Source organism: Delphinapterus leucas, chromosome 2, assembly GCF_059928025.1.
Source record: "Delphinapterus leucas isolate spDelLeu-1000000601 "Yukka" chromosome 2, BTC_Dleu_Yukka2, whole genome shotgun sequence".
Taxonomy (NCBI): domain Eukaryota; kingdom Metazoa; phylum Chordata; class Mammalia; order Artiodactyla; family Monodontidae; genus Delphinapterus; species Delphinapterus leucas.
In genome coordinates, this window is record NC_143130.1 from 92,145,604 (window position 1) to 92,217,692 (window position 72,089).

The 72,089-nt window shown below is 39.5% G+C and overlaps 4 pseudogenes; 2 read left to right on the plus strand and 2 right to left on the minus strand.

The window, feature by feature from the left end:
* Positions 1-24,864: 24,864 nt before the first annotated feature.
* Positions 24,865-28,582, minus strand: LOC149750206 (forkhead box protein K2 pseudogene; annotated as a pseudogene).
* Positions 25,256-30,272, plus strand: LOC149750207 (uncharacterized; annotated as a pseudogene).
* Positions 30,273-37,406: 7,134 nt separating this feature from the next.
* LOC111181564 (uncharacterized) lies at positions 37,407-40,629 on the plus strand (annotated as a pseudogene).
* Positions 40,630-50,835: 10,206 nt separating this feature from the next.
* Positions 50,836-52,166, minus strand: LOC111181550 (gem-associated protein 2 pseudogene; annotated as a pseudogene).
* Positions 52,167-72,089: the final 19,923 nt, after the last annotated feature.

Genomic DNA, 72,089 nt, shown 5'->3' on the forward strand with positions numbered 1-72,089 from the left:
CATCAAAGCAATTAACATAACCAAGCTGGTGCAAATGATTTTTAACACTTGATTTGGATATGTCGGCTATCTCCCACATGGTATAACATTGATTGTTCTCAATTAGTGTCTCAGTTTGCTGTCAACTTCAACGGGTCTACCACGACTGTGGTGCATCGTCCAGTGAGAAATCTCCAGCACTAAACTTCGCAAACCACTTTTGACAAGTTCGATCAGTCACAGCACCTTCTCCACACACTGCACAAATCTTTTTTTGCATTTCAGTTGCATTTTTACCTTTCTTGAAATAATAAAGTATAATATGCCAAAAATGTTGCTTTTTTTCTTCCATCTTCAATATTAAAATGGCTACACAAAAATTCACCAGTTTTGATAAGTTTTTCTTTTTAATGCACACTGATAGCGACAGCTGCCACAATACAGTCTAACAAAAATTGTTTTGAATGAAGTTAAAGACAACTGAGCGATACTAGAGCCATCTTATGGAAAAAACCAAATGAACCTTTTGGCCAACCCAATACTAGGGTTCCTTTTCCCAACATCCTCTCCAACATTTGTTATTTGTAGACCTTTTTTTTTTTTTTTTTTTTTTTTTTGCGGTATGCGGGCCTCTCACTCTTGTGGCCTCTCCCGTTGCAGAGCACAGGCTCCGGACACACAAGCCCAGCGGCCATGGCTCACGGGCCCAGCCGCTCCGTGGCATGTGGGATCTTCCCGGACTGGGGCATGAACCCGTGTCCCCTGCATTGGCAGGTGGACTCTCAACCACTGCGCCACCAGGGAAGCTCATTTGTAGACTTTTTGATGATAGACATTGTGACGCGTGAGGTGATACCTTATTTTGGTTTTGATTTACATTTCTCTGATGAATAGAGATGTTGAGTATCTTTTCATGTGTCTGTTGACCATCTGTATATCTTCTTTGTCTCTTCAGGTCATCTGCCCAATTTTTAATTAGGTTGTTTATTTTTTTGATATTGAGTTGTATAAGCTATTTATATATTTTGGATATTAACCACTTATTGGTCATCTCATTTGTAAATATCTTCTCCCATTTAGTAGGTTGTCTTTTCGTTTTGTCAGTGGTTTCCTTTGCTGTGCAAAAGTTTTCAACTTTAATTAGGTTCCATTTGTTTTTGCTTCTGTTTCCTTTGCTGTAGGGGACTGGTCCAGAATATATTGCTACGATTTATGTCAAAGAGTATTCTGCCTAAGTTTTTTCTAGGTTTGTGGTCTTATATTTAGGTCTTTAATCCATTTGGAGTTTATTTTTGTATATGCTGTAAGAAAATGTTTTAATTTCATTCTTTTATATGTAGCTGTCCAGTTTTCCATGCATCACTTACTGAAGAAACTGTCTTTTCTCCATTGTATCTTCTTGCCTCTTTTGTCATAGATTAATTGACCATAGGTGCCTGAATTTATTTCTGGGCTCCCTATTCTGTTCCATTGATCTTCGTATCTGTTTTTTGTTCAAGTACTATATTGTTTTGATACTGTAGCTTTGGCATATAGTCTGAAGTCAGCTTTGTTTTTGTTTTTTCAAGTTTGCTTTGACAATTCTGAGGTTTGTTTGTTTTTGTGGTTCTATATAAATTTTAGCATTATTTTTTCTGGTTTTCTGGCCCTGTGAAAATGTGATGGGTATTTTGATAGGGATCGCATTAAATCTGTAGATTGTTTTGGGTAGTATGGACATTTTAATGATATCAATTCTTCCAATGTAAGAACACAGGATATCTTTCCATTTATTTGTATCGACTTCAATACTTTCATCAATATTTTATAGTTTTCAGAGTATAGGCCTCTTACCTCCTTGGTTAAGTTTATTCCTAGTTATTTTTTTTTCTTTTTGATGCAATTTTAAACAGGATTTTTTTGTTTTGTTTTCTTTTTCTTTGCAATGCAAATCAAAACTACAATGAGGGATCACCTGGCACTGGTGTGAATAACCATCATCAAAAATTGACAATGAATAAATGGTGTAGAGGGTATGGAAAAATGGAAACCCTTTTATGGTGATGGTGGGATATAAATGGTAACAGCCACTATAGAGTACATTATGGAAGTGGCTTTAAAAGCTAAAAATAGAGCTACCATATGATCTGGCATTACTACCCCAAGAGTATATGTGGAGAAAACCAGAATTCAAAAAGACACATGCACCCAAGTATGCACTGCAGCACCATTTACAAGAGCCAAGACATAGAGGCCAACCAAATGTCCATGACCAGATGAACAGATAAAGAAGAAGTGATACCTGTAAGGAATGGAATGTGATTCAGTCATGTAAATGAAGGAAATAATGCCATTTGCAGGAACACAGATAAACCTAGAGATAATCATACTAAATAAAGTAAGTCAGAGTCAGAAAGACTAATATGATATGATATCACTTATAGTTGGAATCTAAAAATACACACTATTGAACAAATGGAGAACACATAAACAGACTAAGGGACTTAGAAAACAAACATATGGTTACCAAACAGGACTGAAGGGGTCAACGGATAAATTAGGAGAATGGGATTAACAAATACAAAGTGTTTCATATAAAACAGGTATTCAACAAGGATTTATGTATACCAAGAAGGGCTATCAACACTCTCTAATAACCAATATGGGAAAAGAAGCTGAACATGCATAGATATATGTATATGTATAACTGAAAATGATTCTGTATACCTACAACATACACAATATTGTATTGTGTATTCTCATTTCTCATTCTCAGTCCAATTCTGGATTTTTGTTTCCTGGGAGATTTTTTTATTATGAATTTAATTTCACTATTGTGATTGGTCTGTTCAGATTGTCTATTTATTTGTGTTTCAGGCTTGGAAGATTTCATGTTTCTAGAAATTTATCCATTTCTTCTAGGTTGCCTAATTTGTTGGCATATAACTGTTCATAGTATTTCCTTTTTTAAAAAAATTTCTGTTATATTGGTTGTTATTTCTTCTCTTTCTTTTCTTACTTTGTTTATTTGGGTCCTTTCTCTTTTTTGCTTGATGGGCCTAGCTAAGGGCTTATCAATTTTGTTTATCTTTTCAAAAAAGCAGTTATTGGTTTCATTGAGCTTATCTATTTTTGTTGTTGTTCTCTCTTTTGTTTATTTTCTCTCTAATTTTTATTATTTCCTTCCTTTTGCTGACTTTGGACTTTGTTCTTCCATTGGTAATTCCTTTAGGTGGTAGGTTTTTTATTTGACATTTTTCTGGCTTATTGAGGTAGGCCTGTATTGCTATAAACTTCACGCTTAGAACTGCTTTTGTTGCATCCCATAGATTTTAGAAAGTTGTGTTTTTATTTTCATTTTTCTTAAGGTATTTTCTGATTTCCTATTAGATTTCTTCATTAGTAGCATATTGTTTATTCTTCACATGTTTGTTGTTTGTATTTTTCACGTTTCTTTCTGTAATTGATTTCTAGTTTCATACAGTTGTAGTCAGAAAAAAATGCTTGGTATAATTTACATCCTCTTAAATTTGTTGGGACTTCTTTTGGGGCCTAGAATGTGAACTGTTCCTGGAGAAAATTCCATGTGCCCTTGAAAAGAATGTGTATTCTGTTACTTCTGGATGGAATGTCCTATAGATGTCTATTAAGTCCACTTGGTCTACTGTGTCATTTAAGATTACCGTTTCCTTATGGATTTTCTGTCTGAATGATCTGTTCATTGATATAAGTGGAGTGTTACAGTCCCCTAATATTATTGTATTATTGTCAATTTCTCCCTTTATGTCTGTTAATATTTGCCTTATATATTTATGTGCTCCTATATTAGGTGCATATATATTAACCAGTGTTATGTCCCCTTCTTGTATTGATCCCATTATCATTATATAATGATATATTGTCTTTTGTTATATACTTTGTTTTAAAGTCTACTTTGTCTGATAGGAGTTTTGCTACCCCAGCTTTCTTGTCATTTCCATTTGCATGAAATAATCTTTTTCTATCCTCTCACTTTCAGTCTGTGTGTGTCTTTAGCTCTGACATGAGTCTCTTGTCTCTTATAGCATATAGATGGGTCTTTTTTTTTTTAATCCATTCAGCCACCCTATGTCTTTTGATTAGAACAATTATTTTACTGACATTTAAAGTGATTATTGATAGTTATATATTTATTGCCATTTTGTTACTTGTTTTCTGGTTGTTTTTGTAGTTCTCTGTTCTTTTCTCCTTCTGTTAGTTTCTTCCCTTGCAGTTTGATGATTTTTTTATTTTAGTGATATGCTTGTGTTCCTTTCTCTTTAGTTTTTGTGTGTCTATTGTTGGTTTTTGATTTGTGGTTGCCATGGGATTCATATATGTTGACCTATATCTACTTGTTTTAAACTGGTACTCATTTAAATTCAAACACATTCTAAGAGAGCTACATTTTTTTACTCCCCTCCCCCATGTTTTTGATGTCATAGTTTGCATCTTCATGTTTATCTCTTCACTGTTTATTTCAGTTATAGTTGATCTTACACATTTTTTTTGTCTTTAGTCTTTGTATTACCCTATTTCAGTGGTTGATCCATAGCCTTCACTCTATATTCACTTTTAATAGTGGGATTTTTCCTTTCTTATAGATTCTTACCTCTTTTTGTGGTCTTTTCTTTTCCACTTAGAGAAGACCTCGTACCATTTCTTTTAGGGTAGGTTTAGTATTGATCAACTCTTTCAGTTTTCGCTCCTCTGAGAAGTTATTTTTCTCTCTTTCAATTCTAAATGATAATCTTGCTGGGTAGAGTATCATAAGTTGCAATTTTTCCCTTTCAGCACTTTAAATATATCATGCCATTTCCTTCTGACCTGCAAAGTTTCTGCAGAAAAATCAGCTGATAGCCTTATGGGTGTTCCCTTGTATATGACTCTGTCTCTTGCTGCCTTTAGAATTCTCTTTATCTTTAACTTTTGCCATTTTAATTATGATATGTCTTGGTGTGAGTCTGTTAGTTTCATCTTGTTTGGGACCTTATGTGCTTCCTGTACCTGGATATCTGTTTCCTTCTTCAGGTTTGGGGAGTTTTCAACCATAATTTCATCAAATAAATTTTCAACCCTCTTCTCTCTCTTCTCCTTCTGAGTCCCCTATAATGTGAATGTTGGTAGTTTTGATGTTGTCAGAGAGGTCCCTTAAACTATTCTCATTTCAAATATTATTTTTCTTTTTGATGTTCTGATTGAGTGATTTTCGTTTTTCTGTTTTCCAGATCACTTATGCATTTTTCTGTATCACCAAGTTTGTGGTTAATTCCATCTAGTGTGTTTTTTATTTCACTTATTGTAGTTATTCTGACTAGTTCTTTTTTATATTTTCCAGTTTCTTGGTAAAATTTCACTGTGTTCATCTATTCTTTTCCCTAATTCAGTTAGCATTCTCATTACCAATGCTTTGAGCTCTTTATCTGATATATCACTTATTTCTCTTTCATTAGTTATTTTTTTCAGGTGTTTTTTCTAGTTTTTTTATTTGAAATAAATTTCTTTCTCTTCTCATTTTGCTTATTAACTTTCTCTGACTCTACGAAACTAGGTGAAACAGTTGCCTATCCCAGTCTTAATGGTGTGTCCTTGTGTGGCTGCATCCCTATACAGTCAACATGTGCTTGGTGTCTTTGGTGAGAAAGTAGGATCTGAAGTGAGCATGGATCATGTCTTCCCCCAGGGTGTGCTGGCTCTTCCTTGGTGTGAGTTAGGGCTGGAGATGAAGGGATAAGAGCCAGAACCAGGTATGAGCTAAGGTTTCTCCTATCCTCAGTGGCTGGCATTATCTTATTGGGGTCAAGGGCAGGTCCCAAGTTGCTGGACCAGAATCCCTGAGGGTTGGGTCCAAACTGGTTCTGTTCCCTCTAGATGTGCACTCTCCCCCGCTACTATCAACGGCATCTTTGTCCTAGAAGGGAGCAGTGCTGGAGCAAGATGGGCTGGAGTGGGCACTTTGTATGGGTCAGGATGCATACTATGCAGTCTTGTCACACCAGTCAGAGCTCCAGAACTTTCCCCATCTGTCACCTCCATGAACACCAGTAATGGCCACTTTTGTCCCATTTGGATGTTGTGCCAGGTCCAATATGGCTCCATCCTCCACAACTGGGCACTCCCTTGGCATCACCAGCCTTCACCCTAGTGTGGCGAAGTCAGTTAAAGTCCTGGACTGCTTCTGATTCACTGCCTCCTTCAGTGCCAGCAATGGCTGCCCTAGACATGTTCAAATGCTAGCTCCATCCCTCACATCTATGTACTCCCGTTGACTGCAGCACCCCTCACCCCAATGTGGAGCTGTGTGGCAGAGCAAGAGGAGAAGAAGGGGCACTCTGCTCAGGCTGGGGCATGCACTGGGGCGGTCCGAGAAACTGGCCTGAGACCTGGACAGTTTCAGTCTGCTTCCTCTGCCTTGTTTCAGTAGTAAGCAAGCATGTGTGTGCTCTTCACAAGCGGAGTCTAGATTTCTTACAGCCCTGCTTTCAGTCCCACCGGTTTTCAACCAGCTAAGGGGACTCATTCTCACAGTGTTGGACCCCATGGCTCAGGTGCCCAATATGTGGTTCATGCCACTTACTACCCAGGGAGGATCTCAAAGCCATGATATTTCCCTCCACTTTTGTGTCACCTCCCAGGGGCACTGGCCCCAACCTAATCACTTCTCCACCCTTTCTGCCTGATTTTGTGTAGCTCTATCTCATACCCTTGTTGTATAAGTCTTTCTGCCATTCTCAAGTCTGTTTTCAGTGAGAATTGCTGCACATGTAGATGTATTTTTGATGTGCTCATGGGGAGGGAGATGAGCTCCACATCCTCCTGCTCTGCTGTTTTGCAAGCCTCTCTCTCTTCTGTCAACAATTTTTTTTAATGTTTTGTAAAAGCCCAAGATAAAAGCACCCAGGTATTTATAAACAACAGAAATGTATTTCTCACAGTTCCAGAGGCTAGAAATCCTAGATCAGGGTGCCAACATGGCCAGGTTCTGGTGAGAAACCTCTTCTTGGTTGCAGACTGCCGACTTCTCCTTGTAACCTCGTAATATGAAGAGCAGAGAGAGAAAGCAAGCTCTCTGGTAACTCACTAATTCCGTTCATGAGAACTCCACCTTCATGACATCATCTAATTTTAATCACCTCCCAAAGGCCCCACCTCCTAATATCATCCCTGGAGGTGGGGGGAGGAGGGCATTGGCTTTCAACAGATGAATTTGAAGGGGACACAAACATTCAGTCTATAACATACACCATTTTTTAGGAAAGCACAGCTACTCACTAGCCTGATGTCTCAAGTTTTTGTTTTGTTCTTGATACTGAGAGAAAATGTTTAGCTGTACCCAAATAACCTGTTTTGCTCTTCTCCATAACTATAACACTGGCCACATGCAAAATTATGAGGTAATAGAGGTTTTATTTGGTGCCCCTGTCCTTTCCCAGATACCCTGTGCTTGCTTGTGCTTAAGCATATTCTTTTGCAGAAGAAGAATCAAAGGACATCTGAAGCCACGGTATTCAATGGCAAAGCTTCAGACCCCAGTAGCTGGGTGGCAGAGCTTTCTCCTAGTGTGGTGAACTCAGGGCATGGAAGTAATCACCTCAGCTGTATTTGCTGTCAGTGAAGTTACTAGGATAGCTGTATTTGAAGTGTGGGGGTGGGGATGAACTCCAGCAACTCTCATGTCTTTGACAATCACAGCAAATCAAGGCATCATAACGTGACAGTAAGAATTAGCCTGTGGGATGTTAGTTCTGCACCATGCTCTCTGCTCTGTGTTTCTTTAAGAAGCTCACAGAACATTTTCCACATGGCATCCTTCTGTGTGGCTTCCCTTCCTGCTGTATCTATAACTGGTTGATACAGCTCATGCCTTTCAATTTGCTGTTGCTCTTTGCTTTGTAATAAAGATTGTTGCTTTCTGCTTGGTTAGGCTCCTGTTCTTGTGTTATTCCTGCAGGCTTTTGGCATCTCTTGGTTAAAGCCCACATTTTTTAGATTCTTCCTAGTTATTTCTGCTCCAAATTCACAGCTATGTTGGTGCTAAAGCCATTTATATAGAGACAGGCTGCTCCTTTGCTTAGCTGTAGGAAACCACGCTGGATAGACAGGGTTTCTATGCTGGGATTCAGTAACCATTCTCTTCATATATCACCCACTCACGCTGCAATCTAGGATCCCAGAAATCACTTCTGCAGCTTGTCTATGCAGGCCAGCCTTTTGGGCTTCAGGACTACATCTTTGCAGACAAGTACTTGATTCAGTGTTTTCCAAACAGATGCCAACAAGGAAAGCAGGCATATAAATTCTTATTAGGATCTTGGTGGGTGATTATGAGTAAATATGCCATCAGTTCTATAGCAGGTACCTCCTAAATTTTCTCACTTTTTGTCTTTCCTTGGGACTCATTTCATATACCCACTGAGACTGGCATAATAAATCATTTTAGTCAATGAGGAGGCTTTCTGGCATCCTTCCAGTGGTACGACTTGCTCGTTATTAGAGTAGTCCTTCCCCAAACAACCTTGTAATAGTGTGACTTGGAAACTAGCGCTGGGAAGAGAGAACAGGACTACAGTCTTCCATGTCATTGACTTACTTGTGGAACCTGCATTTTTGGAGACTGGAAAGTGAGAAAGAACCACACACACAGATAACCCTAAGATTAGACTTACTTCACCATTTAATTCTTCGCAGGTAAAATATTTTAATGGAAGTGAAATGACACATGGGGCTGGAACAAAAATGACATATTTTAGCAGAGCTTTCCTCAGTTTCAAAGTCCCCAGTGTGGGCATGAAGCTGCAGTGGCATTGCCCACACAAAGTTAGGGTCTTACCAAAGGTGAAACACTCTATTCTTGCTACACCAATGTCTTTTATATTTGAGGCTTACATCTCCATCTAGAAGAAATTACACTTAATTTATTCACTACAATTTAAAGGAATGTTTTAAAACATTAGACTCTTGCAGTTCTCCAAATAAACGCAGAGGCAGTGAGGCCACATGACAGCTAAGGTGCAAAAGCAGATTCAGTGTCCAAGTGTTTCTGAATATACCTCTACGTCTAATTTCTCAGAATTCTAGAAAATCTACTTCCCCCAAGAGAGAAAATTTTTCCCACATCCAAATGGTGACCATAGTTTTTTGTTCCTCATCAAAATACTCACAACTGTGACCTCTGAGTTCTCAGAGAATTATACATTCAGTTTTTCACTTATCTTTATAAAAGTGAAGGAAAGGGATATACCAGCAGTCACTCTGTAACCCTCTCAGTGGTGTTGATGCTAAGGAATTTAAATTAAAATATAATACTTACTAATAGAAGCAGCAAAGTAGAATGGATGAAAAATTCCACAGCAGTAAAATACAAAGTAGCGTAGATGATAAATTCTACAGAGAGATATAAATTTGAACTCTGGATCCACCAGAAAAAGTCTCAGTTCCATTGCCTTCTCCACAGATACTCTTGCTTTCTTATTCCCTTCCTCTCTTTCCTTCCTGTTCCCATACATCGAAGAGACTATTTGATCAACACTTACTGGTAAATCTCTACGAAAACTTAATAGCCCTTATCTGTTTAAGAAAATTTCTTTCAAAGATGATTCTCTACTTCCTTGAAAGGTGTAGCATATTCAGTGGGGATTGGCTTCTCCAGAGCCATTCCCGTATTATCCTTGAGAAAAGCAACCTAATCTGTTCAGAGAAATAATATTCACAGCCTCAGGCAGTGGCTCATGAATCAATCCTCTTCTCATCCTTTTGAGCCTCCATTACAGTGAGGGATGGCCATGGGATCCAGTTGTATTCAGTGACATGTCTGCTGAACTAGAGGTGGGGCAGTGTTTGGGGAAAACTTTTGCTTACGCTTTCCTAACTAAAGGGACAAAATGCCTGACTTAAAACCCTTTTCCCCTTCCCCTTCTTTCTGCTTTAATGTGGACATTAAACTAACACTACAAGAGCCATCTTGTGTTCATGATGTGAAACAATAAGAGATGGCTAGATTAATCACAGAGATGCCAGCCAACTCTGATGTCGTAAGTCTAGTCCCCAAAACAATGCAATCAGCAGCATCCCTGGAGACATTTTGCATGTAGAAACAGCCTTCATTATTTAGTGTTAGTAGCCAAATGGTTCCTAAATGATACAGGATGCCTCCTATTTAAAGGATTAAACAGATAATAATATTCACCCATTAGTGAACACCCAGACTGGATAGGGATAAACGTGATCAGAAACAGAGCAACTCAAGACCCTCTCAAGAAAGTTGGAATTTAAATAAATGAAGGGAAAGATTGGTTTGCCTGCCTAGAGTTATCTATCTCATAAATAATTTGTCTTAGAATGGGCTCTTTAGGGCAGTTATTGCCTGAATTAGGCACTTAAAATATTCCATTATTTTAGAATTAGCCCATGAAGGTCCCATAGTTTTCTAGGATTTGTGAGGAGAAGTAATGAGCAGTGTGCCTAGCTTGTTATTCCAAAGATGTATGACCCCCTGCATTTTGATGAACTCAATATGGGAGAAAAGAAGGGGTTACTACTGGGAAGTTAATTCTTTTGTTTCCCCTTTGTCTCTCCCAGACTACAGGTGAGGAACTAAGCTGTAATTTTGTCACATTTCTCACCATGACTTCCTGCTTTTTCAGTTATTTGCAAAAGATCATCAGAGACGAATGTGGCAATAAAGTGAACATTCACTGTTGGCCTCCCTGCCTTTTACCTTTTGCTCAGGAACTGGATGGGGACAGAGCATGAGAACAAGGATTTAAAAAAGTCAGGCGAAACCTGTGTAAAACAGGAAATAAGTAAGGGGAATTGATGGGAGGAAGAAGAAAGTGAGGAATTATAAGGTCTTCTGCATTTTGGGGAGGGAGAGTCACCAAAGAGTTTTATGAAGACAAAGAATTGAAGAGAGGACAAGAGATGTTAAGAAATATTTCATGAACTATTTGTTTGGAGAATCTCTCAGTCTTGAGGCTTTCAAGAAAATATTTGAGTTACTTCTAAATTTGGAAGCTAGACTGTTTTCCTTAATGCAACACCATCTGATATTGAATTACATGGGCTTATAATGATCCATTCATATTTTTAAATCCAATATCTAGATATATACATGAAATGGTAATCAATGGCCCAGGCCAATAATTAAGTATATCTGTAAATAAAATCTCTAAACAACTCACAGAGAAATGCAGAAACTAACCACTAGTGGCAACATCAAGAACTAGAGTCTTAGAATGTCACAGACGAAGGGATGATATTGGTTAACATGTGCATTGTACCAATAAAGAAGCTGAGGCCAAAATAGGTTAATGGACTTGTTCAAGGTTATTCCCAAGTTTTGTCCCCAGTTCTATGTCCTAGTCTTCTTGAACTGTTGCTGCAATAACCTCAGATAGGTCAGCAACTCAAAACTCAGGCTTGGATTTTATACACTTTAGACCAATGGGAGCTACAAGAAACCATGAGTGACATTTACTTCAAGAAGAACAGAAGTAAATTACAAGGAAAATACAGCTGAACGTGGCTAACAACACCTGCCAGCAGCAAAGGGAGCATGCCCTCCTCTGCCCTGACACCAGGAAATGAAACTAAAATGAAAGACATTAGTGTTCTCCGGGTGCTGTCATCCAACCTGGTTTTCCAGGGCACAAAAATACTGACTGTACAAGTCTGTGAATGCAGCAGTGTTGCAGAAGTGAAGAGTGGGCCTCCATTCCTAGCCTTTATAGACCCCCAGACTTGCACCCTGTATAAATCTCTAGATGCAGTAAAATGTTGGGATAGACTAATAGGAAAATAAAACATTTGTCTGCTGAGAAAGATACTGGTAAATGAGAAGGGAATCCTAATTCCCTGCAATCTGGACATATAGCACCACACTCTGTGTACTGTAACACTCAAATAAAGGGCAAATCCAGAACAAAAACTGAAGACACACAAGCCCTAAAACCTGTTTCTCTGATGCTAGGTAAGTTGAATAAAACAAAGCCTCCACAGTCATAATAATCACATTATGACACTATGAACATTAAAGAACAGTAAGATCGCTCTAGCACTGCTGACTTCATGGGAGCAGAGACCTAATTTCCTTCAGATCAAACCACTTAGTGTCAGAGAAGTTAAGTAACTGCCCAAAGCTGCACAGCTTCACATGAAGAGGTGAAGAAAGAGGTTGTCAGAGCTAAGAAAATAACTCAGATAGCCGGTGTGTTCACCACACTGCTTCTCTTTCCTAGTGACTTCATGCACTGAGGCTGGTATTTAGCAAGTGCGTTATAGAATAATCAGTCTTCATAAAGATTCCAACAAAAAGTTTTTTCTTTTAAATATTGGAGCTTGAGGGCTTCCCTGGTGGCGCAGTGGTTGAGAGTCCGCCTGCCGATGCAGGGGTCACGGGTTCGTGCCCCGGTCCGGGAAGATCCCACATGCCGCGGAGCGGCTGGGCCCGTGAGCCATGGCCGCTGAGCCTGCCTGTCCGGAGCCTGTGCTCCGCAACGGGAGAGGCCACAACAGTGAGAGGCCCGCGTACCGCAAAAAAATATATATATATATTGGAGCTTGAGAAACAGTAAATTTCTGTTATCTTTAAAAATCACTTCTGTGGAACACCTCATACTCTTAGGAAATGAGGCAAATGTGTTGTTGTTGTATGCTAAATTTTTAGCTGCCACGGACAAATAGTTCACCCATTTCTTGCTCCTTTCGACTAATCTCGATGGGCCTCTGTTATGGAAGGAAATGAGGTGGAGAATTTGTGACTGAGCAGTGCACACTTTGGTCCTCTGAAATGGATGGAGGTGACTTAATTTTCTCACAGTAGTCTGGGGGTGTCGATTAGAAATGAAGGAAAGGTCAAAGTGAGAAAGTAGAAATGATTAAAATAAAGGAAAATTAACCTGAGTGCCAGAGACTCATCACTGAAGCTGAAAAAGAAAGTAGGCTGAGTGGAGGAGAAACAAGATGGGAATCACATTAATATTAAATAGGAAGAAAATACAGGAGGGCAGAGTGTGGAGGAGGAAATGAATCCCAGGAAGTGCAAAATAAATTAGAAAAGCTTAGATTCTTTTCTGAATAACTGTAACTATTATAAAGGCATTAGGAATTTTAAAAGGAAGGGAGGGAGGGAGAAAGGGAGGGAGGAAAAGAAAAGTAGCTACTGTTTTCCTTTTGAACAGTACATTTTCTACACCTACCTCTGAGCAATCTCCCCAAGGAAATCCCTTTTGTAACCTGCTTCTCTCCAAGCCCCAGGCCCCTTGCCCTACCTCACCATCTAGATTTCAGGCATTAGTGAAATGACTCTGTGGCCAGAAATGTCATCAGAAGTCAGAGTATCTGCCCAAGTGCTCTGGTTCTGGTCAGCTCTCCTGCTTTTTTTCCATAGTTCTTACTTTCACTAGAGGGTCACATACCTAAAACTCAAGCTGCAGGCAGGGCCACTGATAGTTACCAGGTTAAGTTGGAGTGTTAAAGCCCTAAAGGAAGGTGCAGGGAGAGAGTGAGGGGGGTGCAGGAGTAGAAACTCAGATCCTACACCCTCAGATCATAGGTATAAGTGTTCAAATACATGAGGTAGACTTGATTAAAATCAATCCGCTGTTAAAAATAGTGTAATTGTTCAAACTGATGAAAGTTCTATGGTGATCAATCTGTCTTCCTCTGCAGTTTTAATTTCTCACTCTCTACCCACAGGTTTATTCCATCCTGGATTATCTCCTATATAAAAAGGGAAAAAAAGGGCTAACAACTTTCCTTTCCTCCTTTTAATGCCCTGCTTCCCTGGAAAACTCTCCAAAAATGTATCCAGTTTCTCCTCATGTTCTACATCCACGTTCTAACTCCTTTTTAACTTCTCAAGCCTTAACAATTGGGTTTCAGCACCATCATTCCACTGCAACTGCTTTTGCTTCAGATTGTATAGTCTCTTCGCAGACCTCAGTTGACCAACCCGTTCAACAGCATGATGATATCGGCCATGCCCTTTTTTCTTGAAGCTTTTTCTTTCTTACTTTCCATACTTGTCCTTTCTTCTGACTCATGTCCTGTCTCTTTGATTGACATTTCTCAGTCACTTCTACAACTCCTCTTTCACACCACCTGTCAGTGTTGAAGTTCTCTAGAGTCTGGTTCTTTGCTTTCTTCTCTCACTTCATTCTCTCAGTGCTGAACAAATTCTTTGGGGTAACTTCATCCACATTGTGATAGGAAGATGATTCAGAAATTTCAAGTTCCACATTCAGTTAGGACAATGTTCAGAGGAAAGAGAGAACCATCTTTTCCTGCGATGCTTTTTTTAAAATTTTTATTGAAGTATAGTGGATTTACAACTTTGTGTTACTTTCAGGTGTACAACAAAGTGAATCTGTTATACATCTACTCTTTTTTATTAATAAATTTACTTGTTTATTTTATTTTTGGCTGCGTTGAGTCTTCGTTGCTGCGAGCGGGCTTTCTCAGTTGCAGCGAGTGGGGGCTGCTCTTCACTGCGGTGCATGGGATTCTCATCGCGGTGGCTTCTCTTGTTGCAGAGCACAGACTCTAGGCTCACGGGCTTCACGCAGGCTCAGTAGTTGTGGCTCATGGGCTGTAGAGTGCAGGCTCAGTAGTTGTGGTGCATGGGCTTAGTTGCTCCACAGCATGTGGGATCTTCCCGGACCAGGGCTCAAACCTGCGTCCCCTGCATTGGCAGGCGGATTCTTAACCACTGCGCCACCAGGGATAGTCCCTATACACTCTTTTTTTTTAGATTCTTTTCTCATATAGGCCATTACGGAGTACTGAGTGGAGTTCCCCGTGCTATACACCAGGCTGTGATGCTTTTTAATGAGTGTATAAACTTCTCCCTGGAAGCTAATTAGATTTCCTATCCCATTTAATCGGCCAAAATTGGGTCACATGTCAACAAATATTTGTTGGATCAATGACGGAAAAGAAACATGGAATTTCTGTGGTGGCTAATACTGATCATCTTGAGAAGGGATGATTATTATTATGATTTGTCAGGGTCCTAGCGGGAGAGATTAATAAAGGACATTTTGCTTAAATGTGGCTCAGATGTAGGGTAACCACAAGACATACTATAGTTCCCTGGGTTTCCCATGAAGGAGGCAGGAAGGTTTGCCACACTTAGATGTGAGTGGGAAAAAGGAAGAGAGCTGGGGAGGAGTGGGGTGGAATCCCTGCGTACATATGTAGTCTTTGGCACAATTGTTTTTGATGCAGTTTGTTGATATTTTGTGTGTTGATTTTTTTTATTGGCATATAATTGCTTTACAATGTTGTGTTACTTCCTGCTGTACAGTGAAGTGAATCAGCTATATGTATACACATATCCCCTCCCTCTTGGACCTCCCCATCCCACCCATCTAGGCCATCACAGAGCACCGAGCTGAGCTCCCTGTGCTGTACAGCAGGTTCCCACTAGCTATCCATTTTACACATGGTAGTGTATTTATGTCAAACCTAATCTCTGAGTTCACCCCACCCTCCCCTTCCCCGCCATGTCCACACATCGATTCTCTACATCTGCGTTTCTATTCCTGCCCTGCAAATAGGCTCATCTGTACCATTTTTCTAGATTCCACATATATGCATTAATATATGATATTTGTTTTTCTCTTTCTGACTTACTTCACTCTGTATGACAGACTCTAGGTCCATCTACATCTCTACAAGTGACCCAATTTCATTTCTTTTTATGGCTGAGTAATATTCCATTATATACGTGTACCACATCTTCTTTATCCATTCATCTGTCAATGGACATCTAGGTTGTTTCCATGTCCTGGCTATTGTAAATAGTGCTGCAGTGAACTTTGGGGTACATGTGTTTTTTTGAATTATGGTTTTCTTGGGGTATCTACCCAGTAGTGGGATTGCTGGGTCATATGGTAGTTCTTTATTTAGCTTTTTAAGGAACCTCCATACTGTTCTCCACAGTGGCTATATCAATTTACATTCCCACCAACAGTGCAAGAGGGTTCCCTTTTCTCTGCACCCTCTCCAGCATTTAGTGTTTGTAGATTTTTTGATGATGGCCATTCTGACTGGTATGAGGTGATACCTCATTGTAGTTTTGATTTGCATTTCTCTAATAATTAGTGATATTGAGCATCTTTTCATGTGCCTGTTGGACATCTGTATGTCTTTTTGGTGAAATGTCTATTCAGATCTTCTTCCCATTTTTGGATTGGGTTGTTTGTTTTTTTGATATTGAGCTCCATGAGCTGTTTGTATATTTTGGAGATCAATCCTTTGTCTGTTGCTTCATGTGCAAATATTTTCTCTCATTCTGTGGGTTGTCTTTTCATCTTGTTTATGGTTTCCTTTGCTGTGCAAAAGCTTTGAAGTTTAATTAGGTTCCATTTGCTTATTTTTGTTTTTATTTTCATTACTCTAGGAGGTGGGTCATAAAAGATCTTGCTGTGATTTATGTCAAAGAAAACAGAAATATAGATCAATGGTACAGGATAGAAAGCCCAGAGATAAACCCATGCACCTGTGGTCACCTAATCTATGACAAAGGAGGCAAGAACATACAATGGAGAAAAGGCAGCCTCTTCAATAAATGGTGCTGGGAAAACTGGACAGCTACATGAAAAGAATGAAATTAGAACTCTACCTAACACCATACACAAAAATAAACTCAAAATGGATTAAAGATCTTAATGTGTGTTGATTTTTAAAGTGATCTTGTATCCAGCATGCGGATGGACTCTATTTTTTGTTTTAATAGTTTGTGGATTTGTGTGTGTGTGTGTGTGTGTGTGTGTGTTTGTGTGTGTGTGTCATTACATCATCAGTAAATAATCACACACTGTCTCATGCTTTCAATCTACTGCACCTTCTTTTTCTAAAATCACTGAATTGACCAGAATCTCTGTGCTATGTTGAAAAGTAGCAGTGATAGCAGGTACCCATGGCTTACCCCAACTTTAAACAGAATGCATCTAAATTTTCTCCATTATATTTGCTATTTTCTGCAGGTTTTTATTAGATAACCTCATCTCCTTTCTATTCCCAGCGGCTCTTCTTAGTGTAACCCCTCATTATCTCCCCGCAGTATATTGCAGTAGCCTCCTAACTAATTTATCTGCCTCCAGCCTCATCCCCCACAAATTTATATTCTGCATTGTGATCAAGGTAATATTTATGAAGTGTAAATCTGATCATGACTCTACATGCTTAAATTATTCATTAACCCTGCAAAATATATAGAACACACAAGTCCAGGTTCCTGATGAAAAAAGTCAACTCTCCTATATTAAACAGAACTTCATCTTATATAACTTCCTGTTAGTTAGAAGAGTATATGGTCTCAGCAAAATAAAAATACCTTAATGTTTACCACACAAGTCCTGTGCCTCTTTCATGTCTAAATTGTCACTACCCTTCACAGATAACCTTCTGAGGTGGGCTTTCATTAAGATTTCTCTCCACAACTTTTCCCAAGAATCTCCCTACCCCCACATCATGTTATACTTGCATCACCAATGTATCCTCAGATTTCTACTCCACTGCTGACAAAATTCAATTCTCAAAGGATCTTATGTTGTATCCTTATATAAAAGGAAGTCTGTGATTAATTTTCTACAGTCTTATTGAGATATAATTAACATACAGCACTGTATAAGTTTAAGGCATACAGCATAATGTTTTGACTTATATATATTGTGAAATGATTACCACATTAGATTTAGTTAATATCCATCATTTCATATAGATACAATAAAAAGGAAAAGCACAAAAAGGTTTTCTTCTCCTTGTGATGAGAGCTCTTAGGGTTTACTCTCCTAACAACTTTCATATGTGCCATAGAACAGTGTTGACTATAGTCACCGTGCTGTACATTACATCCCCAGTACTTATTTAGCTTATAACTAGAAGTTTGTACCTTTTGACCAGAAAGTCTGTGATTTTGATGTGCAAAGGAATTGAAAAGTGATTGCATCCCAGCCATGAGCTGGTGAGATTTCCCTCCTTCCTACCTTGGTAAGCAACATAGCTTTAAATTCTATGTCTTTGGTCTTATTTTACACAACACCCTCTTTCTAGCTTAAGCTATTTTCACAATCCTCTTTTGCATGTCAAGCTTCTATAATGTCAACATATGGATATTTCCACAACAAGCTATGTTTGGTCAGGCCTCCTGTATTTTCATATGTGTGTTTCCCATGCCTGAACTATTCTTCCCTCTAAAGCCTGTTCTCTTTCAAACCTCAGTTCCTATGTCATTTCTTCCAGGATCTTACAACCCCAGAGACTAAGAGTTCCTTTCTCTGTATAATTTCTCTGTTTTACACATTTCACTGGACTTCTTCTCTGAGACTGTCACACACAACTTGGCCCAGAGGCGGCTTGCAATAGATTTTGATGAATAAATGAAGAATGCATGGATATCTCAACGAGTGTTCCTGAGGCACAGACCCGGCACAGTTCTTGACCCATGATCAGTATTCTGTACATGTTTCCTTCCCCTTGGTTCCCTGGGCAATAGCAGCAGGCTTCTCTCAACCAAAGCTATCCAAGGAAGACCACCAAGAGGACCTTCAGAGGCCAAGCAGCCTCAGTTACTCAGGGACCTACCAAACTGGGTTGTGGAGACATTCAATGCCTCATCAGTCTGTGCATTGCCGGCATCTTTATTACTCTGAGGAACGAGAATAAGGCAGCTCAGTTCAGTCCTGATGCTTTCGCCACTGCTGAGGAGCTCTCATTTTGGAATCATCCAGTTGCAGGAGGTAAGAGCTCAGAGCAGAAAATGCTACCTGGCCTGAATATAGGGCTGGAGGGTGTCCTGAGCAGCACTGCTGTGTGCGAGGGTGTGGAGGCCTGGAGAAGCTATCAAGAGCTAAGAGAGAAAGTTTCTAAGTACACTAGCTTTGAAACAGGAGAAGCAAGCCAGGCATTTTACTAGATGAAGCGTGCGAAAGTGCCTCATTTAATTATCACAAGAGGCCTGCAAAGTCAATATTATTCCCATTTTATAGATGAAGACCCTAGGGCTGAGTGAAGTTAACTCATTTAATGAAGGTTATATAGATGCTAACTTTCTAGGCCAAGTTACAAAATTAGTTCTGGTCTCATTTCAAAGAATTCATTGGGTTTTTTTGTTTTGTGTTTTTTTTTTTTGGTACACGGGCCTCTCACTGTTGTGGCCTCTCCCGTTGTGGAGCGCAGGCTCAGCGGCCATGGCTCACGGGCCCAGCCGCTCCGCGGCATGTGTGATCTTCCCGGACGGGGCACGAACCCGTGTCCCCTGCATCGGCAGGCGGACTCTCGACCACTGCGCCACCAGGGAAGCCCTTCACTGTTTTACAGTTGTCATTTTCTTAACCGTTTTGCAACATACTTTTGTCTGAGGGAAGTGGCTTCTGTTCACACCATCCTCACGGCCACTCTACTCCCCAGTGTACCTTAGCTGGCAGCATATTACGGTGTGATACATAAGCTATTTCTATAAAAGAGGGAACTCAGCAAGCATTTAATGTCAGATGTCATACAAACTGACCACCCACGTCTCACATACCAAGAAGCAGGAACAAGAGCAGTTACACTCTGATGACTGATGTAAAACTACAGAAAAGAGGCAAGAGGTGGTGCGATACTTTTAAAAAAGGATAGCTTTAGTTTAAAAACAACATGAATCAGATTTAGGCAAAACTGTAATTTCTATAATTTGGTGAATAAAAAAGAAATTAAACTTCTATCACATCTAGGTCAAAAAGGTCTTGATTGTCATAATATATTTTTATGTTGCATAGAAATACAAAATTGCTAATTCATTCCAGATTTGCAATAGCAATTTGAAGCTCTCACGTAAAAGAGATATTTGATGTGTTTTGCTTGAACCCAGTGGCAGAACTAAGACCAATGAATGGAAGCTTCAGGGAGCATGATAAAAGAAAACATTCTGGAATAGGTAGAGATGCCCAAAGATGGAATGAGTTGCTTCCAGCGAGATTGTCTCCTCAAAGACATTCAAGAATAAGTGGGACAGCACTTACTGGGGGTATTTCAAGATCAAAGACCCTAGTGAGGCTGGATCAAATGATCTCTGAGGGGCTCTCCCAACCAGTACTTATTTGGTTCTGGAACACTTGAAAGGATTTCCGCTTTCCCTGGTTTTGGTTTAATATCTTACCTTATTTGGAAATTATGTAATATTATATCAGTAATTTATCTTTGCATGTATCCAAGTGCTTTGTTTGTGTCTACAGTCTCCCTCCATCTTGCCCCTCAGTAATGTTACATGTTAGTAGAAGGTCTTTTTACCAGTGCTTACTAGCAGCACTTGATTTATCATGTATTATGGTGAGCTTTAACCATCTTGATGAGCAAGTCTACAGCTAGGCTTTACAAAATATTTATAATATACAAAGTCAAACTTGAAGAATCCAGGAATAAAGTTCTTCTTTAAAAAAAAAACAAAAAACGCATGGTACTTCTATTTTTTGACAGAAATTTGAAATTTATTTCTACTCCCATATTATTGTACATCACCCCAATTCTTATCTTATTTTTGAAAATCTCTGTTTACAACGTTTACAATTGATAAGACTTAGATTCCTCCTTGTTGTTTATTTTCATAGATTCACATAATGTCAAATCTGAAGAAACATAAAACTTTCTTCATCCTACCTTTCATTTGTACAGATGATAAAATTTAAACCCAGAGTATTTAAATGCCATATATAAAGCCATACTTTGCTTTTTAAGCACAGAATGTCATATAGAACTCTATTTTCTAGTTCTTAGTTCATTACCTCTCTCTCCCTCCCCATATTATATATGTCATACATATATATTCTTATTTATTCTTATAAATTATAATTGACATATCAATTGATATAAATGAAGAAAGGTCATAATGACTACAAAGGTTGAGAATTTGGGTCTCTTTATACATTTGTTTTTATTTTATGTTTGCTAGATAATTTTAGAAATATTCAATTCTACTAATGTGTATTTAAGTTTTATTCTGATTCTTTGGGCTTAATTATCGGCAAGGCAAACATTTCTTCTGTTTTAGTTGAGCTTATAATGTAGAGGTGAAGACAGACAGTTTCAATACTAGTGATAAGCACTATGATAGAGGAAGTAGAAGTACATTAAAGAGTTACCTAACATGGGCTTGAGAAGGTTGCGGATGGTGCAAGGAAGGCTTCTGGAGAAAGTGATGGCTAAGTGGAAGACTGAAAAGGTGAATAGCAGTGACCCAAAGAAAGAGGACTAGAGGGAAGGAGAAAAGCACTCCAGAAAGCAAAGCATATGTCTAGTCGCAGAGGTGAGATAGGGAAAGGAACATTCAAGGAACTAAAAGAAGTTAAGTGTAAGTCTGTTAGGGGATTAAGGAAGCAAAGCAAGCGGGCATGAAAATGTATAGAAAGAAGTGAGGCTGGAGAGAGACTCACATAGAATAATGGTAAACAAGCAAACAAAAAATAATGGGGTCACAAGATTTGCACCACAGTTTAAGATTCCTATTGAATTTCATACGCATTTCTTATATGGCTATGCTCCCCCAACTAACCTCAACCCAGCTAGCAATTTTTTATGTTTTTCTGGCTCTATGGATGCTGCTGCTGTCTACCCAGTTGCTCAAGCAAGAATTCTCTGCTTAATTCCCACACCTGATTAGGTCACCAAGACCTTTTTTTTTTTTTTTTTTTGTATCTTCAAATCTTTTACATCTCCATCATCACTACTTGCTTGGTTTACCCTGGTTTATTGCAGCAGCCAGGAGGTCTTCTTGCCCTTCATTTATCCTTTCCCTCGCCAATCCACTCTCAACATAGCACCCGCCTCAGCTGGAGCAGAATGGTGCAGTGGGGAGAACACTGGGATTCAAAAGTGTAGAGTGAAAGATTTGCCACCAAAATTCTGATATATGGTTTAGGGACCAACTTAATATTTATATATGATTGATGTACCCAGCCGAGTACCATATAGGAAACATGAAGACACTGTCTCCCTGATATCTCTTTCCCTCCCTTCAACAGCTTACCCTGCTCCCCCCCCACACATACACATATTCTTCTTTCTAGAAATGCTTGTTGCCAGGACACAGCTTTGAGAAAGAGCCCAAGAACAGCGACTTTTGGCATTGGGTTTAGCAGCAGGAGTAACCTAGATCCTCTCTGTCATTTCTTCCCTATGCTGCTGCCAAACCATCCTAATCGGCTGTAAACATTGTTAGGAAACTGTCAGCAACCTGGAATTGCCAGCTTTCCATAAGTGAGACTGTACTGAAAACAAGGAATGCCCATTGTCCCCTTTGCATTCCAGGACCTCTGGAACCAAAAATGGCAACTAGGAGTTTAAAGAAGATATCAGGAAGATTATTCACACTTTAAATTCCCAGGGATGCTGTTAAGATACACTTTGAATTTCTCATCCTTAAAACATTGTCAAAAAAAAAAAAAAAGCTTTGAGAATAGGTTGATAATACCACTAGTCAAATGATTGCCTTTTGAGCTCTATTTTTCTCTTAATATAGACAAGTTATTTTCTGTGTCTCATGTTCACCCATTCAAATATCAACAACTGAGTTCTTTCTCCCTTTCTGACTCAGAAGGACAGAAGACTAAAATAACACTCTGAAACAACTTCTTGCAGAAGCACTTTGTAACCATGTAAGGTACATTCAGCAAGTAGGATATCATATAAGAAGCTGGCCTCTACTTAGAACTGATCAGGAAACTGTGTTATTTGAAGCCCCACAGCCCATTAATAATTTCAGTGGGAAGACGTTTTACTCTAATTGAGTCATAAGACTGAGTCTAAGCAGATCTTAGTGTTTCTTGAGCTTTTTAGTGCCTGTGCCAAAGTATAAGCCTAGTTTCCATTCTGTGTCTTCATGTTTAATGGATTTTATACTACTGCAGTTTCTGTAATCATACTTGCCACTTTGCCAGAAACAGTACTAGGAAGAAAATTATACTTCCCCCAGAAAATAGATTCTGAGCGTGTAAAAACACATTCTCAATACATTGTTTTTAAAATTTGCAAAATCTGCTCTTTTTAAGTGCCTGAGTTCATGACTTTTGTCAAAAATATAGCTATGGTATTGCTACTACAGTCAGGATACAAAATATTTCCTTCATCCCAACAAGTTCTCATATGTACCTTTGAAGTCAATTGTCTCCTCCCACCCACTGAACCCTGGCAGCCACTGATCGGCTTTCCATCACTGTACTTTTTCCCTTTCCTAGAATTTCATATGAATGGAAGTATAGGACGTGTAATTGTTTGTCTTCCTTTACTTAACAAGATGCTATCGAGGTTCAGGCATGGTATAAATATCAGTAGTTTCTCCCTTTTTATTGCTGAATTGCATTTCATTTTATGGATATTCCAAAATTGTGTGTCCATTCTTGAGTTGATAAATATTTGGGTTGTTTCCAGTTTTTGATTATTATGAATAAAAACCATGAACATTCCCTTACAAGTCTTTGTGTGGGCATATATTTTTATTTTCCATGTGTCAATATCTAGGAGTGAAATTGCTAGGTAGTTTGAAAAGTACGTTTAACTTTGCATTCCCACTAGTTCCAAATCCTTGTCAGCACTTGGTATTGTTAATCTTTTTCATTTTAGTTATTTTAATCGGCATGTAGTGACATCTCATTGTGGTTTTAATTTGTATCTCCCTAATGACTAATAATGTTGAGCATCTTTTCATATGCCTATTGGCCATCTCTATATTTTAGTGAAGTGTCTGTTCAAATTTTTTGCCACTGTTTAATTGGGTTGTTTTCTTATTGATTTGTTCCAATTGATTTTTTTTCTGGTTTGAAAAATAACCGTCCTTGAAATGCTCCCATCAAGGTTTAAGGAACTAGCTGGTGCAGCTTTCCAGGCTAAGCAGTAACACAGCAGCCACCTACAAGAGTGAAAGAATAAAGAAAAGCACCATCTTCAACAACGGAAAGCAGTCAAAAATTCCAGTTTGTGGAGAAAGGTTCTACTTGGAATAATCTAGAAAGCCCCTAAGGAATAATTAGCATTTCCTAGAGAGCAAGTTTGTTTTTCAAGCAGACTAAATGATAACTTCACAAAACCACAGAACCAAGCTGAACTGCTTTGTAGCAGGATTGACAGTTCCTCATGAAGCTCACTTAATTATACTCTATAACACCTTATAGTAATTTCTAAATAATAAAGTGACTTTTTAAAAAAAAGTTATGTTGAAAGTATCTAGTTTTCCCAAAATTTCAACGTTCAGAGAACAGATTTAAAAATTCATCATGCTTCAAGAGCTTTCAATTTTTAGACTACAAAAAACAATGAGAAAAAGAAGTCCTTGCAGCTTAAAAAACACACGCTTGAAATAATACACTACTGAAAACATGTAGAACAAAAAGAAAGTAACAGATAACCCATTATCAGTTAAGAAGATACAGCTTTTTGTTTTGGGCAGTTCCACCAACCAGAGTTTTACATTTCTATTCCATACTACTTACATGCTAGCTATGAAAAATATATGCGAATTCCCAGAACCCCAGAAAACCTCAGCCCACGTGGAGGAAGAACAAGGGCAGATGTCGGGGATATAGGTCCTGGTTGTGGGGAGGATGGACAAGTGCTTGGGGTCGGAATGGGCCTCCGGGTCTGGGTCCTGACTGTGTCCTGCTCGTGGCTAGGACCAGGTGGAGATCGTTGGCGGGGGGCTGGGTCCTTGCCACGGGCCGTACGTGGAGGGGCTGGTCGGGGCCCGGATCTGGGTCCTCCTGGTCGTAGGTGCGGGTAGGGGGTCGTGGGTCACGGTGGATTGCGAGTCGGTGGTCCGGGTCTTGGTAGGGGCCGTGGTCGGGGTCCGGGTCGCGACGGCCAGGCTGCACCCCCGCCCCCCGGCCCCGGCCCCGGCCCCGTCCCCGGCTCCACTCATACGCGCCGCAGCTGCAGCGGCGGCGCCCAGCAGCTTTGGAACACGCCGTCCACGTACACGCCATTCTTGCCGAGGCAGCGCAGGTAGAAGTCGCCGCCCGCGTCGGGCCCGGGCTGCGCCGACGGCCCCGGGGCCGCCCCGCCATGGCCGCCGCCGCCCGGGGGCGTGAAGATCTCGAAGTGGCGCCGCGAGATGAAGTTCCAGTGGCCCATGCTCACGTCCGCCGAGCCGTGCGACGAGTTTCGCCCGATGGTCACCGAGCGCTTCTTCGCCAGGTACTCGAACTCGCGGCCCTCGAGGCGCGCCACTGCCCAACCGCCCGGCGGGGACCCGCCGCCCGCGGAAGGCCCGCCCGCGCCCGGCAGTGCCGCAGCCGCCGCCGCCGCCATGGGCCTGCAAGGGCGCGGGCCGCCTTCCAACGCCGCCGCGGAGCTGAGGGCCGAGCGAGGCCGCCGGCCGGCGAGCGACGGAGCCCCAATTGATTTTTTAAGTTAAAAACATGTATGTACATGTGCAATTAGGTTTACTTTTTTAGATAAAATACAAGAATTTGAGTCTTAAATGATTACTGGATAACCCCGTTTTTCAGTCACTGTCATGTTACTTATTTGTATTGCATATCAAATTATTTTTAGTATTTATTGTAGGAAATTTAAAACTTATAAGAAGTAAACAGAATAGTATAATAGTATAGTGAAATCTCTTGGACCCATTGGCTACAATTATCAACACCCGCCATTATTTTCTCTATGCTGTCATTCATTATCTGTCCACCACTTTATCAGTAGTAGTAGTAGCAGCAGCAGTAGTAGTGGTAGTAGTAGTATTTTAATTTCTTTTTCGTTGATGTAAATTCATATACTAAAATATATAAATATTAGATATACAGTTCTGAAAAATGGATAAAACTGAGTAATCCACAATCCACAGCTCTATCATAATGTGGGGTATTCCTGTCTCCCTAGAAATTTTTGTTGTGTCCCAGTCCAGTCACATTCCCTTCATCCCAACCCAGGCAAATAGTATTCTGATTTTCTTCTCACTTTACGTAAGTTTTGCCGGTTCTAAAACTTAACATAAATGCAATCATTCAGCATGTACTGTTTGTATATGTCCTTCTTTCTCTCCGCACATTATTTGGGAGAGTCATCCATGTTACTGAGTGAATCAACAAGTCATTCATTATTGTTGAGTAGTGCTCTGTTTTATGGGTATACAATAGTTTGTTTATTTTTCTGCAGATGTACATTTGGACTTACAGTTTTTGGCTAATGTGATTAAAGCAGCCGTGAACATTTTCATCTAAGTCTTTATGTGGACATATGAGTTCATTTTTCTTAGGTAAATACCTAGGAGTGGAATGCTGGGTCAAAGAGCAGGCAGTTTAAAAGAAACGGCCAAACCTTTTTTCAAAATGGTTATACCATTTTACATTTCTGCCAGCAATGTATGAGAGTTCCAGTTGCTCCAGGTCCTTGCAATCTGTGTTGTTAGTCTTTTATATTTTAGCCATTTTGCTGGGTATTTAGTGATATCGTTTTAATTTACATTGCCCTGATCATTTTCCATGCCGAATACTTTTTCATATCTTTATTGACCATTTGGTAACTTAATTTGTGATGTGTCTGTTCACATCTTTTGCCCATATTTTTATTGGGTTAATTTTGCTTTATTATTGAGTCGTGGAATTCTGAATATATGCTGGATACAAGTCCTTTGTCAGATATGTTTTGTGAATATACGTTTTCGAATACTTTTCTCCTATATGTGGCTTGTCTATTCATGTTCTTTATGTTTCTAACAGTAATGATAATATTCTTGTATGTAGTCTTCTAAAAGCTATGTAGATTCAGCTTATTTATTTATTTATTTATTTTTGGCTGTGTTGGGTCTTCGTTTCTGTGCGAGGGCTTTCTCTAGTTGCAGCAGTCAGGAGTCACTCTTCATCGCGGCGTGCGGGCCTCTCACTATCGCGGCCTCTCTTGTTGCAGAGCACAGGCTCCAGACGCGCAGGCTCAGTAGTTGTGGTGCACGGGGCCTAGTTGCTCCGCGGCATGTGGGATCTTCCCAGACCAGGGCTCGAACCCGTGTCCCCTGCATTGGCAGGCAGATTCTCAATCACTGCGCCACCAGGGAAGCCCCCTAGATTCAGTTTTTATGTTTAGATCTATGATCCATAACAGATTAAGTCTTATGTATGGTGTGAGAAAGGGGGGGATGGATTTTTGTTTATTTGTTTCTTGTGAATATTCAATTGTCCCAGCACCATTTGTTGAGAAGACTGTCCTTTCCTCATTGAATTGAGTTGGCACCTATATTGAAAGTCAATTTTCTATATAATATGGGTTCACTTGGACCCTCTATTTTATTCCATTGATCTATTGTCTGTCTTTATGACAGTGCCATGCTATCTTGATCAATATAACTTATAGTAAGTCTTGAAGTCATGAGTACAAGACTTCTAGCTTTTTTGCTTTTCTTTTTCCCAAGATTGTTTTGAAAATTCTAGATTCTTTGCATATTCATATACATTTTTATACAAGTTTATCAATTTATATAAAAGCGTCTGCTGGGATTCTGACTGAGATTATATGCAATCTATAGATTAATTTTGGAGAAATGGACATCTTTAAAATATTGCATCTTTCAAGATATAGATACGTCTCTTCATTTCTTTCAGCAATGTTCCATGGTTTTAAAAATAAAGGTTTTGGGCCTTCCCTGGTGGTGCAGTGGTTAAGAATCTGCCTGCCAATGCAGGGGACACGGGTTTGAGCCCTGGTCCAGGAAGATCCCACATGCTGCAGAGCAACTAAGCCCATGTGCCACAACTACTGAGCCTGTGTTCTAGAACCCATGAGCCACAACTACTGAGCCCACGTGCCACAACTAACGAAGCCCGCACGCCTAGAGCCCATGCTCCGCAACAAGAGAAGCCATGGCAAGGAAAAGCTCATGCACCGCAAAGAAGAGTAGCCCCCTCTTGCCGCAACTAGAGAAAACCTGCACATAGCAACAAAGACCCAACGGAGCCAAAATAAATAAATTAATAAATAAATAAAAATAAAGGTTTTGTGTGACTTTTAAAAATATATTCCTATGCACTTTATAAATAGTTTTATATAATTGTAAAAGGAATTTAATTGTTTTTTTTCTTTTCCAGTTGTTTGCTTCTAGTATATAGAAATATAATTGTTTGTATATTGTCTTGGTAACCTCAGGTCTTGTGAACCTCAGTTATTAGTTTGAGAACCTTTTTTTATTGCTATTAATTCCTTAGATTTTTTTGTTGTTGTTGTTTTTACAAAAAGCTATCAGATTGTCTCTGAATAGGATGGTTTAACTTTTTTCCTTTCCAATCCATATGCATTTTTTCCCCCTTTTTTCTTCACTTATTGTGATGGCCAGGTCCTCCAAAAAATGTTGAATAGAAATGCTAAGAGCCATCATGCATAAATTCCAATCTTAGGGAGAATATTAGGTATGATTTAAGTTGCAGATTTTTCATAGATGTCATTTCTCAGAATGAAGAAATTGTGGTTTATTCCAAGCATCCTAGCAGATTTTCTTTTCCTGTGTCATGAATGGGTTTTATATTTGGTCACATGTTTTGGCTTTATGTATCAAAATAATGATATTCAACACATCACAGGATTTTCTTCTTTTATTTGGCACTATAGTGGATTTCATTGATTGCTTTTAAGTGTTAAAACAATCTTGAATTACTTGGATAAATACCACTTGGCCATGATACATTATCATTTTTCAGAAAATATTGCATTTTCTTTACTAATATTTTGTTAAAGATTTTTGCACTATGTTTATAAGGGCTGATGCTCTATAGTTGTTTTGTAATGTCTTTGTAAGGTTTTCCTATCAGGATTGTAATAGCTTCATGAAATTAGTTTGGAAATATTTTCTCCTCCTCTATTATCTGGAATAATGTAAGATTAGTATTATTTTTCACTGAATGTTTCACAGAATTCATTAGTGAAATATTGATACAGAGAGTGGTTCTATCAGAATAAAATTTTAAGGATGAATTTTCTAAATTTGTTCTGGAGTTCCTGGAATTGGCTCTCTAGTCTGATTAGATTTAAAGACATTAATAACTCTATTTCCACTATTGAAGTGAGTGTTGATAGTTCATGGTGTGATCTGGTTGTATAGGTATCACTGTTGAGTACTCCTAAAAAGGATGAGACCAGGGATTCAAATTCCCAGCTCAAGTGTTCACAGATGACCTGAAAGCTTCTACCTGTTCCCTAAAGGAGACCCTTATCTCCTATAGCTGAGGGCTAAAATTTCTGAAAAATCAAACCCAAAAATCTCACCCTGCAACTGACTGAATTACAATACAAGGGTGTCTACAATTAAAGTGAGGACTTTGATTGGGATGGAACGGTATTGTGAAAGTTGGAATAGGCTATATTGGGAGACCCTGATGAAGTGGAAACATTGAGCCCTAAATTCTGATGAATCTTCTCTGCCAGTGGAAACAGTCTTTCCAGCCATGGTGGAAGTGGCCTCTCTACCCAACCTGAAAGGATCAACTCCAGATTGCCTGAGGAGACCATAATGGCCTCCCCTGAGGCAGTCGCCATGCAAAACAATGCTGATTCTCCTCAGGATACACCCCTGCCGCCTTTCTTTTCTTCTAGACCTAACTAGACTTAAGTCCCAGCAGGCCCCTAAAGGTGAGGTACAAATTGTGACCTGTGAAGAGGTACAACACACTCCAAAAGAACTGCTTGAGTTTTCTAACTTAAACAGACACTAGCTCTGAACTGATATTAATTCCAGGAGACCCAAAATATCACTGTGGTCCGCTAGTCAGAGTAAGGATTATGGAGGTCAGGTCTACTGCACAGTGGGCAGGCATAGCGTGACCCTGAACCCACCCTGCAGTTATTTTCCCAGTTCCAAAATGCATAATTTGAATAGACATACTCATCAGATGGCAGCACCCCCACATTGGTTCTCTCATCTGTGGAGTGAGCACTACCCTGGTGGGAAAAGCAGAGTGGAAACCACTGAAACTGCCTCTACCTAGGAAAATGGTAAGCCAAAAGCAGTACTCTGTTGCTAGAAGGATTGCAGAGATAAGCACCACCATTAATACACGGGTAGCGATTCCTACCACATCCTCATTCAACTTGCCTATTCAGCTGATGCAGAAGACAGACACATTTTGCCGCATAACTGTAGATTATCATAAACTTAATCAGATCATGACTGCAACTGCAGCTGCAGCACCAGATGTGGTGTTTTTTTTTTTTACAACACAGGGAATATAGCCAATGTTCTATAATAACTTTAAATAGAGTATAATCTATAAAAATATTGAATGATACACAAAGAAAAGAATATATCTACCGCTTGATAAAGCAAATGCCATTTCCCCCTTAAGTTTTTGTTTATTTATTTTTTACACCTTTATTGGAGTATAATTGCTTTACAATGGTGTGTTAGTTTCTGCTTTATAACAAAGTGAATCAGTAATACATATACATATGTTCCCATATCTCTTCCCTCTTGCATCTCCCTCCCTCCCACCCTCCCTATCCCACCCCTCCAGGCGGTCACAAAGCACCGAGCTATCTCCCTGTGCTATGCGGCTGCTTCACACTAGCTATCTATTTTACGCTTGGTAGTGTATATATGTCCATGCCTCTCACTCACTTTGTCACAGCTTACCCTTCCCCCTCCCCATATCCTCAAGTCCATTCTCTAGTAGATCTGTGTCTTTATTCCTGTCTTACCCCTACGTTCTTCATGACATTTTTTTCTTAAATTCCATATATATGTGTTAGCATACGGTATTTATCTTTCTCTTTCTGACTTACTTCACTCTGTATGACAGACTCCAAGTCCATCCACCTCATTACAAATAGCTCAATTTCGGTTCTTTTTATGGCTGAGTAATATTCCATTGTATATATGTGCCACATCTTCTTTATCCATTCATCTGATGATGGACACTTAGGTTGTTTCCATCTCCTGGCTATTGTAAATAGAGCTTCAATGAACATTTTGGTACATGACCCTTTTTGAATTATGGTTTTCTCAGGGTATATGCCCAGTAGTGGGATTGCTGGGTCATATGTAACTTCTATTTGTAGTTTTTTAAGGAACCTCCATACTGTTCTCCATAGTGGCTGTACCAATTCACATTCCCAACAGCAGTGTAAGAGTGTTCCCTTTTCTCCACACCCTCTCCAGCATTTATTGTTTCTAGATTTTTTGATGATGGCCATTCTGACTGGTGTGAGATGATATCTCATTTTAGTTTTGATTTGCATTTCTCTAATGAGTAATGATGTTTAGCATTCTTTCATGTGTTTGTTGGCAGTCTGTATATCTTCTTTGGAGAAATGTCTATTTAGGTCTTCTGCCCATTTTTGGATTGGGTTGTTTGTTTTTTTGTTATTGAGCTGCATGAGCTGCTTGTAAATTTTGGAGATTAATCCTTTGTCAGTTGCTTCATTTGCAAATATTTTCTCCATTCTGACGGTTGTCTTTTGGTCTTGTTTATGTTTTACTTTGCTGTGTAAATAAGTTTCATTAGGTCCCATTCGTTTATTTTTGTTTTTATTTCCATTTCTCTAGGAGGTGGGTCAAAAAGGATCTTGCTGTGATATATGTCATAGAGTGTTCTGCCTATGTTTTCCTCTAAGAGTTTGATAGTTTCTGGCCTTACATTTAGGTCTTTAATCCATTTTGAGCTTATCTTTGTGTGTGGTGTTAGGGAGTGATCTAATCTCATACTTTTACATGTACCTGTCCAGTTTTCCCAGCACCACTTATTGAAGAGGCTGTCCTTTCTCCACTGTACATTCCTGCCTCCTTTATCATAGATAAGGTGACCATATGTGCATGGGTTTATCTCTGGGCTTTCTATCCTGTTCCATTGATCTGTCTTTCTGTTTTTGTGCCAGTACCATACTGTCTTGATTACTGTAGCTTTGTAGTATAGTCTGAAGTCAGGGAGCCTGATTCCTCCAGCTCCGTTTTTCATTCTCAAGATTGCTTTGGCTATTCGGGGTCTTTTTGTGTTTCCATACAAATTGTGAAATTTTTTGTTCTAGTTCTGTGAAAAATGCTAGTGGTAGTTTGATAGAGATTGCATTGAATCTGTAGATTGCTTTGGATAGTAGTAGTGTCATTTTCACAATGTTGATTCTTCCAATCCAAGAACATGGTATATCTCTCCATCTGTTTGTATCATCTTTAATTTCTTTCATCAGTATCATAATTTTCTGCATACAGGTCTTTTGTCTCCTTAGGTAGGTTTATTTGTAGATATTTTATTCTTTTTGTTGCAGTGGTAAATGGCACTCTTTTCTTGATTTCACTTTCAGATTTTTCATCTTTAGTGTATAGGAATGTCAGAGATTTCTGTACATTAATCTTGTATCCTGCTACTTTACCAAATTCATTGATTATGTCTAGTAGTTTTCTGGTAGCTTCTTTAGGATTCTCTATGTATAGTATCATGTCATCTGCAAACAGTGACAGCTTTACTTCTTCCTTTCCAATTTTGATTTCTTTTATTTCCTTTTCTTCTCTGACTGCTGTGGCTAAAACTTCCAAAAGTATGTTGAATAAGAGTGGTGAGAGTGGGCAACCTTGTCTTATTCCTGATCTTAGTGGAAATGCTTTCAGTTTTTCACCATTGAGGACGATGTTGGCTGTGGGTTTGTGTCACATATGGCCTTTATTATGTTGAGGAAATTTCACTCTATGCCTGCTTTCTGCAGGGTTTTTATCATAAATGGGTGTTGAATTTTGTCGAAAGCTTTCTCTGCATCTATTAAGATGACCATATGGTTTTTCTCCTTCAATTTGTTAATATGTTGTATCACATTGATTGAATTGCGTATATTGAAGAATCCTTGCATTCCTGGAATAAACCCCACTTGATCATGGTGGACGACCCTTTTAATGTGCTGTTGGATTCTGTTTGCTAGTATTTTGTTGAGGATTTTTGCATCTATGTTCATCAGTGATATTGGCCTGTAGTTTTCTTTCTTTGTGACATCCTTGTCTGGTTTTGGTATCAGGGTGATGGTGGCCTCATAGAATGAGTTTGGGAGTGTTCCTCCCTCTGCTATATTTTGGAAGAGTTTGAGAAGGATAGGTGTTAGCTCTTCTCTAAATGTTTGATAGAATTCACCTGTTAAGCCATCTGGTCCTGGGCTTTTGTTTGTTGGAAGATTTTTAATCGCAGTTTCAATTTCAGTGTTTGTGATTGGACTGTTCATATTTTCTGTTTCTTCCTGATTCGGTCTTGGCAGGTTGTGCATTTCTAAGAATTTGTCCATTTCTTCCAGGTTGTCCATTTTATTGGCATAGAGTTGCTTGTAGTAATCTCTCATGATCTTTTGTATTTTTGCAGTGTCAGTTGTTTCTTCTCCTTTTTCATTTCTAATTCTTTTGATTTGAGTCTTCCCCCTTTTTTTCTTGATGAGTCTGGCTAATGGTTTATCAGTTTTGTTTATCTTCTCAAAGAACAGCTTTTACTTTTATTGATCTTTGCTATCATTTCCTTCATTTCTTTTTCATTTATTTCTGATCTGATTATTATGATTTCTTTCCTTCTGCTAACTTTGGGGCTGTTTTATTCTTCTTTCTCTAATTGCTTTAGGTGCAAGGTTAGGTTGTTTATTCGCGATCTTTCCTGTTTCTTAAGGTAGGATTGTATTACTATAAGCTTCCCTCTTAGAACTGCTTTTGCTGCATCCCATAGGTTTTGGGTTGTCGTGTCTCCATTGTCATTTGTTTCTAGGTATTTTTTGATTTCCTCTTTGATTTCTTCAGTGATCACTTCATTATTAAGTAGTGTATTGTTTAGCCTCCATGTGTTTGTATTTTTTACAGATCCGTTCCTGTAACTGATATCTAGTCTCATAGCATTGTGGTCGGAAAACATACTTGATACAATTTCAATTTTCTTAAATTTACCAAGGCTTGATTTGTGACCCAAGATATGATCTATCCTGGAGAATGTTCCATGAGCACTTGAGAAAAATGTGTATTCTGTTGTTTTTGGATGGAATGTCCTATAAATATCAATTAAGTCCATCTTGTTTAATGTATCATTTAAAGCTTGTGTTTCCTTATTTATTTTCATTTTGGATGATCTGTCCTTTGGTGAAAGTGGGGTGTTAAAGTCCCCTACTATGAATGTGTTACTGTCAGTTTCCCCTTTTATGGCTGTGAGTATTTGCCTTATGTATTGAGGTGCTCCTATGTTGGGTGCATAAATATTTACAATTGTTATATGTTCTTCTTGGATCGATCCCTTTATCATTATGTAGTGTCCTTCTTTGTCTCTTCTAATAGTCTTTATTTTAAAGTCTATTTTGTCTGATATGAGAATTGCTACTCCAGCTTTATTTTTGTTTCCATTTGCATGGAATATCTTTTTCCATCCCGTCACTTTCAGTCGGTATGTGTCCCTAGGTCAGAAGTGGGCCTCTTGGAGACAGCATATATATAAGTCATGTTTTTGTATCCATTCAGCCAATCTGTATCTTTTGGTGGGAGCATTTAATCCATTTACATTTAAGGTAATTATCAATATGTATGTTCCTATTCCCATTTTCTTAATTGTTTTGGGTTTGTTATTATAGGTCTTTTCCTTCTCTTGTGTTTCTTGCCTAGAGAAGTTCCTTTAGCATTTGTTGTAAAGCTGGTTTGGTGGTGCTGAACTCTCTCAGCTTTTGCTTGTCTGTAAAGGTTTTAATTTCTCCATCAAATCTGAATGAGATCCTTGATGGGTAGAGTAATCTTGGTTGTAGGTTTTTCCCTTTCATCACTTTAAATATGTCCTGCCCGTCCCTTCTGGCTTGCAGAGTTTCTCCTGAAAGATCAGCTGTTAACCTTATGGGGATTCCCTTGTGTGTTATTTGTTGTTTTTCCCTTGCTGCTTTTAATGTTTTCTTTGTATTTAATTTTTGACAGTTTGATTAATATGTGTCTTGTCATATTTCTCCTTGGATTTATCCTGTATGGGGCTCTCTGTGCTTCCTGGACTTGATTAACTATTTCCTTTCCCATATTAGGGAAGTTTTCAACTATAATCTCTTCAAATATTTTCTCAGTCCCTTTCTTTCTCTCTTCTTCTTCTGGAACCCCTATAATTCGAATGTTGGTGCATTTAATGTTGTCCCAGAGGTCTCTGAGACTGTCCTCAGTTCTTTTCATTCTTTTTTCTTTTTTCTGCTCTACAGTAGTTATTTCCACTATTTTATCTTCCAGGTCACTTATCCGTTCTTCTGCCTCATTTATTCTGCTATTGATCCCTTCTAGAGTATTTTTAGTTTCATTTATTGTGTTGTTCATCGTTGCTTGTTTCATCTTTAGTTCTTCTAGGTCCTTGTTAAATGTTTCTTGCATTTTCTGTATTCTCTTTCTGAGATTTTGGATCATCTTTACTATCATATTGTGATTTCTTTTTCAGGTAGACTGCCTATGTCCTCTTCATTTGTTAGGTCTGGTGGTTTTTATCTTGCTCCTTCATCTGCTGTGTGTTTTTCTGTCTTCTCATTTTGCTTATCTTACTGTGTTTGGGGTCTCCTTTTTGCAGGCTGCAGGTTCGTAGTTCCCATTGTTTTGGGTGTCTGTCCCCAGTGGCTAAAGTTGGTTCAGTGGCTTGTGTAGGCTTCCTGGTGGAGGGGACTAGTGCCTGTGTTCTGGTGGATGAGGCTGGATCTTGTCTTTCTAGTGGGCAGGTCCATGTCTGGTGGTGTGTTTTGGGGTGTCTGTGGACTTATTCTGATTTTAGGCCACCTCTCTGCTAATGGGTGGGGTTGTGTTCCTGTCTTGCTAGTTCTTTGGCATAGGGTGTCCAGCACTGTAGCTTGCTGGTCGTTGAGTGAAGCTGGGTGCTGGTGTTGAGATGGAGATCTCTGGGAGATTTTTGCCGTTTTATATTACGTGGAGCTGGGAGGTCTCTTGTGGACCAGTGTCCTGAAGTTGGCTCTCCCACCAGCACTGACTCCTGGCTGCAGCACCAAGAGCCTTTCATCCACACGGCTCAGAATAAAAGGGAGAAAAAGAAGGAAGGAAGGAAGGGAGGAAGGAAGGAAGGGATGGAGGGAGGGAGGGAGGAAGGAAGGGAGGAAGGAAGGAAGGGAAAGAGAAAGAAAGAAAGGAGAAAGAGGATAAAATAAAATAAAGTTATTAAAATAAATAATTATTAAGAAAATAATTTTTTTAAAAAACAAAAAACGGACGGATAGAACCCTAGGACAAATGGTGAAAGCAAAACTATACAGACAAAATCTGACACGGAAGCATACACATACACAGTCACAAAAAGAGGCAAAGGGGAAAAAATAATAAATCTTGCTCTCAAAGTCCACCTCCTCAATTTGGGATGATTCGTTGTCTATTCATGTATTCCACAGATGCAGGGTACATCAGGTTGATTGTGGAGATTTAATCTGCTGCTTCTGAGGCTGCTGGGAGAGATTTCCCTTTATCTTCTTTGTTCGCACAGTTCCCGGGGTTCAGCTTTGGATTTGGCCCCGCCTCTGCTTTTAGGTCGCCAGAGGGTGTCTGTTCTTCGCTCAGACAGGACGGGGTTAAAGGAGCCGCTGATTGGGGGGCTCTGGCACACTCAGGCCGGGGGAAGGGAGGGATACGGGGTGCCGGGCGAGCCTGCAGCGTCAGAGGCCGGCATGACGTTGCACCAGCCTGAAGTGCGCCGTGCGTTCTCCCGGGAAGTTGTGCCTGGATCCCGGGACCCTGGCAGTGGCGGGCCGCACAGGCTTCCTGGAAGGGAGGTGTGGAGAGTGACCTGTGCTCGCACACAGGCTTCTTGGTGGCGGCAGCAGCAGCCTTAGCGTCTCATGCCCGTCTCTGGGGTACGCGCTGTTAGCCGCGGCTCGCACCCATCTCTGGAGCTCCTTTAAGCAGCGCTCTAAAATCCCCTTTTCTCGCACACCAGGAAACAAAGAGGGAAGAAAAAGTCTCTTGCCTCTTCGACAGGTCCAGACTTTTTCCCGGACTCCCTCCCAGCTGTCCGTGGTGCACTAACCCCTTCAGGCCATGTTCACAGCGCCAGTCCTCTCCCTGCCCTCCTACCGGCGCCAGAGCCTCAGCCTCCAGCCCCGCCCGCCCCGGTGGGTGAGCAGAGAAGCCTCTTGGGGTGGTGAGTGCTGGTCGACACCAATCCTTTGTGCGGAAATCTCTCTGCTTTGACCTCTGCACCCCTGTCGCTGCGCTCTCCTCCACCACCCACAGTCTCCGCCCGCAAAGGGGCTTCTAGTGTGTGGAAACCTTTCCTTCTTCACGGCTCCCTCCCACTGGTGCAGGTCCCGTCCCTGTTCCTTTGTCTCTGTTTATTCTTTTTTCTTTTGCCCTACCCATGTACGTGTGGAGTTTCTTGCCTTTTGGGAGGTCTGAGGTCTTCTGCCAGCGTGCAGTAGGTGTTCTGTAGGAGCTTTTCCACAGATATATTTCTGATGCATCTGTGGGGAGGAAGGTGATCTCCACGTCTTACTCTTCTGCCCTCTTCCTAGATCCCCAGATGTTTTTTTTATTTCTTGAACAATTTAACACATCCCCTAGTACCTGATGTGCAGCTAATGATCTGGCAAATGGTTTTCCCCCATACCTGTTAATTAGACCGACCAGAAGCAGTTTGCTTTCAGCTGGCAAGGCCAGCAATATACATTCACTGTCCTACCTATCAACTCTCCAGCTCTGTGTCGTAATTTAGTTCGCAAGGATCTTGATTGCCTTTCCCTTCCATGCTGCAGTGGATTACATAATGTTGATTTGACTTAGTGAGCAAGAAGTAGCAATGACTCTAGACTTATTGGTAAGATATCTGCATGTCAGATGGTAGGACATAAACCCAACAATGTTTCAGGGGCCTTACTCAGTGAAATTTCTTAGTGTGGGGCACGTTGAGATACCCCTTCGAAGGTGAAGGAGAAGCTGTTGTTCTGGTCCCTCCTACAACTTAAAAACAAACAAACAAACAAAAAACAACAGTGCCTAGTGGGCCCCTTTGGATTTTGGAAGCAATATATTTCTCACTGTAGTGTTACTCCAGCACATTTACTGAGTGACCTGGAAACCTTCAGGTTTTAAGTGGGACCCAGATCAAGAGAAGGCTCTGCATCAGATCCAGACTGCTGTGCAAGCTGCTCTGCCACTTGGGCCATATGATTCAGCAGATCCAATGGGACTTGAAGTGTCATTGGCAGATGATGTTTGGAGCCTTTGGCAGTCCCCTCTAGGTGAATCACAATGCAGGCTCGTGGGGTTCTAGAGCAAAGCCCTGCAATCCTCTGGCATCAACTACTCCCCTTTTGATAAACAGCTGTTGGCCTGCTACTAGGCCTTAGTAGAGCTTGAACTCTTACCCATAGGCCCCTAACTTATCGTGCAACGTGAACTGCTCACCATGAACTGGGTATTATTTGACCCACCAAGCCATAAAATTGGTCATGCTTAGGGCACTTCATCATCAAACTGAAGTGGTATATACATCATCAGGACCAAGCAAGCTCTGAAAGCACAAGTAAGTGACATGAAGAAGTGGCCAAAATGCCCATGCCACTCCTGCTACACTATTTTCTCTCTCTCAGCCTGCAACTATGGCTTATGGGGGGTTCCCTGTGATCAATTAGCAGATGAAGAGAAGACTTGGGCTGGTTTTCAGATGATTCTGCACCATATGCAGGCACCGCTCCAAAGTGGACAGCTGCAGCATTACAGCCCCATTCTGAGATATCTCTGAAGGACAATGGTGAAGGCAAATCCAGTGGCCAGAACTCTGAGCAGTGCACCTGGTTGGTAACTTTTATTAGAAGAAGAAATGGCTAGATGAACAATTTTACACTGATTTATGGGCCATGGCCAATTGTTTGGTTGGATGGTCAGGAACATGGAAGGAACATGATTGGAAAACTAGTGACAAGGAAATTTGGGAACGAGATATGAGATAGACCTCTCTGAATGAGTATAAATCCTGAAGATATTTGTGTCCCAAGTGAATAATTATCAAAGGGTGACTTCATAAAAGGAGAATTTTAATAAGCAAATGGATAGGATAGCTCACTCTGTAGATACCAGTCAGCCTCGTTCCGCAGTCCCACTGTCATTGCCCAATGGGCTCATGAACACAACGGCCATGGTGGCAGGGAGGGAGATTATGCATGGGTTCAGCAGCATAGATTTCTATTTACCAAGGGTGATCTGGCTATGGCCACTGGTGAGTACCCAATCCATCAACAGCAGAGACCAACACTGAGCCTCCAGTGTGGCACCATTCCCCGGGGTGATCATCCAGCTCCCTGGTGGCAGGTTGATTACGTCAGACGGCATCCGTCACGAAAGGGGCAGCAGTTTGTTCTTACTGAAGTAAACACTCACTCTGGATGTGGATTTTCCTTTCCTGCATGCAGTGCTTCTGCCAAAGCTAGCATCCATAGTAATAGCATGATAGTGGATAACTTCCAAGGGGAAGTTGGACTACTGATCCATGTGGAGGAAAGGAAGAGTACATCTGGAATACAGGAGATCCTTAGGATGTCTCTTAGTATTACCAAACCCTGGAATTAAGGTCAGTGGAAACTATAACAACTCAATCCAGGTAGGATTACTAATGGCCACAGCTCTTGAGGAATGAGGGTTTGAGTACTCCACCAAGTAAAGAACTACAATCAGCTGAGGTACTTGCTGAAGGCATAGGGAATACAGAATGGGTAATGGAGTAAATACCAAGTACAGCCACATAACCAGTTATAGAAGCCTGTAATTGTTATGAGTATTTTTTCCTTATTTTGTTATGGATGTGTTTGTGTGTGTGTGTGTGTGTAGCATCTTTGTTTTCTTTGCTCTCTTATCCCCTTATCAAGTAATATAAGATGCATTGACTTCATATCATAGTATTTAAGTATCATTATCTTTACATCTTAGTATTTAAGTTACAGGATATCAAGGAGGAGGGTAAACATCACTCAAAGACTTTTATCTCCTCTTCTGGGGAAATGGCTAATGCGTTTTAAGTTGTATGCAAGGCATTTTTATCACATTAAGCAGAATTATAACCTTGTTATTATCTTTATTAGGAGATTAAGTGTGGTTTAAGTGGATGCATAAGGATGCCAAGTTGACAAGGGTGGACTTGTGATGGTCAGTTTTATGTGCCAATTTGACTGAGCCATGGGGTGCCTAGATATTTGGCTAAACATTATTCTGGATGTTTCTGTGAGAGTTTTTGGATGAGATTAATATTGAGATCTTTAGACTGAGTAAAGCAGATTGCGCTCCCTAATGTGAGTGGGCTTCCAGTCAGTTGAAGGCTCGAATAGAACAAAAAGGCTAACCATCCCCTGAGTAAGAGAGAATTCCTCCTGGCTGACTGCCATCACACTGGGACAGTAGCTTTTTTCCTGCCTTTGGACTTTAACTGAAATCCCAGCTATTCCTGAGTCTTGAGGCTGCTTCCCTTCAGAAAGGAACCACAACATCAGCTCTCCTGGTTCTCAGGACTTTGACTTGGACTGGAACTAAACCATTAGCTCTATTGTTTTCAGCTTGACAGCTCACCCTGCAGATCTTGGGATTTGCCAGCTTCCATAATAGTATGAGCCAATTCCTTATTATAAATATATGTACATCCTTTTGGTTCCATTTTTCTGGAGAACCCTGAATAATACAGCCACAATGTGTTATCATGTTTAGACATTATTGTATTTGATTTGTTAATGTTTTGTTAAGGATTTTTGCACTATGTTTATGAGGGCTGTTGCTCTATAATTTTTTTGTAATGTTTTTGTAAGGTTTACCTGTCAGGATTGTGTTGGCCTCATCAAATGAGTTCGAAAATATTTTCTCCTCTTCCATTATCTGAAATGATTTGTTTCAGATTGTTATTATTTTTCACCAAATATTTGATAGAATTCACTAGTGAAATTATTTAAGCCTGGAGTTTTCTTTGGAGGATTTTTTTTTTTTTGCGGTACGTGGGCCTCTCACTGTTGTGGCCTCTCCCGTTGCGGAGCACAGGTTCCGGACGCGCAGGCTCAGCGGCCATGGCTCACGGGCCCAGCCGCTCCGCGGCATGTGGGATCTTCCCGGACCGGGGCACAAACTCGTGTGCCCTGCATCGGCAGGCGGACTCTCAACCACTGCGCCACCAGGGAAGCCCTGGAGGATTTTTTTTTAATAGCAAAATGATTTTCTTTCACAGGTATAAGTATACTCAGATTTATATTCTTGTTTCCTTTTTCTAGAGAGTTGTGCTTTGCAAATAATTTCTCCATCATATAAGTTGTCAAATTTATTGGCATAAAATTGTTCATAATATTCCCTCATTACCTTTGTAATATCTTAATATATGCCCTGATTATTCCTCTTTTATTCTTGCTCAGATAATTCAGGTTTTATTCTTGGTTTATGCGATCAGTTTTGCCAGGTGTTTATCAATTTCAATTAATAAATTCAAAGAATCAGTTTTGTGTTTTGTTCATTTTCTGTTTCTATATTATCTATCTTTATTGATATCTGTTCTCTTCTTTATTTTTTCCTGCTACTTATTTTAAATTCAATTTACTTGCTTTCTTAAAGTGGAAACTGATAGTTTATCTTAAACCTTTAAATATTTCCAATGTAAGTATTTGAAGCAAAATAGCAACAACAAAAAAATCATTTTAAATATTTTTCTTAGCTGAATCAAACATATTTTGTTATATTTAGTTTATTACAATTTAGCTCAGAATATTTTATATTTTCCCCTACAATTCCTTCTTTACCTCATGGGTTAAAGTGTACTGTTTAACTTTCAAATATTTAGTGATTCATAATTCAACTCTATTATACTAAAAGAATAATTGTTCTATGATTTCAGTCTTTGAAATTTAATTATACGTGTTTTATAGCCAACATATGCCTTTCTTGACAAACAGTCCATGTGCATTTGAAAAGAGTGCATATTCTAAAGTTGTAGGATGTAGTTTTTTACTATTGTCACTTACGTCAAGATGGTTGATAATGCCACTTAGATTTTCCGTATCTTTTATATGTCCTTAATAATTTTTGACTTAACTGCTATATCAGTTATTGAGAGAAAACTACTAAAATATCCAATGATGATTTTACTTTAATTGATTTCTTTCCTTTGCTGTTTCTCAGTTCTCTCAGGTCCCTTCTTCTACTTTGAAGTTGTTGTCATCAGGTGCAGAGTAATTCATAAATGCCATATTTTCCTGATATATTGACCCTTTTATCATTATGAACTGCTCAGATTTATCTTTATTAATGTGCTTAGTCTAAATAGAGCCATTTTTACATGGGCTATCTTCTTCCATCCTTTTACATTCAGTGTATTTGTTTCTTTGTATTTAAAGAGTGTCTCTTGTAGATAACATGTGGTTGGGTCTTACTATTGTATCCAGTCTGATAGTCTCTGCCTTTTAATTGTAGTGTTTATTATATTTACATTTAATGTAATTAATGATATGATTGGATTTAAGTCAACAGTTAGGGAGGTTTTTTTTTCCATTTATATCATCAATTTTTGTTCTTCTATTTATCCTTTTTTTGCTTTTGGGGGGGGTTTACCCAAAAATTTAATATTCCATTGGCTTTTTAGCCATAGCTCTTTGCATTATTTCTGTAGGTTGCTCTGAGTATTATAATATATTTACTTATCATAATTTACTTAGAGCTACCCCTGTACTAACTCAAATAAAATATTAGAATCTTGCAACAGTCTTGTTGCATTTATTGCCCCACCTCAATATTTTGTGCTATTATTGCTATTATGTGAAATTATGCTTTGCATATATATGTACAAACATTATAAACTACATGAAAGAGTGTGGTAATTTTCACATTAAACCATCCTAAGTCTTTTAAGGAAAGACTATCTATAGTCTATATTTATAAGACTATAGATAGATAGATAGAACTATATAGATAGCTCTAGATTTTATATTTATATATATATTTATGTATATTTATACACATATTTATACTTTAAAGAGGTATTCAGTCTTTCTCACAGATCCTACTTACTACTTGGTGTCATTTTCCTTCAGCCTCAACATCTTCATTTAGCATTTCTAGTAGTATGGGTCTTTTGGCAATAAATTCTCTTTTACTTTTTTAATTCTTTTTTTTTTTTTTTTTTTTTGCCATATGTGGGCCTCTCACTGTTGTGTCCTCTCCCGTTGCTGAGTGCAGGCTCAGCGGCCATGGTTCACGGGCCTAGCCCCTCCACAGCATGTGGGATCTTCCCAGACTGGGGCACGAACCCGTGTCCCCTGCATCGGCAGGCGGACTCTCAACCACTGTGCCACCAGGGAGGCCCTTTAATTCTAAAATATGTTTATTTCACTTTCATTTGTAAAGTGTACTTTTCTTATATATAATTCTGTTTTAGCAGGGTTTTTTTTACTTTTCCTTTAGCACTTTGAAGATATCATCAGTCTGTCTTCCCTACATTTTGAAAAGTTACCTTCATTTCTGTTGCTTTACCTTATAGGTATTGTGTCTTTTTGTCTCTGGCTACTTTCAAGATTTTCTCTTTAGCTTTGGGTTACAACAGTTTGACAAAGATGTACCTATGTGGGATTTTCTTTGTATTTATACTGCTTTCTGTCCATGAGCTTCCTCGACCCATAAATTGATGTTTTTCAGCAAATTTGAGAAGTTTTCAGTCATTATTTTTTCAATTTGTTTTGTTTTTGTTGTTCTATCCTATTCTCTCTTATCTTGCCTCCTGGGACTCAAATTACATGTATGTTAGACTTATTGCTATCATCTCACAGACAGCTGTGTCTTTGTTCAAGTTTCTTCTATCTCACTTCTCTTTGTTCCTTAGATTTAATAACTTCTATTAATCTTTCTTCAATTCCACTGACTCTTATACTATCTCAAACCTGTTTTGAAGCTCCTCCAATGACAATTTTATTTCCATTATTGTACTTTTCGGGTCTATAATTCCCATTTTGCTCTTTTTTTTTTTTTTTTACTGGTTTCTATTTCTGTGCTGAGATTCTCCATCTGTTCCTCCATTGTGCACATATTTATCTTTCAGAAGTTAAACATATTTATATGTTATTTTAAAGTCTTTATCTGCTCATTGCAACATCTGCCTCACCTTAGGGTTTTGTTTTCCATTGATTTTTCATGAGCTAGGGTCACATTTCCTTTTATTTTTACATATCTACTGATTTTTATTTGGATACTGGACATTATGAGTGATACATTGTAAAGACCCTAAATTCTGTTATGTTTATCTGTGGAGTGTTTTTTAAACAGATTTATTAAGGTATAATTGATATACAAAGAACTGTACATATTTATTGTGTGTAACTCCACATATGCAAACACCTGTGATACTGTCACCACAGTCAGTTAATAGACATATCCAGCAGCGTGATTTTTTTTTTTAATTCTAGCAGGCACTTAATTTGATAGTCAGACTCTCTTCTCTACATTGGCAGTTGCTGAACTCTCAACTGAGTAATTTCAGCTTCCACCATTTTTTTTGTTTCATTTTGTTTTTGTTTTTCCGGACCTCTCTGTTTCCCCTCCAGTTAGTGGTCAGCCAAATTACAGATTTAATTTGGGGCTTATCCTCTCTGTAGTTCCTTCCCTTTCAAGATTTCCTCCCAAATGTCCCAACTCTGACAATACCAAACTGTAGTATCTCATACCTCAAGTGTGTAAAGTTGTGTCTTTCTGCTATACTTGACATTTTTTAGTCAACCACAAAATGGCAAGTTTCACCTCTTCAGGTCATCTTTCAAAAGTATTCTCTGCTCCAGTTTCTCCCATTTTTAGTCACTCTTCAATGCCTTCAAAGAATTGGTTGTTTGTTTTTTAAATTTTAAGTTTGATAACTGTTACCAATGGGAGGGTTGGTCTAACTAATCTATCGCATAGAAACCAACCCCCAAAGCTTTTATTATCACTCTAAAGGCTAACAATTCAAGAATCACAAGGGTCAACAGCATTTAACAAAAAGCGTATACCACATTTTTAACAAAACATGAACAACACAGGAGGAGTCTGAGGGACTTGGTTGTCTCTTTTTCATTAGTTTTCTTCAATCACAAACAGAAGAAATTTTACTGATTATTTTGTGTGTTTTTCCCTAGACATTTTGCTAAATAATTATGACAAATCTGATGAGGACAAATTTTTGTTGAAAGAAAAGTTTATGGGCAATGTATGAAATCCTGCCAAACACCAGTTATTCCCTACCCTCTATTTCCCAGGTGCAGGGAGTTAAAAGAATCAAAGTTATATAAAATTCAAGTCTGCTATTGTAATCGACAGGCATGACCTATTTCACCATGTTAAGTCCCCCAGTGTGTGGAAAAAGAATTGGGGCCAGCTGTCCCCTCTTTGTACCGAGGACCTAAAAGGAAGAAATAAACTGCTGCATTAGAGATTAAGATCAACTATATAAGAAAATATTTCTCAATGTTGAAAGTGATTAAACTCTTCAATGGGTAACCAATAACAGTGTCTGAGGGGATGTTTATGTGTGTGTGTGTGTGTGTGTGTGTGTGTGAACATGTGATTGACGGTATCTCTTCTGTATCTAAAAATGATAGTATATGCTTTATCTTGTATGAGTTTGTAATCAAAGCTCTGTCATAAAAGGGTTGTTTTAAATATCTAAAAGATACCATTTAAAAATTGGCCTTATTTTCCAGGATGTGTAAGACCACCCAGTATAATAATGTGGCAAGGTCAGACATCTCAGTCAATTGGGACTTTGGATTCCTTCAGAAATAGGATAAGTTCAACTAAGTGCCAATATTATTTCAGATCCTTCTCGTACTACCTCAAGCAGTGTGCTTACTAGTCACGTAATTAGTATTTAATACATACTCAAATGCCAGAATATTTAAGCCAGTGCAGTGAAAAAGTAAACAGTGGTATCAGGAGAGCTTGTTTCAAGACCCAGCTCTGCCAAAGAAAGGCAGGGCTATTGAAAGTTTATTCTCTGTGTTGTTACTGATCTGAGAGTCTCACTGTGAATGGGTTTAAGGGTGTCCATGGCCATGGGTACCACAGTGTCCAGTAGTTCCTAGGATTGAAGAACACTGAATGCTGCTCAGGCAGCTCTGTGAAAGTCACCCTTCTTCTGCTAGATACTCCCCATAGGCTTTCAGTCTTGTTACTAAATAACTAGGGCTAAATTACTTATGGAAATAGAGCTTGGGTCTGTGGCTTTGACTGCTTTCCAGACATATGCTCTAAGAGCTTATTAAGACCTGTTTTTCCTCAATGCAAATTTGTTTGAGCCAATTAAAGGGGAAATAGCTAAATTAAAGATAGCTAACACCTGTATTTGTGCTCGGTGGTGCTGTATTAGTCTGCTCAGGCTGCCATAGCATAATACCACAGATGGGGTGGTTTAAACAACTGAAACTTATTTTCTCACAGTAGTAGAGGCTAGAAATCTAAGATCAAAGTGCCAGCAGAGTTGGTTTCTTCCAAGGTCACTCTTTCTGGTTTGAAGATGGCCACGCCACTTGCTGCCTCTTCACATGGTTGTCCCTCTGTGCAGGTGCGTGTACCTCTGGGATCTGTCTCCATGTTCAAATATCGTCTTCTTATAAGGATGTCAGTCAGATTAGATTATGACCCGCCCTCAGGTACTTTAACTTAATCATGTCTTTGAAGGTCCTATTTCCAAATAGACACATGGGTTAGGGCCCATCCCAATGACCTCATTTAACCTTAATTACCTCTTTTAAGTCTGTATCTTCAAATAGAGTCACATCTGAAGTACTGAGGGCTAGGACTTCAACATATGAATGGGGGTGAAGGGGGGAGGACACACAGTAGGGCTCATAATAGGTGCCAAATCTATCACCAGCCATTTTGGCACATTCACAAACATAACAAAAGACCCATCAAAGAAAGACACTTACACAATTGAAACTATTGAGAAACTACACAATACAATATACTTTTTGCTTATCTGTCCTCTGCTATATCTTTTGAATCTTCTCTGCTCTTTCTTGCCACAGGGGAAATTTCCAAGCCAAGTTTGCAATATTGAAATGAATAAAGTTATATATTACCCAAATAATGGAATGTCAATAGCTTTTAAAAATCAAATTTTAAAAAATGATGTAGAAAAATGCAAACAAAACAATATTAAGTAAAATAAATACCAGACAAAACTATCTACATATTATAGTCCTACTAACAACCTTCTAAGGTTCATATGAGGATTAAATTAGTTATATGTAAAACACTTAGAAGATTTTCTAGCATTAGGTAAGTATTCAATATATAACTTTTATTATAGCTTTTCATTATTACTTGTATTATCATGTAGAAGAAGAATTTAAGATTTTTACTGTTCATCTGTTTGTCTTCCTCTGTACTACAGTGCACGGCCTTTAGTTGTCATTCATACTCCACGTTTCCTTGTATAGGCTCCGCTTTCATAAGCAACATCTCTATTGAGGCAAGAGTGTCACAGGTGAGTATGACGTTTTAAGTCTAGCCTACTTAACAGACTTGAGAATTTCCTTAGAGGTTGCTTTGTGATTGAAATTGAGAGGAATACTTTTCTTTAGCAGACACTATTAACCAGTCTGTCAAAAACACACTAGATACAAAGGACTTGAATTACAGGGTTGTTTGGGGAAGGCTCCTGCAGCCTGTAATATCATTAGTCAGGAAGAAGTGGTTCTTATATTAGTCAGGCCCCCTAAGGATGTTGACAAGGATAATAATTCTTTCCCAATGCTCTGATATTGTTTCATATTAAAACAAGAGAGGAAAAAGGCTTTGGGAAAGAATACACATTTTTAATAGAAGCTATAATTCTGTGTGAAGGATTATCTGAATAGTTTGCTCAAGAAATGAAATTACAGAACTTACTCCACTGATATAGCCATCGAGGAAACGAAGCCAACGTCCTATCATTCTTTGTAGTAGAGGTTTGTAAGGACAGTTAGCCTTGTGAAACTTCTGTCCATAAGTCCACAGGCTTTTGCTTTGCTCTGAAAAGATCAAACTGGTATTATTAACCTGTGCTTAATCTGACTACACAGCTTTATTAAAAGTAAACAGCATTATAGCCTCTGAATCCTTCAGGTATTAACATATATAGCTTTTAAAAATGACAAGTCACAAACATAAAAAGATATATAGCCTCGTGGATAACTTTCGCCACGTTGGGTATGGATGGTTAATAATAAATCTTAGTTTAACTAATACAGTTTACTTGCCATCATCTTGACTCTATGAGATACATAAAATTCTGCCTCAATTTATTTAAACATATCAGAAATGTATAACTTTCCTGGGTAAATTTTGGTCCCTGCATTCTCCAGAAAATTACCAGAGGCTTGAGCCAGGTTGAGGTTTGTTGTAGGTGGAGCCCTCCAGGGGGCAGAACTATGTCTCCTTGTTTAACTCTAATTTTTTTGAGTACCTAGCTGTCACTGGATCTCATAGGGAAAAATATAAAATCCCCAATCAATTTAGAAATAGATTTAGACCCAGAAGATAGCCAATTAATGCATCTCAACTTTTCAGAAAGCCTGAGTACAAGCAAGTAGCCCCCAAGGCCCCAGGTAATGATTGCTACTTCCATCTTCATCCAGGAGAAAAAAAGCTGGAAACAGCCTTGATTCCAAGAGTGTTTCAGACCACTGATTTTTATCACCGAGGTAAGAGTCATTTGCAACTAATGTATAGAATCATAGCCTCTTAGAGCTACAAGGATCCATAGGGAAAATCCAATCTAGTGCTCTCATTTTACAGATGAACAGACTGAGGCCTAAAGAGGGTTAGGGACTTGTCTGAGGTCACATACTTGTTAATAGCACAGCTGGGATATTGATCAAATGTACCATTTCTAAAAGGCTTAATGGTGCTTGAAAAGCAATTGATTATCCTAAGTAACATAAATGCTTCCCCTTCAGTGTTACTTGCACTATTGTTTGTAGAAAGTACAAAATTGTATTTCAGCCCAGCTCCCTCTTGAGATAAATGAAAATTAATACTAAAGCCAAAAGATTTTTGTTTAGAATTTGATGCTGCTTCAAGTAAAGCAGGACTTAAAACAACTCTACTGATGAGTGTCTCACGCTCACTTCTAGGAGCAAGAAGGATAGGAATGGGGAGAAAGATGCCTGCCAAGTTCATGGATAAAAGGGATTTCTGGGCCTTGAATGTTTTTCTCTCAGAAGCAGAGAGTCCCTTTCTCATTTTGAATAGCATGACTGCGACCGGGCTTGTTGGACTCAGGGGTACCTTCTCCCTAATCTTCTGACTATGGCAGATCTGGGAGACTGTGGGTGGCACTCAGTGTCCAATCACTTCTTGTTTGTACCCCTGTTTAGGTTGCAGAATAAGATAGCATCTGGATAGGAAAAAAATGGTAACTTGGTTGTTACCATTTAATAAATAACTATGGTATCTGGAGTCATAGCAATGAAATATCTGGGCATAATTAAATATATATATATATATATATATATGTAGATTGTATAAACCAGCATCTTTTACACAGCCTGGTTATAAATTGGTTGAGCCAGTTTGATTACTGGAGTCATGTTAGTAATGAGACTAGCAATATATTCTACAGATTTAGAGGCTGTTGATGAAGTGGGTATCTTGTAGAAAAGCAATGTATTGTAGAGTAATAGAGGTTTCGGCTTCTCTGTCCCATCTTTAATTGAATTAGAAATTTCGTTTGAGAAAGGAAGGTTAGAGTCTCAGTCTCACATTTGGTCTCAAGTAAGCATGGAAGCTGGAATGTTAAGTAGAATTTCACCATCATTGTTGCCATTGTCCACTGTCCCCTGAGCACACACTGCCATAGGCCAAAGGGAGGGCAGCTTATCCATGGTGAGAGGTCAGCAGTTTGCAGAGGAGGTGAGAAATTATTACAGCTGCTACATTGCATTGCTTTCTCAGCTGTAAATGAGGCTTCTCATTAATGAATCATGCACACAGGCTGCCAGGGTCTCAGCATTAATTGGCACTAATGGGAACATCTTATGGTTGAAGGGGAGAGCTATGGGAACCACTTTAAGTCTGATTGTATTTGGAAGAGAGCTTGGACAATTTACATTTTCCATGAAATTCTAGGGCAGCCTTACACAACACATTTTCATTCCAAACCACAAGTAGATCTGCAGAGAAGTGTATCGAATTCTTTATGAGAGACAAAGAATATCAACAAGTGTTTCAATGAGATTTTCCATTCTCTGTCAAGCATGGCACCTACAGAGAGTGTCTGAATCTGCTTTTTACTGCACCATGCATTCTAAGGCCTAATGCAGTGTATGTAATTTGCTTTATTCCTTTGAGATCATTCAGCAGGGATTCAGTGCAAGTTAGCCCTGAGGAAATTTTGACCAATAAATTTTGTTTAAAAAATGTGTCCTCCCATGATAATGTACTGTTATTCAACAAAATAGGCTGATACAGAAGTTTAATCTGAGCTGCCTAGAATGTTTTACCCCTTAAGTGGAACTGCTTTGTATTATTTATTTTTTAGCCCCCCAGAAAGAGCCCCTTGTAATTAGTTTTGTGATGTTTGGCATTGAGGAATGGATATTCACAATGTTGGTATAGGTCAGACCTTTTCAGATCATGCAGCAAATGGGTAATTCCTGCTTCCCAGAACACCTCAAGCCCATACTACACCCTAGAGTGAATTGGAAAAAAGGCATGCCTGCCTTAAGGTAGATGCACCCACACAAAGGCACCCTGCAGCCCCCACTTGCTCCTTCAGTTGGGTGCTCCAGTGCAGTGCACAACCTGTACAAGGTACAGCTACATAATAGCTTTGATATCATCCTTGTGAACGTTAGCACCTCTCTAACCCAGCAACGAGTCTGTGGGAGGGACCCAGAACAAGCAAGCTGATCTTATAAAGAAAAATATAGGGCCCAGAGAAGAAGATGTGGAACAGGTCTATGGGGAAGCCACAATAACGACATAATTTTTAGTGGAGGAGAATGTAATAGAAAGCTTGAGCTCCACATCCCTGAAAGCTATTTTTTTCACATTTTCAATTCAATTTTTATATGTGTATATGTAAATAAACAATATAACAGCACCAAGGACCTCTGTAAAATTTCATCATACAGTTTCTCTGCAGGATGCTTCATCAATAAATGGCACTTAATTTGTTTTAAAAACATTTGATTTCAGAAAACTCTTTAAACTGTCCATCAGAAACTGGGTGGGATTTTCCAAAGACACTCAGATATTCAAATCAATACAGTCTGTCTTCTGAATATCAGCTTGAGTTACACAGGCTAAGCTGAGGACCCTTCGCATAGTGTTGAAGATACGATGCAATTTGCACTTGAATTGTCATTGCACTGCCTCAGACTTAGGCTGCCATCATCACAAGTATGTTCTATCCCTGAGATCAGCTACATCAAGATGGCTTATCATCTAAATCACATTGGTGAAAATACCTGCTAACCAAGCAGATTAATAAATTCAAATTCATCTTTGCTGCCCACTAAGAGCCTCACTTCAGAGCACCTTCTTGCAAGCTGCCAAATTAGTGAATGATCCTCAGGTAATAAAGGTTTTCCAAGACAAGCCAATAAAGCATAAAGTCATCATCCCAATTCTGTAATAATTCTCTTTCTCTAAGCCAGTTACTCATAAATTCCAAGACACTAGTTACTGTTGACTGATTTATTCTGCTAACAATAAGAAGCAAGGGAGGAAAACCAATCTGGGTATAATCCATCCCAGGACTTTAATTTGTAGCTGATCCAACAGCCCCTTCTGCATATAACATTTCACCCAGACAAAAGTTTTTACAGCTTTCTTCGTCTTCAAATTTTGGAAGAATGAAGGAGATTTATCCCGGGAAAGGAGAAATAATTACACATTTTACATAGTTGAAAGGCATGATCCTGTTACTACCCAACTGCTGAGATTTCCAGTGACTTCAGTGTCTGTTCACGCTCTGTTGAACAGTTGAAAACAGTGCTACTTGTTGCTCTTGCCTCTGAAGTTTGGAGGAATATCCTTTAGGAACAGGTTTTTATTCTGAAAGAGAAACATTCACACTTTGCTTCCTTTTCAAATTCTTTGGGTCGATGTGAGCTACCACATCTGGACATTGAGCTACTTCAATCTAGACTGGCCTCAGGGATTCCTGAGGCATCCTTGGGGATAGAGAGGGAGCTAAATTTTCTGTCAAGTTGCAGGGTTCCACTGGCAACGTCTGAGGCATCAAGTCTTCCACTGCAGACTCCACTGGCACCTATGCCATGGTTTTCAACTCAGCCAGTTCCACCCAGCACATGTACCAAGTCTAGGTTGGTCACTGCACAGGCACACAAATAAGCACTTTTGGCAGAGAGATGAGCAAGAGATAGGCCTTAGGGGGCTAAATTATGTATGAGTAAGCCTGTTGATTGTATCAAAGTTAAGGTTCCAATGGTGTAATGAAGATTTTGAATTTAGTTCTTTGCAGAAGTAGTGATCAACATCCCCCAAAGGTATTTTTATTTTTAACCAATACAACCTTAGAGTAATTTGTTCTACAGTTCATCCATTGTCAGAAGTAAATATTTTCTTTAGGATCAAGTAATTTATTTCTGGAAAATAATGTAGGAAACTTTTAATCCTACCCTTTCATTTCACAGATAAGAAATCATGTGTACAGCTCAGTGATACATAGCTAGTTAATAATGATGGAGAGTGGCCTAGAATCTAGGTCTCAGGACGAGAAGTCTATTTCACATTCCATCTGTGCCATGCTAAATGCCCCAAATACACGCCCATGTCCCAGGTTCAAGAGGTGCTCTTAAGTCTGATATTCTGCTGTTGGGTGACTGCATCTGATATAGCCTACCCATACCCTTCCCACATTAATACTTTTGACTTCTCTCCTCTCTGTCTTCATCTTTGCAAAATGAGGAATGATAATCTTCTGAACTATCCTTTTGAGGGTAGTTGATACTCACAGATGACAATGGAAATGGCATTCCCCTTGGTTTAGGGAGTTGTATTAGCTGACCTCTAAGTTTCCTTTCACCTTAGGATCTAGTTTTACCAGCATGGCAACCTCTTTCTCTTTTGCTTATTTAGTTACCTTTCCTTCTCTACTCTTATGTCTTTCTTGAGGGGCAATACCAAGACCTGTTATGGTACAATAAACAAGGTTAAAATAATGTTTTCAGTCCACCACCCTACTCTCACATCCCCACCCCTTCTCCCATTTTACACATTATACACACACACCCTTGCTTACGTATAATATTGTGCTGATGTATTGGATGCGACAGCACATTAGAATTAGTCCACTGTGGCTCCTTAAGTTAAGTCTAGTAGATCCAATTAGAATTTGGTGCTGCTTTAGTAAAGCTGTGCTTAAAATTACTGATGAAGGTCTCATACTTACCTTTGGGAGCATCTTCTGTTTGTGACTGGACCACTCATGAAATTCTGAGCAACTGGCAGACCTACAGGCCTCTTCTGGGAAAAGCTGCCAAGGCAGGTCCTTATGCAAAGGTAGCTAAGCTTTCTGGAATGTGACTTTAAGAATCTGGTCACAACTGACTGAACCAAGGATTGTTCGTCACAGGAATATATTTATTGACTTAACGTTGGACTAGCAGCCTTTAAGATGACCAATAAGGTTTCTCTATATTTTATAGTGAATAATAAGGTCTTCTGTCTAGAAGAGAGTTAATGCAAGATGCACAAGGAGAAGTGGTAGATACCAGCATTAGAGTAAAAATAAAGAAAGCAGAAAAGTCACGTAAATAACCTATTTGTCCCAAACATTTTGTCTCCAGGTCATGATGGTCAAGTAGGAAATATTTGGGTTTTAGAGTTAGGTAGATTTGGATTCAAACACTTCATGTCTTCTTTGAGCCTCAACTTCCTTATTTTAAAAATGAGAACAGTAATACCTGCTTCAAAGGATCATTAAAAATATTAAATGATAAAGTGTTTTAAAAGATAGGACATAGTATATATCAAATAGGTAAATAACTAACAAATGGCAGCAAATAAGGGAATAGCTCATGAATTTCTTGAAAAGATTAAATGAGGTAACATGTGCTGTGCTACAGACACAGCATAGACATCTATTTATAATAAATGTTCCCTCTGTCCCATGTGATTCCAGGAAGTATAAAGACTTCCTTTAAATATCAAAGTAGACTTGAATTTCTGGTCTTCATTTGTTCATGTACTCGAGAAATGTTTAGAGAGAATCTGCCATATGCCAGACTAGAATAGAAGGATAAATCAGAAAGAGTTCCTGATAACTGGGAGTGTGTAGTATGGGTTTCAGAGAGACAGGAAAATAGGTAAACGACGTTTTAATGTGGTGAGTGCTATTACAGGGTGTTATGGTAGTATGCATGGTTATCCGAATCCTTGAAGATTAAAATCAATACATCAAGAAGTATAAATTCCTCTCCCAGAAACCAGTCAGAAGGATATTCAATGCCTGGAAACGCAAACCAACTACTGCATGCAAGAGGTACGTAAAAGAAGGCCACAGTGTCTGTGAATGCCGAGAAGAGAGGAAACATGTCTGGTTAGCAAAATTCAAAGGAGATGCCCATCATCAAGAAAACAAAAGCTTTCCTCTAACACCATCTGGCATAAGAAAGGTCTGACTTAATAGTAAAATAGCATCTTGTGCATTTTAGCTTCCATTATGATGTTTCCTGTGTTTCTCCTCTTTTTAGATGAGACTGAAATGAGAATATTAGCTGTATTAATCTATCCATTCATCCAAATCCTCACTCCCTGTAAAGCATGCCATATGTGAAAGAAAAGCTTTAAAAATACATAATGCTTCTATTTTGATCTCCTTCCAGAAATAAGCACTATAAATCATGCCCAGCCACCAAGTAATATTGAGCATCTGTTCATGGCATTTAAATGTCTAAAGGAGCTAAGGTTGTTTAGCCGAGAAAGGAGAAAACCAGAAGTAACATTTGTGACAGTCTATTATTCAAAGGGCAGTAAACAACTATTTATCATACCCTCTAAGGAATGAATAAGAGAAAAGAAGCTTGCAAGTATAATTCAACTTCTTGAATATGAAGTTTAAAATGAAACAGTGAAATAGTTACTTCTACTTATCTATAATTATATTTATACATGTATACCTGTATACATATAGAATTATAGAACCAGGATGTCCCAAATTTTATATCAAAGGCAAAAATTGGGGGAGGACAACCAGAAAGCTGTTTGAGAACCATGTTACTTCATAAACATATATTTTTAAAAGTTATCTACAAACCTGTTTTCCTCAATCAGCAAGTACTCATTGAGTAAATAAAATGTTATCAGACCAAATATTTCGAAGGATTACAAAAAGTCTATAAATTGTAATCCCTACACTGAAGGAGTTTATAGTCTGGTTGGGAGACAAAGTGAGTAGATAAAGCAGTAGAAAATATAATGTTATTCATGATTATATCCTGTATTGGTTGTGTAATGTAGATGGCAATATTGCAGGTGTTCTGAAGATGACAGGCTTAGGTTTGGAAGTCTTATATTAGCCTTGGAGGCAGGGAAACTTGAATTGATATATTTTTTAAAAGTTTAAAATTTTTTATACAAATTTTAAAGGTTACACTTCATTTACAGTTATTATAAAATATTAGTTATATTCCTCATGTTGTACAATATGTCCTTGTAGCCTATCTTACAACCAATAGTTTATACCTCCCACTCCCTCACCCCTATATCACCCCTCCCCACCTCCCTACTGGTAACCACTAGTTTGTTCTCTGTATCAGTGGGTCTGCTTCATTTTTGTTATATTTACTAATAAATATTTTTCTTTTTTTTTTAACATTATATTGTGGCAGTCTTGGCACATCTTTGTTTTTATAAATTTATTTATTTATATTTATTTTTGGCTGCATTGGGTCTTCATTGGGGTGCGCGGGCTTCTCATTGCAGTGGCTTCTTTTGTTGCAGAGCACGGGCTTTAGGCATGTGGGCTTCAGTAGATGTGGCTCGTGGGCTCTAGAGTGCAGGCTCAGTAGTTGTGGTGCACAGGCTTAGTTGCTCTGTGGCATGTGGGATCTTCCCAGATCAGAGATCGAACCTGTGTCCCCTGCATTGGCAGGCGGATTCTAAACCACTGCGCCACCAGGGAAGTCCCACTAATTTGTTTCTGTTTTTTTTTTTAAATTCCACATGTAAATGATATCATACAGTACTTGTCTTTCTCTGACTTATTTCACTTAGCATAATGCACTCCAAGTCCATTCATGTTGCTACAGATGGGAAAATTTCATTACTTTTTCTGGCTGTCTAGTATTGCATTGTGTGTGTGTGTGTGTGTGTGTGTGTGTGTGTGTGTGTGTGTATACATATATATACCACCTCTTCTTTATTGATCTGTTGATGGACACTTAGGTTGCTTTCATATCTTGGCAATTGTAAATAATGCTGCTAATAACATTGGGGTGTGTGTATCTTTTCAAGTTAGTGTTGTTATTTTTTCCGATATATACCCAGGAGTGGAATTGCTGTGTCATATGGTAGTTATATTTGTAGTGTTTTGAGAAACCTTCTTACTGCTTCCACAGTGGCTGCACCAATTTATATTCCCACCAACAGTGTATAAAGGTTCCCTTTTCTCCACATCCTCGCCAGCATCTGATATTTGTGTTCTTTTTTTTTTTACATCTTTATTGGAGTATAATTGTTTTACAATGGTGTGTTAGTTTCTGCTTTATAACAAAGTGAATCAGTTATACATATACATATGTTCCCATATCTCGTCCCTCCTGCATCTCCCTCCCTCCCACCCTCCCTATCCCACACCTCCAGGTAGTCACAAAGCACCGAGCTGATCTCCCTGTGCTATGTTGCTACCTCCCACTAGCTATCTATCTTACGCTTGGTATTGTATATATGTCCATGCCACTCTCTCGCCTCGTCACAGCTTACCTTCCCCCTCTCCATATCCTCAAGTCCATTCTCTACTAGGTCTGTGTCTTTATTCCTGTCTTAACCCTAGGTTCTTCATGACATTTTTTTTTCTTAAATTCCATATATATGTTTAGCATACGGTACCTGTCTCTCTCTTTCTGACTTACTTCACTCTGTATGACAGACTCCAGGTCCATCCACCTCATTACAAATAGCTCAATTTCGTTTCTTTTTATGGCTGAGTAATATTCCATTGTATATATGTGCCGCATCTTCTTTATCCACTCATCCAATGATGGACACTTTGGTTGTTTCCATCTCCGCACTATTGTAAATAGAGCTGCAATGAACATTTTGGTACATGACCCTTTTTGAATTATGGTTTTCTCAGGGTATATGCCCAGTAGTGGGATTGCTGGGTCATATGTAACTTCTATTTGTAGTTTTTTAAGGAACCTCCATACTGTTCTCCATAGTGGCTGTACCGATTCACATTCCCAACAGCAGTGCAAGAGTGTTCCCTTTTCTCCACACCCTCTCCAGCATTTATTGTTTCTAGATTTTTTGATGATGGCCATTCTGACTGGTGTGAGATGATATCTCATTTTAGTTTTGATTTGCATTTCTCTAATGAGTAATGATGTTGAGCATTCTTTCATGTGTTTGTTGACAGTCTGTATGTATTCTTTGGAGAAATGTCTATTTAGGTCTTCTGCCCATTTTTGGATTGGGTTGTTTGTTTTTTTGTTATTGAGCTGCATGAGCTGCTTGTAAATTTTGGAGATTAATCCTTTGTCAGTTGCTTCATTTGCAAATATTTTCTTCCATTCTGACGGTTGTGTTTTGGTCTTGTTTATGGTTTCCTTTTCTGTGCAAAAGCTTTGAAGTTTCATTAGGTCCCATTTGTTTATTTTTGTTTTTATTTCCATTTCTCTAGGAGGTGGGTCAAAAAGGATCTTGCTATGATTTATATCATAGAGTGTTCTGCCTATGTTTTCCTCTAAGAGTTTGATAGTTTCTGGCCTTACATTTAGGTCTTTAATCCATTTTGAGCTTATTTTTGTGTATGGTGTTAGGGAGTGATCTAATCTCATACTTTTACATGTACCTGTCCCGTTTTCCCAGCACCACTTATTGAAGAGGCTGTCCTTTCTCCACTTTACATTCCTGCCTCCTTTGTCAAAGATAAGGTGACCATATGGGCGTGAGTTTATCGCTGGGCTTTCTATCCTATTCCATTGATCTACCTTTCTGTTTCGGTCCCAGTACCATACTGTCTTGATTACTGTAGCTTTGTAGTATAGTCTGAAGTCAGGGAGCCTGATTCCTCCAGCTCCGTTTTTCATTCTCAAGATTGCTTTGGCTATTCGGGGTCTTTTTGTGTTTCCATACAAATTGTGAAACTTTTTGTTCTAGTTCTGTGAAAAATGCCAGTGGTAGTTTGATAGGGATTGCATTGAATCTGTAGATTGCTTTGGGTAGTAATTTTCACACTGTTGATTCTTCCAATCCAAGAACATGGTATATCTCTCCATCTATTTGTATCATCTTTAATTTCTTTCATCAGTGTCTTATAATTTTCTGCATACAGGTCTTTTGTCTCCTTAGGTAGATTTATTCCTAGATATTTTATTCTTTTTGTTGCAATGATAAATGGGACTCTTTTCTTGATTTCACTTTCAGATTTTTCATCATTAGTGTGTAGGAATGCCAGAGATTTCTGTGCATTAATTTTGTATCCTGCTACTTTACCAAATTCATTGATTAGCTCTAGTAGTTTTCTGGTAGCATCTTTAGGATTCTCTATGTATAGTATCATGTCATCTGCAAACAGTGACATGCTTTACTTATTCTTTTCCGATTTGGATTCCTTTTATTTCCTTTTCTTCTCTGATTGCTGTGGCTAAAACTTGCAAAAGTATGTTGAATAAGAGTGGTGAGAGTGGGCAACCTTGTCTTGTTTCTGATCTTAGTGGAAATGCTTTCAGTTTTTCACCATTGAGGACGATGTTGGCTGTGGGTTTGTCACATATGGCCTTTATTATGTTGAGGAAAATTCTCTCTATGCCTACTTTCCGGAGGGTTTTTATCATAAATGGGTGTTGAATTTTGTCAAAAGCTTTCTCTGCATCTATTGAGATGATCATATGGTTTTTCTACTTCAGTTTGTTAATATGGTGTATCACATTGATTGAATTGCGTATATTGAAGAATCCTTGCATTCCTGGAATAAATCCCACTTGATCATGGTGGATGATCCTTTTAATGTGCTGTTGGATTCTGTTTGCTAGTATTTTGTTGAGGATTTTTGCATCTATGTTCATCAGTGATATTGGCCTGTAGTTTTCTTTCTTTGTGACATCCTTGTCTGGTTTTGGTATCAGGGTGATGGTGGCCTCGTATAATGAGTTTGGGAGTGTTCCTCCCTCTGCTATATTTTGGAAGAGTTTGAGAAGGATAGGTGTTAGCTTTTCTCTAAATGTTTGATAGAAGTCGCCTGTGAAGCCATCTGGTCCCGGGCTTTTGTTTTTTGGAAGATTTTAAATTACAGTTTCAATTTCAGTACTTGTGACTGGTCTGTTGATATTTTCTATTTCTTCCTGATCTAGTCTTGGCAGTTGTGCATTTCTAAGAATTTGTCCATTTCTTCCAGGTTATCTCTTTTATTGGCATAAAGTTGCTTGTAGTAATCTCTCATGATCTTCTGTATTTTTGCAGTGTCAGTTGTTTCTTCTCCTTTTTCATTTCTAATTCTATTGACTTGAGTCTTCTCCTTCTTTTTCTTGATGAGTCTGGCTAATGGTTTATCAGTTTTGTTTATCTTCTGAAAGAACCAGCTTTTACTTTTATTGATCTTTGCTATCATTTCCTTCATTTCTTTTTCATTTATTTCTGATCTGATTATTATGATTTCTTTCCTTCTGCTAACTTTGGGGTTGTTTTGTTCTTCTTTCTCTAATTGCTTTAGGTGCAAGGTTAGGTTGTTTATTCGCGATCTTTCCTGTTTCTTAAGGTAGGATTGTATTACTATAAACTTCCCTCTTAGAACTGCTTTTGCTGCATCCCATTGGTTTTGGGTCGTCGTGTCTCCATTGTCATTTGTTTCTAGGTATTTTTTGATTTCCTCTTTGATTTCTTCAGTGATCACTTCGTTATTAAGTAGTGTATTGTTTAGCCTCCATGTGTTTGTATTTTTTACAGATCTTTTCCTGTATTTGATATCTAGTCTCATAGCGTTGTGGTCAGAAAAGATACTTGATACAATTTCAGTTTTCTTAAATTTACCAAGGCTTGATTTGTGACCCAAGATATGATCTATCCTGGAGAATGTTCCATGAGCACTTGAGAAAAATGTGTATTCTGTTGTTTTTGGATGGAATGTCCTATCAATATCAATTAAGTCCATCTTGTTTAATGTATCATTTAAAGCTTGTGTTTCCTTATTTATTTTCATTTTGGATGATCTGTCCTTTGGTGAAAGTGGGGTGTTAAAGTCCCCTACTATGAATGTGCTACTGTCAGTTTCCCCTTTTATGGCTGTGAGTACTTGCCTTATGTATTGAGGTGCTCCTATGTTGGGTGCATAAATATTTACAATTGTTATATGTTCTTCTTGGATCGATCCCTTTATCATTATGTAGTGTCCTTCTTTGTCTCTTCTAATAGTCTTTATTTTAAAGTCTATTTTGTCTGATATGAGAATTGCTACTCCAGCTTTCTTTTGGTTTCCATTTGCATGGAATATCTTTTTCCATCCCCTTACTTTCAGTCTGTATGTGTCTCTAGGTCTGAAGTGGGTCTCTTGTAGACAGCATATATATAAGTCATGTTTTTGTATCCATTCAGCCAATCTGTGTCTTTTGGTGGGAGCATTTAGTCCATTTACATTTAAGGTAATTATCGATATATATATTCCTATTCCCATTTTCTTAATTATTTTGGGTTCGTTATTGTAGGTCTTTTCCTTCTCTTGTGCTTCTTGCCTAGAGAAGTTCCTTTAGCAGTTGTTGTAGAGCTGGTTTGGTGGTGCTGAACTCTCTCACCTTTTGCTTGTCTGTGAAGATTTTAATTTCTCCATCAAATCTGAATGAGATGTTTGCTGGGTAGAGTAATCTTGGTTGTAGGTTTTTCTCCTTCATCACTTTAAATATGTCCTGCCCGTCCCTTCTGGCTTGCAGAGTTTCTGCTGAAAGATCAGCTGTTAACCTTATGGGGATTCCCTTGTGTGTTATTTGTTGTTTTTCCCTTGCTGCTTTTAATATGTTTTCCTTGTGTTTAATTTTTGACAGTTTGATTAATATATGTCTTGGCATATTCCTCCTTGGATTTATCCTGTATGTGACTCTCTGTGCTTCCTGGACTTTATTAACTATTTCCTTTCCCATATTAGGGAAGTTTTCAACTATAATCTCTTCAAATATTTTCTCAGTCCCTTTCTTTTTCTCTTCTTCTTCTGGAACCCCTATAGTTCGAATGTTGGTGCGTTTATTGTTGTCCCAGAGGTGTGTGAGACTGTCCTTAGTTCTTTTCATTCTTTTTTCTTTATTCTGCTCTGCAGTAGTTATTTCCACTATTTTATCTTCCAGGTCACTTATCCATTCTTCTGCCTCAGTTATTCTGCTATTGATTCCTTCTAGAGTATTTTTAATTTCATTTATTGTGTTCTTCATCATTGCTTGTTTCAACCTTAGGTCTTCTAGGTCCTTGTTAAATGTTTCTTGCATTTTGTCTATTCTCTTTCTGAGATTTTGGATCATCTTTACTATCATTATTCTGAATTCTTTTGCAGGTAGACTGCCTATTTCCTCTTCATTTGTTAGGTCTGGTGCATTTTTATCTTGCTCCTTCATCTGCTGTGTGTTTTTCTGTCTTCTCATTTTGCTTATCTTACTGTGTTTGGGGTCTCCTTTTTGCAGGCTGCAGGTTCGTAGTTCCCAGTGTGTTTGCTGTCTGTCCCCAGTGGCTAAAGTTGGTTCAGTGGGTTGTGTAGGCTTCCTGGTGGAGAGGACTAGTGCCTGTGTTCTGGTGGATGAGGCTGGATCTTGTCTTTCTGGTGGGCAGGTCCACGTCTGTTGGTGTGTTTTGGGGTGTCTGTGGACTTATGATTTTAAGCAGCCTCTCTGCTAATGGGTGAGGTTGTGCTCCTGTCTTGTTAGTTCTTTGGCATAGGGTGTCCAGCACTGTAGCTTGCTGGTCGTTGAGTGAAGCTGGGTGCTGGTGTTGAGATGGAGATCTCTGGGAGATTTTCGCCGTTTGATATTATGTGGAGCTGGTAGGTCTCTTGTGGACCACTGTCCTGAAGTTGGGTCTCCCACCTCAGAGGCACAGCACTGACTCCTGGCTGCAGCACCAAGAGCCTTTCATCCACACGGCTCAGAATAAAAGGGAGAAGAAAGAAAAGAAAGGAAGGAAGGAAGGAAGGAAGAGAAAGGAAGGAAGGAAGGAAGGAAAGAGGGAAGGAAGGAAGGAAGAAAGATGGAAGGAAGGAAGGGAAGGAAAGAAGGAAAGAAAGAAAGAAAGAAAGAAAGAAAGAAAGAAGATAAAATACAGTAAGATAAAATAAAGTTATTAAAATAAAAAATAATTATTAAGAAAAAAAATTTTTTTAAAGAAAAACAAAAAAAATCGACGGATAGAACCCTAGGACAAATGGTGAAAGCAAAGGTATACAGACAAAATATCACACAGAAGCATACACATACTCACAAAAAGAGGAAAAGGGGAAAAAACCATAAATCTTCCTCTCAAAGTCCACCTCCTCAATTTGGGATGATTCGTTGTCTATTCATGTATTCCACAGATGCAGGGTACATCAAGTTGATTGTGGAGTTTTAATCCACTGCTTCTGAGGCTGCTGGGAGAGATTTCCCTTTCTCTTCTTTGTTCGCAGAGCTCCCAGGGCTCAGCTTTGGATTTGGACCCGCCTCTGCGTGTAGGTCGCTGGAGGGCGTCTGTTCGCTTAGACAGGACGGGGTTAAAGGAGCAGCTGCTTCAGGGACTCTGGCTCACTCAAGCCTGGGGGAGGGAGGGGTACGGAGTGCGGGGCGATCCTGCAGCAGCAGAGGCCAGCATGACGTTGCACCAGGCTGAGGCGCGCCGTGCGTTCTCCCAGGGAAGTTGTCCCTGGATCCCGGGACCCTGGCAGTGGTGGGCTGCACAGGATCCCCGGAAGGGAGGTGTGGATAGTGACCTGTGCTCGCACACAGGCTTCTTGGTGGCAGCAGCAGCAGCCTTAGCGTCTCCTGCCCGTCTCTGGGGTCCACGCTGTTAGCTGCGGCTCGTGCCCGTCTCTGGAGCTCCTTTAAGCAGCGCTCTTAATCCCCTCTCCTCGTGCACCAGGAAACAAAGAGGGAAGAAAAAGTCTCTTGCCTCTTCGGCAGGTCCAGACTTTTTCCCGGACTCCTTCCCAGCTAGTCGTGGTGCACTAACCCCCTGAAGGCTGTGTTCCCGCCGCCAGCCTGTCCTCTCCCTGCACTCCTACCGTAGCCCGAGCCGCAGCTTCCAGCCCTGCCCACCATGGCGGGTGAGCAGACAGGCCTCTCGGGCTGTTGAGTGCCGGTCGGCCCTGATCCTCTGTGCGGGAATCTCTCCGCTTTGCCCTCCGCACCCCTGTTGCTGTGCTCTCCTCCGCGGCTCCGAAGCTTTCCCCCGCTGCCACCCACAGTCTCCGCCCATGAAGGGGCTTCCTAGTGTGTGGAAACCTTTCCTCCTTCACAGCTCCCTCCCACTGGTGCAGGTCCCATCCCTATCCCTTTGTCTCTGTTTATTCTTTTTTTCTTTTGCCCTACCCAGGTACATGGGGACTTTCTTGCCTTTTGGGATGTCTGAGGTCTTCTGCCAGCGTTCAGTAGGTGTTCTGTAGGAGTTGTTCCACGTGTAGATGTATTTCTGGTGTATCTGTGGGGAGGAAGATGATCTCCGCGACTTACTGTTCTGCCATCTTCCCCTCGTCCTTGTCTTCTTTTTGATGATATCCATTCTGACAAGTGTGAGGTGATATCTCATTGTGGTTTTGATTTGCGTTTCCCTGATGATTAGGGATGTTGAGTATCTTTTCATGTGCCTGTTGGTCATCTGCATGTCCCTTTTAGAAAAATATCTATTCAGTTTCTCTGCCCATTTTTAACTGGGTTGTTTGTTTTTTTGATACTGAGTTGTATGAGCTGTTTATATATGTTAGATATTAACCCCTTATCAGTCATAGCATTTGCAAATACTTTCTCCCATTCTGAGGGCTATCTTTTCGTCTTGTTTATGGTTTCCTTTGCTGTGCAAAAGCTTTTAAATTTAATTAGGTCCTATTTGCATATTTTTGCTTTTATTTCCTTTACTCAAGGAGACAGATCCAAAAACATAATGCTGCAGTTTATGTCAGAGTGTTCTGCCTGTGTTTTCCTCTATGAGTTTATAGTGTCCGGTCTTACATTTAGGTCTTTAATCTATTTTGAGTTTACTTTTGTGTATTGTGTTAGAGAGTGTTCTAATTTCATTCTTTTACATGTAGCTGTCCAGTTTTCCCAGCACCATTTATTGAAGAGACTGTCTTTTCTCCATCGTGTATTCTTGCCTCTTTTGTCATAGATTAACTGACCTTAAGTGCATGGGTTTACTTCTGGACTCTCTATCCTGTTCCATTGATCTATATGTCTATTTTTGTGCCTGTACCATAGTCTTTTGATTATTGTGGCTTTGTATTATAGCCTGAAGCCAGGAAGCATGATTCCTCCAGCTCTGTTCTTTCTCAAGATTGTTTTGGCTACTTGGGGTCTTTTGTGTTTCCATACAAATTAAAAATTTTTTGTTCTGGTTCTGTGAAAAATGCCATCGGTAGCTTGATAGGGATTGCATTGATTCTTTAGATTGCCTTGGGTAGTATGGTCATTTTAGCAATACTGATTCTTCCAATCCAAAAACACAGTATATCTTTCCATCTGTTTGTATCATCTTCAGTTTCTTTCATCAGTATATTACAGTCTTCAGAGTACAGGTCTTTTGCCTCCTTAGGTAGGTTTATTCGTAGGTATTTTATTCTTTTTAATGCAATGGTAAATGAGATTGTTTCCTTAATTTCTCTTTCTGATATTTCATTTTTAGTATATAGAAATGCAACAGATTTCTGTATATTAATTTTGTATCCTGCAACTTTACTGAATTCCTCTATGAGCTCTAGTAGTTTTCTGGTGGCATCTTTAAGATTTTCTATGTGTGGTATCCTGTCATCTGCAAACACTGACAGTTTTACTTCTCCCTTTCCAATTTGTATTTCTTTTTCTTCTCTGATTGCTATGGCTAGGACTTCCAAAACTATGTTGGTAAAAGTGGTGAGAGTGGTCATCCTTGTCTTGTTCCTGATCTCAGAGGAAATGTTTTCAGCTTTTCATTATTGAGAATGATGTTAGCTGTGGGTTTGTCATATGTGGCCTTTATTATGTTGAATTATGTTCCCTCTATGCCCACAGATTGGCCAAGATGGTGGAGTAGAAAAACCCTGAGCTCACCTCCTCTCACGAGCACATCAAAATCACAGCTGTCTGCGGAACAACCATTGATGAAAAAGACTAGAACCTATCAGAAAAGATCTTCTACAACTAAAGACATAAAGAAGGAACAACAACGAGAGAGGTAGGAGGGGCGGACTCACGGTCTAATTATGTCCCATTCCCCTGAGTGGGTGAACCACAAACTGGAGAATAATATTGAAGAGGCTCTCCCACAGGAGTAAGAGTTCTGAGCCCCACATCAGGCTCTCAGGCTGGGGTCCTACCCTGGGAAGATGACCTCCCAGAGCATTTGGCTTTGAAGTCCTGCATGCCTTTATTTTGGGAAACCCATAAGACTGGAGGAAATAGAGACTTCGCTCTTAATGGGCACACACAAAATCTCATGTGCACCAGGATGCAAGGCAAAAGGACTAACTTGATAGGAGCTGGGGCAAGCCTACCTAGTAGTCTTAGAGAGTCTCATGGAGAGGCAGGATGTGGCTGCAGCTCACTCTGGGGACACTGGTGGCAGCTATATTTTGGAACATTCTACTGCATGAACACTGCTGGTGGCAGTTGCCATCTTGGGATCCACCCTCTAGCTCATTAGTGCCAAGACCTGGCCCCACCCAACAGCCTGTAGGTGCCAGTGCTGGACACCTCAGGTCAAACAACTAACTGGACAGTGACACAGCCTCACCCATCAGCAGCCAGGCTGCCTAAAGGCTTTCTGAGCCCACAGCCACCTCTAGACACAGCCCTGCCCACCAGAAGACCAAGACCCAGCTCCACCCACCAGTAGGCAGGCTCCAGCCCTGCTCTCCAGAAAGCCAGCCCTAGCCTCTGAACCAGCTTCACCCACCATGGGGCAGATACCAGATGCAAGAAAACCATGATCCTGCAGCCTGCAATTCCAGCCTCCCAGACCCTATCTAGGGACAAGCTGGGCCCTTGCTCCATCCACTAGCAGGCCAACACAAGTTTGGAAAAACCCAGACCCCATACCCAACTGAGCTGATTTCTGAAGAATCATATTTTATAGGTGAACAAGAAAAGGGAAAAGAAAAAACAAACAAAAAAGGATATTGTGAGAAAAGACAGTGAAGTAGAAATTAATAAGGTATAAAAGGAATAAAAATATAAACCTAATAAGAGGAAAAGGAATGTGTTAGAAGGTAGTGGGGAGAAAGTTCCAGCATGTAGAGTGGGACAACCTAACAAACTGTCTTCCATTCATGGCCAGGATAATGCCCACACACCCTATTTGTCATGTGCCTTCTAGTCATTTGTAGTCCAACTGAACATTCTGTTCTCATCAAGCTCATTACTAACCTGTATTCTCCCAGAACAGCACACATATCCAATCACATGGTCCACGTAGGATGACACTAGCATCAAAATCAATGTAGTTTTCTGATAAGATTGTGCTTTATCTTACCTTGTATTCTCAAGGTAGGTGCAGACGAGCTCTTTGCAATAGTACATCCCTTCTCATCATTATTTACTTCTCCTTTCCATTTCTTTTTCTTGTTCTTGGTGCTCATTTGTTCATTATTAATTCAACAAGCATGTTACTGAGCTTCTACTCACCCTCACGCTCTGGGCCAGACACTGGAAATACAGACACATGTAAGACTCTTTTTACACTTAAGAAACTTTTAGTCTAGAGAGAGGTACAGATAAGTCAAATGTGCGACTCCAGTAGAGTTTGATGCATGCTCTTGGTTGCAACACCTCACGCAGCTCTCTGAGGAAGTTCATCTAAACTGAACACTAAACAGAACAAGTAGGTAAAGGTGGGTGGCGAATGGGGTCTGCTTCAGTCAGAAAGAACAGTATGTGAAACTTGAAGTGAGAAAACACAGCACACTTGGAGGACCACAAGAAATATGACATGAGCTACAGCTTGATAGAGAACAGATTAGTGACAGAACAACCCTGCAATAGGAGCCCCATTATCATAAGTCTTTGATAATTTCATTTAATCATTGACTCACTGGGCACACACTTAATGAGTACTCATTGTGTGTCAGGAGTTGTGCTAGAGACTAGACACAGAATTCCACACAAGACCCAGACCTGCCTCAAAGGAGCTTTCAATCTAGCTGAGATGTTATAGCACTGGACTGGCAGTTTATGAGGGTTGTGATGGCTGCAGAGGAGCACGTGACTCATTCCAGATTCATTCTGTAACGTTCTTTCTGCCTCTGATCTCCTTTTCTTCTCTTCCAGACTCATTTTTTTAAATTTTTATTTATTTTTTTGTGAGATTTGTTAAGTTCTCCTGCTGTACTCTTTATTTTGTTCTTACTCCTATTGTTGTTTAAATAACCAAAATGGACATCTCCATTAATATTCAGAAATATATCCTTCCAAATAAATCACATAGATTGCATGTACTCAGGTTCATTTTATTGTTAAATTTGCTGAGAAATCTATAATGGATTTTAAGCCTAATTTTTATCTAAACCTTTTATATTTTTAAATAAACGAGAAAGCAAGAGTTAGAAATAAATGTAAGAAAGATAGTGTAAGTATTGTTCTCCTTCTGTCTATATGAAGCCAAATTAAAATGTAGAAATTAAGAAAATATTGAATTAAGGAAATAAACTTAATAGTAGAAAAAATTACAAGAGCACAAAGAGTTTATCTCTATAATTTAATTCAGCATTTCTTCAAGGAGGCAGGAATTTGTCAATAAGCAAGTTGTCACTAACAGTAAGTTCCTGGGGAAGGTTGAAGAGCTGGCTGAAACAAATAAAACAGTAATAACACTACTGAGAAAAGGTAAATAGGATGCTGGAGCAAACAGTAGTAAAAAGGAATGAGATAGGGAAGAATAAATAATAGAAACACTGAGAAAGCAATGTTTTGGGATTGAACATAACAACAAGGAAATTAAATTCAGAGAGATAGGACATGAAAAAAGAGAATAAGCTTAGTTTTCTCTCTCCTGCTTCTCTATCCAAGAGAAATAACTGTCGGCTACAGATCATAAAGCTTTATGGACTCATGACCTCTGACCTCTGACCCTGTGATTTATTTTCTCTGAGCAGAGATGCAACCCCTCCTCCTTCCGAGAAAAATGAGGCAACATGGCTGGGTGGCTTCTCCCCATCCATCAGGCAATGAAATGTGTCTGGGTCTCAATTTTCCATCAGCACTCTTGCTTCAGGCCAACTCAGGACTGGTTTACAGACCAATACAAAGAATCAGCAGACACATTTTACTTAAAATATATATTCCACTTATAAATCCTTTCTACTGAACCACAGAAGGCAAGCAGTTCCCAGTTTAATTAACACACTTAAATTGCTGAGAGTCAGCAGAACCAGTTCATAATTGGCCAGAGCTGATCTGCCCCCTTTGCAAAAAAAGTTAACTCAGTGTAAAGGAAGAAGAGTTCCTTCATTTGCATTGGCCTCTTCTATTTGATAAGTAGAGGTGTCCATTTGTAAATGGGTACATTTGCACAACAGGCCATCAAAAAGGTATTTCCAGAAGAACAGTAATAATTAGAGTACACATGCCCTCTTTGATGCCATTTGAAGCAGCAAGGAGACTGATTGGAGTCCGGGTGGGGTGGGGGAGGAGACCTGGGGTAAAATGTTCTATTGTGAAGCGAAGACTGCTGGTAGCCAGAGTTGGCTCTGGCTTTTGGGGGCAAAGGAGACTGAGTCATCTTCCTTCATAGAGCTGATTTGTTGAAAGGGCACAAGAAATTCCCAGGGATTTCATGCTGCTTTGAAACAACCTGCATTTCAAACGGATGGGAAAGGGGGTGGGAGAAATGGGTTTTGTTGCTAGGTCTCCCTAAGACTTGCCAAAATTTTGCCTCTTTCTTTGTAAACCCAGTAACTGCCCCAGCTGGGCTCCCCATTACTCTAAACAGGAAAGGGATGAATATGCCCTGTCCTTTTCAGCTTGCAAATGTGCTTTGGTGAGGGCAAACATGGCCATGTTTGTTCTCCCTGGGGAACAAGTCAGGCACGAAGTCCCTTTTGTTCACGCTAAGAACAACCTTCTCTTATTTCCAAGTCTCAGAGGGGCTGGTGACTTAATCTGGAAATATGAACATGAATACTACCTGGAAAGGGAAAGGGCTGCACTCTCTGAAGTTGTCTAGGAGTTGGTGTCTGTCTGAAGCCCCCAGGAGATACAGAAATGCGGGTGATTCCAGGGAGAGTCCCCCTTTAGTTGGTGTACAGGTCCATAAAGGGAGTTTCCCTGATACGCAGGAGAGCACAGAGCTGATCCTACAGTGTCTCTAGTCTTAGTTTACAAAAGGGTTATGAGCTGAAGGAGTGAGACATCTTAGATACCATAGGAATATAAAAATATAGCCATGATTAGTGTATTAGTGTATGTTTCCTAATGAATATATGCAAAGAAGAGAGCAGAGGGATGGATGTTTCAGCAGTGAGTTCATGAGACCTTGCACATTATGTTGTGTGTGGTGTGTGTGTGTGTGTGTGTATATATATATATATATATATGTCCATGTATAAGGTGCTTGGGTAGGTTGATAATAAAAATAAGCCATCATCCTTATCTTCACTGAATTTACAGGAAGAAAACAAAAGAGTATTAGAGTCTTATTATGATTAAAATAAAGGGCAGGTACAGTATGGTACTGATGCGTACCATATGAGAGAAACAAAGAACTCTGGGGGTTTAAAAATGAGAGATATCATATTTCATCAAGTGAAATCAGGGAAGGCTTTATGCAGGACGCAGCCTCCAACATGAAACTTGATGCACGAGGAGGCCTCCAACATATGGTGGGTAGAAGGGAGGGTATTTCACTAATGGGGAGAAAGTGATCAAGAGTGCCCAGGTAAGAAAGTACAGGACTTGCTGGTAGAACGGTGTGGTTTGACTGAAGCATCACATTCTTATTGTGAGCAAGAAATAGTAAGAAATAAAAATAAACAGCCAGATCAGTGTCATATTATTGAAGGCCTTAAAATGTTAGGCTATTTGTTTGTTTAACTAGATAAAGAATAGGGACTATTTGAAGATTTTGAACAAGGAAGTGATATAATTGGAACTATTCAGAAATTAATCTAATAATAGGATATATTAGAAGAAGATTGGAGTTTGAAACCCACAAGACCATCTATTTTAGTAATCTAGTCAAAATGTACCAAATCTTTTATATTAGAACTGTGGAAGCAGGAATAGTGAAAGAGAGAGATTGGAGAGACTTTGAAAAAGTAGATTCTACAGGCTTGTCAACTCATTGATGTGGCTGGCAAGGGAGAGAGAAGAGCCAGAGATGATGCCAGGGTTTGGAGTCCAAGGGATTGGAATAACAGTGTTGCCATGGAGAGAAAAGATAATCTGGAGTTTTGGAGGAAGTGGATTTCAGTTTGGGGTATATCGAAGCAAAGGTACTAGCTAGAAACAGAAATGCTTAGCAGGCAGCTATATTATAGCAAACAGGCCAGGGCTAAGACATAGAATTAGGAGTCATTGATTTAGCAAATTGTTGGGGAGAACCTACTCTGTGCCAGGCACTGTGTTGGGGTACTGGGGTTACTGAGATAAATAAGGCCAATGACTTCTGGTGTCACAGAGTTTATAGTCCAGTCAGGAATAAAGACAGGTAAATCCACAGTCCCCTGAAAAGTGATAGCTTCTTTGAGGGAAAGGAGGGAAGCACAGGGTGTGATGCAACAGGAAAAGTTCCAAAGTACCTCACCTAGACTTTGGGGGTCAGGAAAGGACCCTAGAAGAATGTGACTTACAACAGGCACAAGACTGGGGGCAGGGAATTAGGATGAACATTTCCATGAAGTATGAAAGTCCTGCTTAGAAACTGTTGCCAAAGAAGCAGGAGGAAAAGCAAAAGAGATCTGTGTATTCGAATAAAAGAGAGGAGGGTTAAAGATAGTGGCATAGGAAGACCCTGAACTCACCTCCTCCCAAGGACACAACAAATCTACAACTATATCTAGAATAATTTTCTCTTCAAGGGACCTGAGAACTGGATGAACACAGTCTCTACAGCAAAGGGTAAAAGGACAGTGTTAGAGGGTAGGAGAAACAGATACACGATTACACCAAGGAAAAACACCACACCCTAGCTGCAGTCATCCACAGTCAGGAAGATTCACAAAGATACAGTTATTTTCCCTGAGGAGCGAGGGATTTGAGCTTCACATCAGGCACCCAAACCCTTAGATCTGCACAGGAGAAACCAAATTCCAAAACATCTATCTTTGAAAACCAATGGGGAATATGTCCAGGAAAATTATAGAACTACAGGGAATGGAAAACATGCTATTAAAGGACTTGTGCACAGACTCACTCAACCCAAAATACTGCAAAAACACCAGATTGAAAAGTGCGCAGATATGGTCCATGGGTCCATGGTCCTATGCGGTGAAGGGGACCTACTTACTAATCTTGAAGCATCTGCCCAAGAAGCAGGAACCAGCTGGAATTCTCCCTGGAGTTTGAGACACTGGGGAGAGCCATTTGTGCAATTTCAGGCCACCTTGCTAATATCAGCTTTGGCAGGCACCATTTTGGAAATCTCCATCTAACCCGTTAGTGCAAGTGGGCAGCTTAGACCCCCACCCACCCAGACATCTCCGCTAGACCTCACAGCCACCTGGGCAATAACCCCTTCCACCAGCAGACGGCAGCCACCGCAGATGAGCCCTGCAGTCGTTCCAGGGGCCAGTCCTGCCAACCAGCACCCACCAGCCTCCTCAAGCTCCTACCGCCTTCTGGTGTTGATTTTCATTGTCATTTACTGATAAGCACCTCGGTCATTAGAAATAATAACTGTTCACAAAATGTTTTAAATAGCCTAGTAG